The following is a 72089-nucleotide window of genomic DNA, read 5'->3' as shown; positions in this document are numbered from 1 at the left end:
ATAAAAATAAGAGAAAACTCATGTCTTATTTCTACTATTGAGCCTAAAATAGTAAGAGAGGCATTGAAGGATGATGATTGGATTAATGCTATGAATGAGGAATTAAACCAGATAGAGAAGAACAAGACATGGACACTTGTTCCTAGACCGAAAGACAAGAATGTGATTTGTAGTAAATGGGTCTTTAAAAATGAAGAAGGCAAGGTTGTGAGGAATAAAGAAAGGTTGGTATGCAAAGGCTATGCACAAGAAGAAGGAGAAGATCTTATGGAGAAATATTTGCACTAGTTCCAAGATTGGAAGGAGTAAGAATGTTACTTTCTTATGCTACATTTAAAGGATTTAAGGTATACCAAATGGATGTTAAATCTTCTTTTCTTAATGGCATTCTTGATGAAGAAGTGTTCATAGAAGAACCAGATAGATTTGCTTTGTCTAAGGATAAATATATGGTTTGCAAGTTATTTAAGGCACTATATGGATTGAAGCAGGGACCAAGAGCATGGTATGAAAGATTGCATGCACACCTGATCAAGATAGGATTCCAGTGTACCAGTGAAGACCGTAACATATATCTTAAGATAGATGGAGACAGAGTGTTGATAGTTGAAGCATTTGTAGATGATATAATTTTTGGAGGTGATGATGATTTATGTATGGCTTTTACTGAGGAGATGAAGAAAGAATTTGAGATGTCTCTTATTGATGAGATTAAGTTTTTCATTGGGTTGTAGGTCCAACAATTGGATGGTGGAATATTTATTTGTCAGAGTAAGTATGTAAAGGAAGTGTTGAAAACATTTGGCATGGAGGATTGTAAACCGATTGGTACTCCAATGCTGATAGGTTGTAAATTTTCTAAACATGATGATTCAACCTCTGTTGATGAGTAATAATATAAGTCAATGATTGGTAAGTTGAATTATGTTGTTCATAGTAGGCCTAAAATTGCACATGTTGTTGGTTTGGTTGCTAGATTTCAGAAGGATCCCAAGGAGACTCACTTGGTAGTGGTGAAAAGGATATTCAGATATCTGAAAGGCACAATGGATTATGGCTTATGGTGTCCTTATAAAAATTATTTTTCTTTGGAAGTGTTTACTGATGCAGATTGGGCAGGCAATTTTGATGACCGAAAAAGAACTACCAGTGGAGTTTTTCTTCTTGGAGGTAGATTGGTTTTGTGGACAAGTAAGAAGCAAACATGTGTATAAGAGTCAACAGCTGAAGCAGAATATGTTGCAGCATCTATGAATTGCACATAGGCAAGCTGGATGAGATATGTGTTGGAAGGTTTTAAGCAAGATATGCCTCAATCAGTGATTATTTATTATGACAATACAAGTGCAATTAATATCTCAAAATATCATGTATTACATGTAAGAAATAAACACAGAAAATTAAAATGTCACTTTATGAGGGAGAGAGTACAGGAAAAACAAGTTAGAATGGAGTATGTGACAAGCAAAGAGCGGCTAGCAGACATTTTCATAAAACCATTACCGAAGATTTCTTTTGAGTGCCTTAGAGGTAAATTAGGGGTTAGACCCCTACATAAAAAAAAATAGGATGCAGGAGATGCATCAATCGTGTATGCTTATTGAACACCTTTCACTATGGATTTATGAAATGATGGCTACTCCATAGGAGGAGCAACATAATGAGATTTGTAGAGATGTTGAAGATAGCACCAGCAAATATGATGACCAGTCATGCATATGTACCTTTGGCATTGTTCTCAAAGGAGGAGAGTAAGAAATATATTAGCCTAAGGAGGAGAAGATGTGTAATAGAAAGGGGGAGAAGAAATGAAGATTTAGTTCTAGCTTGAGAAGAGAAGAACCGATAGAAGAGTGAAGTATGGTAGAGAAGTTCCAGTACTGAGTAGCATGATTTTAATTGAATATGATGGTGTTTATATTGGTGTTGCCATCAATGCCAAAGGGGGAGAATGTTGGCATGATTGGCATAATTCATGCAGATGAAGAATGATGATTGCACCAATAAAGGATTGTTTGTGATGACATTGTGATGAAGAGACTGAGATTGCATGATTGGATGACTTTGATCAGTTACTTTTGTTTTCATTGATGGAAACCGATGTTAACTATGTTGTATTTTATCATCTTAGTCATTTTGGTCTACTGGAAATACCTAACCAGTAAAGAAAGAGGAAATTCAAAATTAGGACCATAACCGGTAAATGAGGAAATGTTTTGATTAGATCTGGTGACTAGTGATGATTGAAGTGTTGCGGTTTGGAATGTGAGTTTGTATCATTGTAATATGTATCTAACTAGAACCACATCATAGTTTGGTTATTGTAAGTCATGTTTATGATTTCTGTTGTATTTTTGTTAGGGTTTAAGAATGGTTTAAGAACCGGTAAAGAATTCTCTTAAGCGGTAATGATTTTTGGTTTGGCGGTGATCTACATCAAGTTCAAATGTTGGAAGTGACATGGCACAACCCACGTAGATGGATGAATTACTATTTTGGCATGTTTGAAGATGGAATTTCTTGGGAAATAGTGAAGTTCTTAAAAGAGTGTTTTAAAGGTTTGAATTTGCATGAGATCGAGTTACTGTGATGAGTTACGATCACTCAATGGTTGATATTTCCTTTTAAAATATTGTAATGATTTTTGTGATGATCTGATATGATCTAAGATGATATGTATTGTAAATTCTTTATGCATCCAAGGTTTAGTAACTGACCTAGTTGTAAAGGTTATTTATGTCAGTTTAGTTGATGTTTGTTGTGTCGGTGGTTTTTGAGAAGAGTGTGAGGTCGAACCAGAGTCTAAGAGATCTGCCAGAGTGTATCAGTTTTGGAGCATAATTGGATCTAATAAAGTAAACAGTTAAGTACTATACTTAGATCATTTAGTATTGTTCCCTAATAGTTGCAACAGTCAAAGTCCATTAACCAGGTAGGTCCTAACAGGCCTTACATTGTAAATCCCTTAACCGGGTAGCTTAACATCTGAGTGTTAAATCCTCTTGCAAGGTTGATCCTAATAGGTCAAAGCTCCTAACAGGACTCATCATCTAAATCCTCTGGTCAGGTGACTCCTAACAAGGTTTGCTCCTAATAGGGCATCTTTGTAAGCTCCTAACTGGGCTAGGCTCCTAACAAGGTGCATTCCAAAAGAGTGCACAATTTTTGTGGGTACCAATTCCCATCATGGTTTTTCCCTATTTGGGTTACCACGTAAAAATCATGGTGTTCATATGGTGAATGCTTTTACGTGTTGTTATGTTTAATTTTTAGTTAATGCATGGTTTATGAATACTTAATGTGCAGACTTGATAAATCAGATTAGCAGAAGATTATCTGCATATACCAGTACTGGTAAATGGTTTTGCTGTTAGATATTGTTTGATTTGGTGAAAGTTTTATAAGGTTGAGTTTCATATTTGAATTTGTTGTTAATACCGATTCACCCCCCACTCTCAGTATTAATTGGATCATCTAAGATTAACAATGGGTTCAGAAAGTGGAGTATGGATCGATTCCCTTTGCTTGCTTCCACTGTAAAAATTCAGTCATTGGGCAAGGGAATGTCCCTCTAATCTTAAGCCTAAGAGGACCTAGAAGAAGAAAGATGAGACAAAGGGGGTGGACGTGGTGGATTCCTTTCCCTTGGATCCCCCTCCATGTCTGGATGAAGTGCATAATGTCCCATGTCCTCAGGATGTTGTGCCAGATCCAAATATTTTAAACTTGGATCCATCAAATGAGGGGGCATGCAAGGGGAAATTTGAAGCTTGAGGAGATTTCTTGTGTGGATAAGTTTGTGATGCAGGTCCACGGGGACCTTGATCTCGCCATCCACCTTCTTGTTGAGGTCGGTAATTCATCAAAGTCAAGAATGTATGATGATGATACCCAGGATGATGTTAATCCAAATCCATTTATTGAGATTAGAGCTAAGCATAGAAAAAGGAACTCCCCAAATGGTCATAAGTCAACACTAGCTTCTAGTGGAGTTAAGACTAGAAACTGACAAAAGGCAGATTGTGGGTCTGATTTGAGAGTAGTAGGGAGGCCATCCAATGCAATTAGTAGAGACAAACATAGTTGGCCATCCATTGTTGATGGATTCCAGAGAACACTACAGGACATGGGAAGTGGTTCCCCCATATAGTCAAATGAAAGTCATCTCATGGAATAATAGGAGATTAAAGCATGCCCACAAGCATGATCTTTTATCCACCTTGGTTAGAGATCACAAGCCGGATATATGTCTTGTTCAATAAACCAAAATACTTGGTTATAGAGTGGAAAAGATCAAATTGGTTGTTTTCCGAGACTATGGAACTCATTGTGTTGATGTTGATGGGGCTTCTGGTGGTATTGCCACTTTGTGGAATCCTAGACAGTTTATGAGTAAGATTGACTTTACCTCTCCTAATCCAATTTCTACTAGATTTACTAGTCAAACTGATGGGTCATCTTGGATCATATTTAATATCTACGCTCCAAATGGGAAAAATGATAGAAAAATACTCTAGTCTTCTATCCTTAATGTTATAAAGTCCTTCCCTAATGAGAAATGGATTCCAATGGGGGATTTTAATTCCCCATTAACTAGTATGGAAAAGGATGGTGGGATGCCTATTTTAGATGAAAGTAGATAGGAATTGGCAGATATGATTAACTCTCTGGGCTTGTTAGACCTTGCTCTCCTTGGTGCTGAAATCACTTGGTCCAATATAAGAAGTAGGGGGGACATCATCCAATCAAACTAGATAGAGGTATTATCTCTCCTGAGTGGATTCACAATGCTTCTTGTAGATTAAATGCGTTAGCTAGAATTGGCTCTGATCATTTACCGATTAGTTTGAGTATTTCTTCTCTCACCGGGAGGAAAGCCTCCCCCTTCAAGTTTGAGAAGATGTGTCTTTTAGCTCCGAAAATACATAACAATATTTTTAAATGGTGGACTGTTAACATTTAGGGAACTACAATGTTTAGAGTGGCTAAGAAACTTGTCAATGTCAAGTCCAATATTCAACTCTGGACTAAATCCTCCTTTAACAATATTTTTCAGATAAAAGAGAAGCTCAAGAAAGATTTGGATGATGTCCAGAATCAGATTCAAGATATGGGGTATGATACTTTGATTATGTATAAAGAAGTTGAGTTACTTTCCAAAATTCATGATATCATTTCCAAGGAAGAGGAATTTTGGAAGCAGAGGTCCAGAGCTTTATGGCTCAAATCTGGGGATGGAAACATGAAGTTTTTTCATATGACAACTCTCAAACATAGGATGTTAAATAGAATCAATAAAATCTCAGTGGATTGTTGTTGGATTGATAAGGAGGAGGAGTTGAACTAAGAAGCCATTAGATATTTTTCTGCTCTTCTTTCGGATGATGGCCTTCTTTTTGTTAATGCTCAAGATGAGATCCTGTAGGATTTTTGCAATACTGTCTCCCAGGAAATGAATAAGGAGCTAACCAGAATTCCATCCCATGATGAGGTTAGAGTTGCGGTCTTTTCTTTTGAAGGTAATAAAGTTCCTAGCCCTGATGGTTTCCCTATGTACTTTTTTCAAACATTTTGGCAGATTATTAGCCTGGATGTTTTGAATGTTGCGAGAGAGTTCTTTGGCTCTAGAACACTTCTTAAGGAGTGAGAATGGCACCTTTTTTGTCTTGATCCCCAATAAACCTGATGCCAGTTCTTTTTTGGGACTTTAGACCCATTAGTTTATGTATCTCTATCTATAAAATCTTCACTAAGATCATTGTATTCAAGCTTAAAAGAAGTCTTCCCTCTTTAATTTCGAAGCATCAAAATGGATTTGTCCCTAGTAGACAGATTTTGGATTCTATTATTGTTGTTCACGAGAATATCCACTTTTTGTATATCAGTAATAAGTTGGGCTTCTTGATGAATTTGGATCTTCTCAAGGCCTATGATCAGGTCAATTGGAATTGTTTGTTTAAAGTGCTTCAATCTTTTGGTTTTGGTAGCTATTTCATCAAGCTTGTCAATCAGTTTGTTACCACTCCCAAATTCTCAATTTTTATCAATGGTTCAGCATCTGGTTTCTTCTTAGCATCGAGGGGTATTAGAAAGTGGTATCCTCTCTCCCCGTTTCTTTTTATTCTGATGAGTGAAGCTTCCAGTAAAATTATCCAAAGAGAAATTAGAAAGACCAACTTGATGGGTTTGCGGCCTTCATACCAAGATACTATTTGCTCACACCAACAATTTGTTGATGATACATTGTGGATGGGGGAAAGTTCAATTAACAAAGCAAAAAAGCTTAAAGTTATCCTGGATACGTATGAGAAAGGATCTAGGAAAAAGGTCAGTCTTTCTAAAAGCTCCATTTTAATCATGAATACTCCTGAGCATAGAAAAATGAATATTGGCAATATTTTGGGTTGTAATATGGGTTCTCTCCCATATTTATATTCCTTTTTGTCTAGTCTGATTGATAGATTCCAAAATAAGTTGGCTGGCTCAAAAGATTTGTGAAATCAAGCGGGTAGAATCCAGTTAATCAAGGCTTCTCTTCACAACCTTTCGTTCTATGCTATTTTAAAATACTAACCAAATTTGTTGATAGAATGGAAATAATACATAAGCACTTCCTTTGGTCGAGTACTAAATCCAAGAGTAGGCTTCATTTGGTCATCAGGGATCAGGTTTGTTTGCCCACGATTAGGGGACCTATCTGGATATTAAACATTTGAGAGACTTCAATAAAGATTTAATGGCTAAGCAACTTTGGAGATGTTTAAAGGAGAATAACGAATGGATTGACAATTTCAAGGACAAATACCAAATTCAAGGTTTCCAAAGAATGCTGGAAAATTATACCCTCCCAACTTCGGCCAGAATTTTTGGAGAAACTTCTTCAACTCCACCCCCATTATCTATCAAGGATGTCAATAGGTTCTTGAAAATGGAAGAAATTTATGGTTCTGGGATGATTGGTGGACAGGAGAGGGACCACTATCCGGTTCGATGTGGGCTTCCTAATTCAAAGAGAAATGCATTAATCTGATTGGAACTTGGGTCAAGGATTATATCAGTGATGGAAGTTGGGTGGACCTCAGAAGATTTGATGCTTCTCTATCTCCTCTGCATTCTTGGTTGAAACTGATCATCAGTCCATCCTCTCTAGTGGAAGACGTGGTCATATGGAATGGTTCTACCTCTGGGCAATTTTTGGTGGAAAAATCTTTCAGAATCATCACTAGGTCTTTTACCCCCCCCGCCTTTTGGGCTGGAGTTTGGAATAAACTCTTAATTCTTAAAATTACTATCTTCTTTTGGTTATTCATGCAAAACAAGATCTCTACCATTAATAATTTCTGTAAACGTGGGATCCCCATAACTAATAGATGTTTTTAATGTAAAGAAGAAGCTAAAAATGTTGATCATCTACTCTTACATCGTTCCTATGTCAGGGACATTTGGGCCTTCTTTCTCCACCTATGGAATATTAATTAGATCCCCCTTGATTCTATTCAAAACTTCTGGTTCCAATGGAAGTTCCCTTATGGAAACCATGCGATTGGTATTTTGTGGAGCTTATCCCTACCTCATATTGCTTGGGTTATTTGGAAGGGAATAAATAATAGGGTTTTCTGAGATATGGAGTCCAATGCTCTTGTTGTGGCTATCAAAATAAGGAATTTTATTAAGCAAAACTTTCTTAATTACTGTCCTGGTAGGAAAAATAATCCTCCATTTTAGTCTAACTAGGAGGAATGGGATACTTTCAATAGATGGCAGAAATGATAGAATATTTCTATCCACCTATAAAACTAAACATACCAAAGAGAATGTTTCTTGGCATCTAACCTCTCTGGGGTGGATCAAAATCAATATGGATGGGGTAGCCAGGGGAAATCCTAGGCTGACAGGCTATTAGGGAGTGGCAAGGAATCATTTGGGTTTGTTTGTCTCCATGGTGGCACTCTCTTTGGGCACCCAGACTAACCATTTTGCGGAGGCCAATGCTATCGACATAGGAGTACACATGGAAATCAAGGAAGGGTTTAGACGAGTCTGGTTGGAAAGTAACTCGCTTAACGTTGTGAAATGCATTAGGGGTAGTACAGAGCCTAGGTGGACTATTTCAAACTTTATCAAGGATTGCCTTGAAATGATTGTCAACCTAGAGGATTTCAAAATCTCGCACTTTTTCCAGGAAGGAAACAAATCGATGGATCATGTTTCCAACTTGGCTATTGATTACATGGTGGTTAAATGGTGGAGAGGAAGGGAAACTTACCTGAAAAATTTGTGCGGCCTAGAAAGAAATGATGTTGATATCTTTGGTTTTTCCAATGAATTTAATGATGAAAGATTATGATGGGATGGGAGTCATTGGGGTGGTATTTTGAATTATTACCACTTTGAGAAGCTCTAGAACTTTTATCCCGCCCTGTTTCTGGTTTTGTTTCCTCCTGGTTATTCTTCTGGAGTATTATTGTCTGAATTGTTTGAGCTACATAATTAGAGGTGAAAAGAATAGGTTTGAACCTCGACCTATGATAAGTGGTAGAAGATTAAGGAGGTTTGGGAGGAAATCACTCACGGTGGGATGGTGCCCTTTTTGGAGAGACTACATGGTTATTTTGCCCTGGTTACTGAAAGATTTGTCAAAGGATGGAATAAGGGTGTGTTGGTTGCTTATGGTGCGGAATTTCAAGTTAACGAAACCCTGGTTGCTATTGTTACTAGTCTGGATATGAAAGACAGGAAATTATATAGAGATAGGAAGTCGGGTGAGGAGGCCATTGCTGCTTTCTTTGATAAGGAAAAGGAATCACATAGGGTTTTGAAAATGGTAGATGATGGCTACATCAGGAAAGAGATGAATTCCCTCTAGGCTGATATGGTAGAATTCATCATGAGCTACATCACCCTTGATGGTAGATATGCTAGTATTTTCTCAGATCATTTTACTATCTTAAACAATTTTAGGCATGGTAGAACTATCTTCGTCCCCTTCTACTTGGTTTCATCCTTGGAGAATAATTTAGTCAAACATGTTGAAAACTAGGATAACAATGTGCTTCATGAAGGGATTATCATGTTAATCATGGAATATGCCAAAGCTCATGAAGTGAAACCCTCCCCGAAGGATAAAACCCACATTTCCTCATCTAACTGTGATGTATAGTTTGTTTCTTACACAAAGATAGATGAGGATGAAAGTGATACTGTCATGGATTGGTGTGACATCGAGGATTCTGAGGATCCTGCGTATAGACTGAATAATGAAGGGGAGCTTATGATGACCCTAGGAAGTAACAATAGAAGGAAAACCAATCCTCCAAGGTGGGTGGCAAGTAAGTTCAAATCTAGTAGCAGGGAAATGCAAGACTTGGAGGTCCCCACCAAAAAGAAAACAAAATTAACCAAATCAAGTGGGTCCAAAGACTTGGACCATGAGATTAGGTTGGACATCCCCATCAATATGGATAATGAGAAACAGGGGAATGTAAATAAGGATAATGAAGGCAAGAAAAAGGAGGAGAAGGTGCTGGAAAACTTGTTTTTGGAGGTCACTAGAAGTCAGGAAAATTGCTGGAAGTGGGTGGAAAAGGAAATTGGAGCCTTGAAAGATGGGATTAAGGGAATTATTGAAACATTCACGGATTCCCCTGGGCCTAGTAAAACTAAGAAGATCATGAGTATGATCCACAAGATATCTCAAGGTGTTGAAACTATGAAGATCTTTCACAAGCGCAAAATTGATAAGCTGGGAAAGTATGTGAATGATATCAAGGAAAGCCTGAATAATCTAGTGGAAATCGGTAAGGAGGTGATGAATAATAGTGGTGATGGTTTAGAGAAAATCAATTCCATGATGGCCGATTATAAAATCAAACCCATCGCCAGTGAGCCTCCCTTGGGGGAAAAATAGTAAAAGAATGCTTCAGAGGGTGGCCAGAGTGCTGCTGGAGGGAAGACTAGTTTGAGTCCCTACACTAGGACCAAGAGTCAGAGCCAGGACTAGGGAACCTTCAGATTCATCATGGAGGATTTGGAGAAAATCTACAAGAAGATTATTCAGAAGAATACTGAATTGGTGCACTCTCTCAGTTGAGTTCTTTGTCTTGTTCTCTTTTTGGCTCTGTTTGTTTTGTTTTTTGGCTTTCCGTCTGTGTGGGGTGTTTCCTCTATTTCACTTAGGTTTTATGTCTAGTTGGTTGTTGGCCTTGGTCTGTAAAAATATGGGTTTCAGGTCCCTATAAAAACTGTTTATCTTTATCAAAAACAAAAATCACCGTTCTCAAGTTCTACTTAGTTTTTTCTTCCATAATAGTAAAGTTCCAATGTTCTTTTATGTAAATTCCATATAACATAATGGCACGCATTAATCTTAGTTCACTTTCTTCTATTTATGCTTGTTATTTATTAAGTGGGGTAAGGAGAGAGAATAACATAAACTTAACATAATTGTGTAGGATCCACATTGATTTATCTCAATGGGTTTCTCTTTGCCTCCTTAGGTGGGTCAGTTTTCCTTTGTCTTGCTAGTGGTGTAGGTGGGGGTTGAATTTACTAGGCTAGATAAAAAATTCATTTCCTTACATTAACCATTTTGGTTCATCAAATTGATGCCAATTCTTAGAAATATAAAGATTAGTATCTTTCTACAATGATGCAACTAGCGGCTTTTACTCAAATTCAAATGACTACGACTTCTGAAGTGATGGTTTATAATTGAAACTCAAACATCATTTTGCTTCTACATTAGGTTTTCTTGATTTGACTATTTTGTTATTGTTTGGTATTATAATTGTGTTTGCATATATTTGCACTTACTTCTACTAATAGTTTTTCTTGTTGTTAGACATTATTTACAAGTGTTTAAAACCTTACTTGACTTTGGAGTGTGATTGTATGTCATCAACCTTTTTGTATATAGGTTGTAAATTATAATTAGCTTTAAATACAACCAATTTCATAGAAAACTTATAAATTCTTAAATCATTAATGAAAGATAGCATAAAAAATAAAAGATATAAGGAATACATTATGACACTCATGCACATTTATATATTATTAAAATAACTTGTATTACAAACTTCAAACACACTTCATTTGACTTTAATAATAATTATTTAATTTTTTAAACAATATTTTTAATTGTATTTCTTAGTGAAAGGTAGAATAGAAAACTAAAACATGAGAAGAATACATTCATACATATATATATTCATGGGATTCCTTGAAGTTCCTGGTGCAGATTAAAGAGTTGGATGCAATAATGGAAAGAGCCAAGGCTGAGGTACAGGGTGCGGGGAGGAGGGTTTTGGATCCAAGGAAGCCGAGAGCGTGTACTAGATCAGGTGGTGAAGCGAGTTCTTCAAAGACGTGTTAATGCCATCTGGATTTTGTCATTGTTTTGACGTCTAATGAGATTTATCGATGGTGTCTTTGTTTTTTTTTTAAGTAATTCTCTTATGGCCATTATACTATTTGGTCGGGGGGTAGATTTTGACATGAATTCTGTTAGTTTTTTATGTAGAACATGTCGTTTATGGGTTAGCTAGATTGGATGGGGATGTATGTCATAGATAGTCATGGTTGTTTTAGAAATATCAAATTTGCACTTTAGACTTTTGTATATTTTCTTAAATATTAATAAAAATAATTTTATTACCGAACAAAAAAAAAGTATTTATTAATCTTAAAATTCAATTTATAAATTACTACTTCTTAAATATACGGTATTCAAAATAAAAAATTTATAATGCTTGAGATATTTTAAATTATTTTTAAAACTTAAAAATAAATTAAATATTTTAACTATTTAATAATTGATTTATTAAAAGTTGTTATTAACCTTAAAATTTAATTAATGAATGTACAACTTTCAACATTAAAAATTTATAATATTAACGTAATCTCTATTAATTTATTTTTATAACTTAAAAAGAAATTTAAAACTATAACTACTTTTAATAACTGATTTATTAAAAATAGTTAATAACCTTAAAATTCAATTTATTTGTAATTATTTTTAAAATTTACAATTTTCAACATTAAAAATTTATAATACTGACTCAACTCTATTAATACATTGTAAACTTAAGAGATTTATTTATTTATTTATTTTTCTTTCCAAATAATAAGAATTTTACTTTATTATTCTTTTATTGAATAATGTATTAAAAAATAAATAGTGTTACAAAGATAAAGGGTAGCAAAAAGATTTGATCCAAAATTAGAACTTCAATACATCATAACCACATGGTTGAGAGTAGCAGTTGTAGATGAACTTAGCAACCTAAACTAAAAATTAGTTACATAACATCTTGTCAAAAAATTGAGACTATAACTTGATTGCATCATTACATAAAATCCTTTCAAACTAACAACATCATTTGTAGGAACTTGACCCATTGCATCTCTTATTTTATTATTCTATTTTTAAAAAAATTTAGTTTAATTAAAATAATGTAAGTAATAATTAAATATAATTAATTTAATTTTTAAGTAAGAAGTTGAGTAAGAAACTGATTAATTAAAATGTTAGTTTTAGAAATTAAGTGTAAAATATAAGTGTAATTTTAAAATTGATGAAGGAATATAGATGTTTAAGATGTGTAGAATTGATCAATGATGTCTACAAAATTATTATCTTAATGTGTCCTAAAAATTTATGTAAATCTAAAAATTTATGTAGGTGGATTCTAGGTGGCTCAAAGTTAATCACTAGTAGCATGGAATCGTTTAATGTCTAATATAATATATAGTAAATTTCCACAACCTAGTTATTTATAGTCTCTAAAGTCTAATGGCATGTCAATATTAAAAAATAACCTAGAAAATCTACAAAATTGCAAGTCTTGAGTTCTCCTCAATCAACCCCCATATTGAGTTGGCTTGGTGGCCTTGGACTAATGATAAAAAATAACAAACAAAAGCATGTAATGGCCTAAGTGTTAATTCTAAATACAAACAAGATTAATTATACTAAAATATAAATCTATACATGTATCATTTTATAAGTAATCAATGTTACATAAGAGTTCCTCTATATCTCTATATCTTTTTTGTAGCTCCTATTTTAAAATCTTGGCATTTGTATGTATTGTAACACAATGTTATCAATGTTTCATATGTTCCAAGAATTTAAGGTGCAGGGATTGAATCGAATGCTACAGATTCATAGAAGGAATTTGACTGCGTTTAAGGAATTGTAGAGAAAATGAAACAAAAGACATTTTAAATTGTACAGATTGAACTATTGTCGTGTAGAAAAACAATGGAATAAAAGAATTGGATTTAGGGAGTGGTAAAATGAATTGTAGATAGTAGAGAATGAGAACATTAGAAATAGATGTTTCATATGTTCAAGAATTTAAGGTGCAGGGATTGAATTGAAGAAATGTATTATGATTTTTTTTTAATAAATCTTTGAATCCTTCCAATTTTTAAGTAAATAACATGAAATAAATAACATGAAAATGATTATTTCTTTGAAAACATTTGATTTCTTCCAATCATCTAAATAAATAACAAAAAAAAAAAAAAATTCCACTAAAACATACAAACCTTAAAAAATTCCTGTAAAAGAAAACTTTAAATTTTTTAAAATGAGGGAAAATGTTTTGCAGACCTTTAAATGCTTTCCATCTTGACAGCTACCACGGTTTAGTAACTCGAATTGCAACTCGAAAGACTTCCTGTTATGTCAACATATAAAATTCCTGATAATAAAATTTTATTAACTTTACCAAAATATCTGATCAGACAACTTCTTCTCTTCCAATAAACTTTACCACAATATTTTTAGTCATGGTTCTGTAATTTCCTCTTTCAACATGTAAATTGCCGTATTTAACTTTGAAAAAAAAAACTGAATAATTTTTTTTTTCTTTTTTTTTGATAAAAGTGGATAAGACCACTTGAATTATATTAATAATTTTTTTTTTTTACATGTGTCTGGTTCAAACAGAACTGAAGGGAAAGAATGAAAAAGAAAACACTTTAGTATTGCTCAAGATAACATAAGCCTATCTACCCATTACAAAAAGCCCAAGGTCCCCAAAAAAACCTTCCCAATTACATAACCAGCCTCATTAGATATAAAGGAAGCAGCTAGAAGAGGTATACAGAAGAGAACTTGTGAGAATGAAACATCAATCACAAGTGCACCAATCCCAGAAGAATCAAAACTGGATCACTCCTATCTAAGAAGCACAAGTCTCCAACCCATTGATTAGAACCAACAACTAGAAGAGAACCTATGATATGTGAACCTGCCAAAACAAATATTGTGAGAAAACATAGAATAATCCAAATATGGAGAAGGGAAGGATGTTGAAGACCCCGAGGAACCAAAATAAGACCAAGCCACACAGTAGCCCACATTAGCAACCAAAAAAATAGTAGAAGGATGAGAGACCATCTCAAATACTAGTCCATCTGCATTTTCCAATTTCTCAAGGACAACCACCATCCACCAATCTTAACAAATCCTCTCCAAATAAAACAAAGCATATTTCCTAGTGAATAACAATACCAAAGAAGCAATGAATACAAGAATACCATCGGCCAACCATAGATATAAAAAAAACCAACCAGGCGATTAAAATGGAAACAACCAACCCCAATCCACAAAATCTCATCAAAAGAATGATAACCAACTCCATATCACAATAAGCAAGTAGCGTGCAAGAGGAGTAAGCAAACCATAATGACAAGAAGAAATCAAAAGGTAGAAGGAAGGCAATCAACCAATGATAAGGCAAAATAATTATTTAGAAACTCATCCACCACTCATTACCAAAGCACCAAATGAAGATACTTCCAACACATCAACACATAACGTGTAAATGACCAAAAATCTAAAAGCGAAGCTGAGCAATTATACTGAAACCATCCAACTCATAAACATGATTACCAGTCACACCACCAAACTGCAAAAAGAGTCATAATAACAATATGCTCCCAAACCACCCGCTAGCCTGTAATTATCTTAAATAATCATCTGAATAGAGAATAAGTTAATATTCCCAATCAAAGAATGGTTCAAGCCAATATTTTCATGCAACCGCCATAATCACATAAACACCCAAAACAGGGCCAAATTCATTCCAACTTATCAAATAATGATACACCAAGCACAAAGAAAATGCAAAATATGAAGGATACAGGTCAAACAAGAGTAGCCACCACATCCTCCATGCTCCATGAGGAGATACTTACTAAATATACCAGCAACAAAGATGTTGCCATAAGGCAAGACAACACACTCCCTACTAACATATGCGAAAGAAAAACCACACCCAACAAGGAGTATGAGGAAGGTTACAAAGAAAGACCCAGCCCTCTTTAAGAAAGAATACTAATGCAAGATGCTAGAATGTCCAAAGGAATAACCTCTAAGAACTCAACAGCCTCAGCAACAACCCTTTTGGCCAGAAAATCCGCATTAACATTAATCACCCTATAATAATGAGATATATTAAAGGTAGAAAAACACTTCAATTGCACAACAATACACTCTAACAAGTACTGTAGATGCCAAGAGATACATTTCTTAGCAGAGACCGCTTGATAAACCAACATTGAGCCCCCTTCAATAACAATGTCTTTAATGTCCAAAGAGATGGCAAGATCAAGACCAAAAGATAACGCCTAAAATTTTGCAACATTATTAGAGCCTACAACAATATATTTTCCCACAACTTTAATAATCTTTGAAGTATGATAAAAAATGACCACTCCAATTCCAGTTTTCCTTGGATTACCCTTAGAAGCCCCATCATAATTTAACTTGAAGGAGAATTGGGGGGGAGGCCTCCATTTGGTCATCTTACGTTTGACAAGAAAAGGTAATCCAACTATTAAAGCCCCATGAGAAGCCATAACACGAAGTGAGCACCACTTCTAGGTTACCCAATTATCCTAGTGAGAAAAATACCTTAGATGATCCAAATTTATATAGGTTTAAAAAAGAACCACCTCAAAAATGGAGGATAGGATCTTGTCAAGAACTTCTTCAAGTGAAGCTGATTTATGTTTAAAAATCCTAGAGTTCCTTTCTTGCCAGATGCTTCAAAGCACAATAGAAGGTGTCACTATCCAAAGAGATGAATAAAATGAGGATGGGTATAACAAGGTCCAAGCCATAAAATACGACAATAAATTAGGAATAATAGCAGAAGACTAGCCAAGCATTCTGAACAACCAATACCAACAATCCAGAGCAAAAGGACAAAGCAAAAAAATATGATTCATGGTTTCCATACAATATCCACAAAAAACACAAGGGGAAACCATAGTTATCCCAAGCCTATCCAATCTCATCCCAATGAGAACTCTATCCTGAACTGCCAACCAAGAAAAGGACCTGGCTTTAGGAAGGCAATCCAAGTGCCAAAAAATATTAGTAGGCCAAGTAGAGGAGGACAAGGAGGTCTGAGACAAAGATTTATACCCCTCCTTTAATGAATAAGAGCCTGAGGCACTCTTAGTCCAAACCAAACTATCCTCTTTATCTTGAAACACAAGCGATATTTTTTGGAGCTCTGCCTCAAAAGCAACTCTAATATCATTATCAATGGGCAGAGAAGGAATATCCTTCCATCTAGCTAGTAAATAAGTACTTGAAGAATCAATATCAACATAATCTGCAACAAAAACTCCCCAAAGATCTGAAAGGATATCAGACAAAGGAGACCAGTCCTGAATGGATGAAAATGTAGGATTCCCATTCCAAACTTCATCCTAAAACTAGGCCTTTTCCCCATTATGGACAACCCAATAAAGATGCGGTAAAATAATTGGTCTACAAGAAACTAAAAAGTTCCAAAATGTAGATCCCTTTGGAAGAGATGAGGCTGTGAAAATCCATTCTCTAGGGGCTCCCCCTAAGTACTTAGCAAGCATAATGGAAGCCCATTTACTCAAAGGGTCCGTGTATAGTTTCCACACTAGTTTAGCACCCAAGGCATTATTCTGAGATACTAAATCTTGGATACCCACTCCTCCCAGTTCTTTATGATGAAATTTTTTATCCCATGCTAGAAGAGGAAGCTTCTTCTTGCCCCCAACGTTATCATTCCAAAGAAAGGACCTTAAGGATACCTTAAGATCCTGGACAACTTTAGTAGGAGTCTTCAAAATAGACATCAAATATGTAGGGATGGCATTAATAACAAATTTAATTAAAATAATCTTACCAGCCAACGTGAACCATTTATGATTCTAGGAAGAAATTCTAGATGAAATCGCATGAACCACTTTATCCCAAAAGGATGCCTTGTCCGAGCCAACAAAAAAAGGAATGCCTAGATACTTGCAAGGAAAGGCCCCCACTTGGAAACCCCAAAAACTAAGTGAGTCTATTTATAACCAGGGGTGATACATTCAAAAAGAAAACCTTAGACTTCAACTCATTAACTTTCTGACCAGAAAAAGAAGAGTATTCAAAAATAATTTTCTTTATAATTCAAGCTTCTTTCAAGGAGGCAGAACCAAACAAAAGGGTATCATCCAAGAAAAGGCAGTGGGATTGTGAAGAAGGATACCCATCGATTTTGATGCCATACCATAGGTCAGATGTGGTAGCATAAAAAATGGCCCTACTTAAAGCCTCTGCCAAAAGTATAAACAAAAAAGGAGAGAGAGGATCTCCTTGCCTAACCCCCCGAGAGGAATTAAAAAACCTCGAAGGAGAGCCATTAATCAAGACTGAGAAACGAGCAGAAGATATGCAAGAGAACACCCATTTAACCCAACACTGCACAAACCAGAAGTGATTCAAGATAACAACAAGGGATTGCCAGTTAACATGATCATAAATTTTAAGCATGTATAGTTTAAGGATCATAGCCGGAGTCTTTTGATGTGAAATGGAGTGTAGAATCTCATGAGCTACAATCACACCTTTTGATGTTTACCTGCCAGGCACAAAGCCACCTTACTCTGTGGAAACTATCTTGGGAAGGAGCCTAGCCAACCTAACTGAAATTGCCTTGGTAAAAATCTTATATAAAGTAGTACAAAGGGCAATAGGGCAAAAATTAGAAAAGGAGCTAGGATTATCCACTTTCGGAATAATGGAAATAAGGGTAGTATTAAGTTCTTTAAAGATCGTTCTATTCCTCCTAGACTCTTCCAAGGCTAGAAGGACATCCTTCCACACAAAATCCAAACACTTTTGAAAGAATAAAGTCGTAAAACCATTCGGACCTGGAGCCTTTTCTGGGTGCATAGAAAAGACTACCCCTCTTAGCTCCTCCAAAGAGAAGGGAGACATAAGAATCTTATTATCTTCCTAACTCACTAGAGGGGGGACCAAATTAACAAAAACATTATCTAAGGACACAAGCTCAGACAAAAGAAGAGATTTAAAAAATCTAACAGCTCCAGAGGCAATATCATCCTCATCTAGCAAACTCTTCCCATTAGAATCAATAATACATGAAATTCTATTGCATTGCCTTCTAAGCTTAGTAGAAGAATGGAATAATTTGGTGTTTATATCACCCTCTGATAACCAAAGATCCCTAGATTCATTCCTCCAATAAGATTCTTCCCTTGCCAAGGCCTCTTCTAGTTGAGTGTTCAAAAATTTAAGCATATCAAAGGTCACAGAGGACAACCCGAACTGAGAATAATCTTATTAATCTGTTCTATTTCTTCCTGTATCCTAGCCTTTTCCCCAAAAATATTCTTGAAGTGTAAAGAATTCCAAATTCTAATCTTAGTTTTTAAATAAGACAATTTCTTAACAATCTGATACATCCTTGACACATAAATATGTCGAGCAGACATCCACCATTGTTTTAACAAAGGCAAAAAAGATTGATCCCTAAACCACATTGGTTCAAACTTGAAAGTAAGTTTCCTAGGAGTCCTATCCTCAAGTAGAGGAAACATTATAGGAAAATGATCCGACCCAGTGAAAGGGAGAAGTGAGAAAACGAAATCCTGACCAGAATTAAACCAATTTTCAGATACCAAAAACTGATCTAGTCTTTCAGCAATTTGACCAAAATTTCTTCGCATATTGGTCTATGTGAAAGGACCATTGAGAGGTTTGCAATCAACTAAGTTCAAGTTACTGATAAAGTGACAAAAATCTGAAATAATATGCTTATTAGGAATGATCCCCCAAGCCTTCTCATCTAGACAAGAAATAGAATTAAAATCACCCCCAAAAATCAAGAAGGCATCCAATAAAGGAGAAGCCACCAAGGCTAAGTTATCCTAGAGTTTTCTTTTTTTCGTCACTCCAATAGGACCATAGACATTAAAAAGCCAAAATTTAGTATTTGATAACCTACTCTTAAGAAGTCCAAGCATCCAATTAGATGAGGAGGCAACCAAAGAGAAATCCACACTAGAATCTTTCCAAAGGAAAGCAAGTCCACCTGAAACCCCTAATGAGGATGAAGCACAAAATTTCCAAGATTTCCAGGAGGAGAATAACAAATTTGGCGAGGATAAATTTAACTTAGTTTCTTGCACCATCACAATATCGCACTTCATTAAGTCTAATTGAGACTTAATCAAGTGTCTTTTATTAGGGGCATTTAAGCCCCTAACATTCCAAGATATAATATTCATTGGCCCAGAGGGGAGGCATCAACTCCCTTGTTTTCACAAAAAGAATTTTGAGAGACCTTTCCCTCAATAAACACCTTATGAAGACTTCTTTTAGAGGCCAACATTCTTGTAACCGACGGGCTAAAAGGCTTTTTTGACCGCTTCTTTTTGGAAGAATCCAAAGAAGAAAGAAGGGTTGATTGAATGCCATCATCAACTTCTAGCTGAGTCTTGACATGCTTAGGCTTTCGACCCCTCTTACTAGGAGTAGCAAAAGGAGAAGAAGAGCAGAGGGGGGACTGAATCAAGGGTAAACCATTGAACCCAAGAGGTGGAGTACCAATGGATGTCTTATCCTTGCCTTGATCCAAACTGCCAAGCTCAATGGAATCCAAAGGAACCCCAAGAACTGATGAAACCATTGCCCTCTCCGGATTAAGAAGTTCAAAATATTTATTTGTAGGGAAAGAAACTAAGTCATTATCCAATCTTCCTAAGTCAATTGAAATCGAAGTAATTACTCTATCAGCTAAAACAGAGTTTAGAGAAATACTATTGTTAACAATATTTTGCACCTGAGCAAAAGGGTGATCATCCGGAACAATAATAGAATTATCAACCTCCTAAGGGTGTTCACCAATCTTCTTAACAGACAAAGGATTACCCTTAGCAACCCTCTTATATTTCTCCAAACCCCCAGAATGCAAAGATAAATTACCAGCATTAGACAAGCAATTAACAGTATCCACATCCACACAAGAAACCTTATCAAAGCCCTCAACAAGAGAAGGAATAGAGCAATTAGGTAAATCTGAATTAAACCTAGTTGAAACATTTTTATCCAAAGGGAGAATAATAGAAGCAATATGTGACTCTTTAACACCTGCTTGTACCTTATTCCAAGAAAAAAAATCAATATTTTTGTCAATTGAGGAATCAAGGGTTCTTGAAGCAAGTTTAATCTTCTTCATATCAAAAACAAAGGTGAATCCATAATAACCAAAGTGCGACCAAACTCCACCAAATCCCTAACAAGGCCTTGGTGCCATATACCAGAGGAGGACCGGATATTACATGTTCTAGGATGAGAAACATTCACAGCAAGTAAGGCACAAATTTTGACCACAAAATAGCCATCCTCAAAAACAGAATGTGACAATAAAAATTTGCTAAAAGAGTCCCCAATCCTTTTTAAAATATTAGATTCAACAAATTCAGAAGGAAACATAGGGATTTTAATCCAGGAAGGAAATTGTTTAGAAGAAACCCCAGAGTGCTCAAAAAAAGGTTTCCAAGTTTCCACAAAAATCAACTTTTTTCCAAGCCAAAAAAATTGAACACTCAAAGCCTTATCCCTAGCTTCAGCAGAATCGAACACAATAATAAAAGAAATTGCAGATAAAACTTGAAAATACAGGGTACCATACCAGTGTGCATGAATCTTACACTGGTGCTTTGAAAGAGGAATGGAGTCATCCCAAACTTGAATAATAACTGCTAGAGCCTGAAGATCACGGGCCTTCTTTCTCATAACAATATCAGAGGCGTAAATGAAGGGAACCGGAAGCCAAACAAAGTGTGACTGTGACAACATTTCAGGGTTTGGCAGAGGGCGAACATCTTCCCCCAAAATTGCCTTTGTCGAAGGAACACCCGACTTTACCCTAGGCTCCTTATTCACCGTTTACTGTCGTGCCTTATTTTCCTGTCGTGCCTTGGTTCCCATTTGTTGTCCCCAATCCCCTACTGACGAAAAATCCTCCAAAAATAACTAGAGGAAGGGAAATCATGAAAATCTCGCCTGAAATGTTTACCCCAAGACAAACCCTCATTACCATCGTAAGCACCATAGCGAGGAAGACCAAAGGAAACCACAAAAGAAACCACTTGTTTGAGTAGAGGAAACCACAGAAGAAACCACTTGTCTGACTGCCAAATCCACCCATTTCCCATCTCGAAATATCCATTGAGGCACATGATCAGAATTACGGCCAAATGAATCCTTGGGGGAAGCGGGTCTATCATTGCTTCATCACCCCACAACACATTCTCCTACATTAAGCACTTCAAAAAAAACCCTAAAAAACAAAACTGAATACTTGCACATTCAAGCTAAATGCAGGAAATATCACAACAAAAACTCTTTATTCACATAAAATATCTCTCACCTTGACATTCACTAGATTAAGCAGATACAAGTACAACCATCTAGATGCATGTGCATAGTAGAGAAATGTTGTGATTGTTTTCACTAGAGAAAATATAGTTTTCAATAAATGCATTTGTTTCAAACAGATTTATGTGTCCGTGGAATGTGGAAATAACATCTAAACACGATGAGTCCTCACGGTTCTCTTTATTCTTTGGCATTAAATATATCGTGGAGTGGATACTCACAATGGTACTCGTTTTAACAAAATTTAGGCACTAACTAATGCTCCATTTTAGTGACAACTCATAATAATCGCATATTTGATTGGTAGAAGTAGAAGTTGTAGATAACTTCTTCTATTTTTCCTCCCTTTTCCTATTGAAATTGATGATATAAAATTATCTTAATAAAAGAGTATTTAAAACCAGATTCAGAATACTTAGCTTTTTCAGTTTAATAATAGTTGATATCTCTTCCAAATACTAAGCTTAGCAGTGACAAAATGAAAAAATTCAATACTATAACTGCATTTTAAAATAATAGTTGTGGTTTGTTTATGTTTTTGAATGTTAAATATTTTTAAATTTGGTTAAAAATATTTATAGGCATTCTCTATTTCAATGTTTTTCAGATATAATTATAAATAAAAAATAAATGTAGGATATGAAACTTTAAAGAATAATAAAAAAAAAAGAAAGCTTAGATAAGAAAGTAATTTTCAATCTTAATTTTCAATTTAGAAATCTGAAAAAAAAAAAAAAGAAAGATTAAAAAAAATTTACAAAGTAACTTTTCTATCTTAATACAATCTTAATTTTCAATTTAGAAAGATGGATTTTTTTTCTCTGTTTCTAAATAATAAACCTAAAAACACATATATGGTCCTATGAACTAAATAACTAGAAGCTCTATTGGAGAAAAAAATAAACTAAAATAATGCAAAAAAATGATGGAAATATCTTAGTGCATACTATCAACTATAGTACTCATAAATTAACCTCATTTCCATGTTATATGACTAAGTATGAACAAATGGAGTAAGCTCTTAAACAAGTAACACAAAGCTATAAAGAAGAAACATGTAAAAAAATACCCACATGGGATGAGGGAGAACAAACCTTTCAAAAATAATTTGTCGAAGTAAAATGAGAAAATATGTAGACATGAGAGCAATTATCAATATCTATAATAGAAATTATCTCCTAGGTCTAATATATATGGAACAAGTTATAACCCTAAGCCTAATACTAATCCAATGGTTGACAAATTAAAACCATAACCCTAGCACTAAAACAATTAAACATTAAACATAATATAACCATAACCCTAAACCTAATCGAACCATAACTCAAACTCCAAACTAAATTGAACCCTAACCCTAAACCAAATTGAACATTAAATTAAATTGAACTCTAACCCTAACACTAAACTAAATTAAATATTTACTATACACTCAAATGTGTCATAAACCAAATTGAATACAAATTATAAGCCAAACTAAATTTAAATCATAAACCAAATCAAACCCTTAGTATAGCACTAAATCGAATTGAACCCTATCCCTAAATGAAATTGAACCCTAATCCTAACCCTAAATTTTTTTTTACCCTAACACTAACACTAAACCAAATTAAACCCTAAAGATAAAAGTAATCAATATTAAACCAAATTGAACCCTAACTCTAGCCCTAACCCTAACCTTAAACCAAATTGAACCCTAACCCTAAACATGACACTAAACCAAATTGAATATTAACTCTAATCCTAACTCATATAAAATTAAATCCTAACATAGAACTAGTTTGAGCCGTAATCCTATACCAAATTCATCCCTAACCCTAATACTAGAAACACTAAACCTATACCAAATTGAACCCTAAATATAATAGTATTAAACCAAATTGAACTTTAATCCTAACCCTAACACTAACCCTAACTCAAGTCAATTTGAGCTCTAACACAAAACTAATTTGAACCTAAACCATATACCAAATTGATTCCTAACCCTATCACTAGGAACCTTAACCATTTAGAAAATTGAACATGCTAAACATACCACTAAACCAAATTAAACCTTAACCCTCACCCTAATCAGATTGAGCCCTAGCACAAAACCAATTTGAATCTTAACCCTATACCAAATTGATCCCTAATGCTAATACTAGAAACCAATTTGAATTTTAATACTAGATCAAATTGAGTCCCATAAATCAAATTGAACCCAAATATTGAACCACATTGAATAATATCTCTTACCTATTAAATTGTAACCCTAATAGTGAATCAAATTGTATCAAAATGCTAATTCTAATTTATTTGTATTTACTTAACCTTGAAAGAAATTGAACCCTAATCCTATACCAAATTGAGTTCCACCCCTAACACTAAAATAAAGTACATTGTAATCATAAGTCAAATTAAACACTAAACCTAAACTAAACTAAACCCAAATCATAAACTAAATTAAACCCATATCCTAAACCAAATCAAATTCTAACTTTAATAGTCAATCAAATCTAACCTTACCCCTAATTGTAATTATGCTTACCCTAACCCTAACTTTAGATATAAACCTTAAACATAGTTGGAACCTTGACAAATATTAATCCTTACCATAAACTTAACCCTAACACTAACACCTAACCCTAACAATAATCATTACTATTATCCTAACCATAATCCTAAACCTAAACCAAATCCTAACCTTTATCTTATAACCTAATTGTAACATTAACCTTGAATGAAATTGAACCACAACACTAACTATAACAAAATTGAACCCTAACCCTAACCCTATACCAAATCGAGCTCTACCCCTAACACTAAAATAAAATACATTGTAATCTTGAATCAAATTAAAAAACTAACCCAAATCATAAACTAAATTAAACTTAAATCCTAAACTAAATCAAACTCTTACTTTAATGTTATCCCAAACCCTAATTTTAACCTTAACCCTTACCCTAACAATGATGTAAACCTTAACCCTGACCCTAATGATAACGATAATAGAGAAATATTATCCTACAATACTAACCCTAATTTTAGCCTAACCTTAAAACCATAACCTAATGTTTATGAATATACAGTTTTGAGTAATCATATGAAAAAGTTTAATCAATGAGCATTACTATAATACATTATTGGTGTACCCTTCATAAGTTCAATTCTATTGTATGTGTGAGAAACTGAGCTCTCCATATGATAGGATTGTGTATGTTTATTATACACTCAATAATGTATTGCTAGTCAGTTACCGAACTGTTGTTTCTAAATCTCCATGTTGTGAGAATAGAAAATGAAAAAGAAGTGAAATAGAGATAAAATTTTGTATGTAATCTCAATCAAATCTATTGTAAATCTATTGTAAATATTTCTAAAGAAAGCGAGGCATTTCAAAAGACTATCAGTGAGATAGCATTGTCAGTGAGACACATAAACAACCAATAACGCATTGTGTAAAAGTTTTATTAATAAACCACTGAGGCATTTTTACAGTGGTTATATTCTCCAAGAGGGTTTCCCCTTAGGATAAATTCAGTGTTATTATTTTATCTATTTTATGTCTCTTCTGCAATACATTCTGAAGTACATTTCATTGCTATTAAAGTTCAGTCTTCAAAAGCAGTTAAAAATTGCTTACTTTGACCATAATTATTGATTCACTGCCCCGTCTTAGTGATTATACTCCAACAATTGGTATGAGAGTCAAACCCTTATCTTTCTTTGTTTTAAGGGGTTTCTTGGTAAGAGTACTACAATGTCAAATCAAGGACTATCTACTAAAGGGCACCTTTGTTTGATGGAACTAGCTATGCCTTTTGGAATTGAGGATGCAGAAGTATATAACCTCTCCTGGCTATGAGGTTTGGGTTGTAGTTGAAACTTCTTATACCTCTTCTAATCCTCCCTCAACTCCTAATGATAAAAAGTCTTATGAATGTGATGCAAAGGCATCTAATGCTATATGTTGTGGTCTATCAAATGATGTCTTGGTCAAGTTTACAAACTGTAATAATGCTAAAGCTATTTGGGATAAGCATTCTATTATTTATGAAGGTGATGATAAAGTTAAAGAAGCAAAGCTTTAGACCTTTAGGGATAGATTTGAAAGTATAGAAATGATTGAAGAAGAGAAAATAGCTTATTTTTTCTTGATAGTTTAAGAAGTTGTCAACTCAATACAAGGACTTGGTGAATCTCTTGAAGAAAAGGTTGTTGTGAAAAATAGTTTAAGGTCTTTAACACCAACGTATGATTCCAAAGTCTTAGCTATAGAAGAAATAGACTTAAACAAACTCACTATAGATGAAATGCATGGTATCTTAATTGCTTATGAAATGAGAATATGTGAAGATGTTCAACCTAATAAAGAAACTTCCTTTAAAACATAAAAAATAGATAATGGTTCAGAATCAGCTAAATCTAATAATGAAGAGATAGTCTTTGTTAGTAGACTTAAAAGAGGATCAAGTATATATAGAGGAAAATTGCCTTTTAAATGTTTTAACTGTGGCAAAATTGGTCACTATGTTGCTCAATGTCCAAGGAAAGAGGCAACAAGTGATGATGTGGACAACATATAGGTAAGGAAGAAAAAGGTTTTCCAAAACAAAAAAGAAAATCTTCTTTAAGAAAAAAAGTTTTTATGCTAATATCATAGATAGCCATTCTGGTGAATCACTTGAAGGAGATGAAACCTTTTTTATGGCCATTCGATCTCGAAATGTGACCCATGATGAAACTGACTGAGAACATTCTAAATCAGAAATTGATTTGGAAGGAGAGTTGAAATGTGCTCTCAAATAAATCAAAGACTTCGAAAAGAATTTGTAATTCTGAAGGAACAATGACAAATCTTTTGTCCTAGTGAACAATGCAAATGAATACAAGGGTAACGTCATACATAAAGATGCTAAAGGTGAATCCTGGGGTCATGTTACTTTTACCAAAATTTTATCACACTTAAAAATCTTGGTGACCTACAACAAGTCTTATGTATTACAAAGAAAAGGCACACAAAATTTTTCCAAGTTTACTATCTTTATTAAATAAACATGTATACCATAAAAGTATCCTATTTCCAATATGAAATGTTTGAATCAAGAAAGAAAAAATTTGCATGTAATACATCTTTATTTATAAAGAACAAACTATTCACAACATCCCACACAAGCTGTGGGAATAGCTCAGAAAATATCACATTGATCATAGAAGTGCAAGCACGAAAGGAGTAGAAGAATGTACAAAGAAGGGAAAGAAAGATCCCATCATTGCCTGAATAGGTTGATGAGTTCTGTAGAAGGATCTTTTAGTAAGCTTTGTAGATCCAAGCATCCCATTGTCTTCTCTATGAGATGACCTGAAATAGAGAGAACAATAATTTTGTTAGAGCTTCAGGTTATTCCTTTCACTCCTACATACATAAAGCTACTCCTACTGTGCATACACTGCTATATCAGATTCAAAATAGAGCAGATCAATGCAGAAAAGATGTCATGAGAACCATGTTCTTATCTAACTTGTTTGTTTCATGTGCAAATACAGGTTTTCATTTCATAAATATCATGTATGTGGGTTAAAATGGGCTCCCGAAGTAGTTGAGCTCAGCATAGAAGTCATCATTCACAAGTGGACACAATGCTGATAACAAAAAGCATAATACATAGTCTTCTAATAGTCTTTTAAGATAGTGCATATGGTTTGATTAAAAGAATTTTAAAGATCCAAGGAACAGTGCTAAGATAGTGCTTAGAATGCAACGAAGCGATGAGTAATCAACATTTTAAAATAACAGTGAATGTGATGTCCCAAAAATGCAGTCAATTATAGTCACAATAATTCTAGCATTTCTACAAAACCTAGATTCCTTTTTGGCTAATTTTTGTACTAAATTTAGGAAAAGAAAGTGCAAAGAAACCCATTAAATTTGGCCAAAACTCAGCTTGTAGTTTTGCCAAACTCTTCACCAGTCCGAAAGGGGGCAAATAAGGAGTATTTTCAGACAACCAACTTCATGAAGACAAGCCAATCTCTATTAAATATGCAGTGCATCTAAGTTGACTGTCAAGAACACCAAAATAGGGCAACATCAAACTAATAGTAGTCTTAGATTTCTAGTTTAGTAAGACATCAATAAGGAAGTAGTGTATAACTTTAAGCTTCGGGTGAATACACTGATGAGCATTGATAGTTTCAAAGGTAATATTTAGAGCCATAGTGCCAAACCATTTGAATTACAAAGAAAATGGTTATGATCAATGAGACAAAATAGTGATATATAATAAACTATCAGAAACCTATATCGGCAGTGAGCAACAAAAAGATCAATAGTCTGATAATGGCTTGTAGGCTTTGAGCAGCAAAGATTTAGACAAAATGCAGCAATAGAAAATGGAAGCATTAAAACTTCATAACAATAGTGATTTAAGACATCACGGAGTATGATATTACAACAGTTACCACTAGTTCAGAATGCAATCAAAAGATAGTAAATACAAACAATGGAATTTTTCCCAATCCTTACTTAGATGATATACATGCATAGAAGAAGATATGACTGCTATAAAAAATATTTAGCATAGACAAAGATATTTAAACTTCAAAAGGAAAATATATGTGCATACCATGTTGCTCGCATGCAGATAAGCCACTCAAACCCCCTCTTAAAGTCTAGTTAAAGTCCAAGTCGAAACCCCAGAAAGACATATTTTGAGCTCTCAGAATGTGCATGGCGACAGAAGATAGAAAAATGCAAAATAATAAAGCCTATCTTTTAGGGTTTGATATTTTGTTTTCAACATGCCCTAAATTGGGCCTTGTTTTAATTTATTTTTCATAAATAAATCATACATGGGTTAAAAGTCATGGTTAGTATTTTTAAAAGTCATTATCCCAAAGATATTTTGAAAACCCATGTATATAGGGCCAAAGAAACTTTTATTTCTTTAATAATTTAATATATAGTAATTAAAGTTCAAAATATAAAAGCTTTAGTAAATATATATTAAATTATAATAAGTACCTTATATCCTCTCCGAATTATAAATTGTAAATTTAATAATTAATATAAATTTATTAAAAGATTTATTTTATAAAATCTTAATAAATTTATATTTAAATATAAAATATTAATATTCATTCATGGATATATTTTAGCCACCAGTTTACCCTTGATTAGAGAAACATGCAGATCTTACAAGGGGAAGAGGCTCTTTCAAAAATCAGTTTTGGATTATCGCATGCAAAATTATAAGAGGGGTTTTCATTTTATTGGCTATTTTTGGCAGTTCTATATTCAACAGTGAGGGTTTCTTTTCATGCAGTTCAGTTGGGGTCCTATTTTGAGCACTGTTGGCAGAGTTTTGCATGAGCTTTTTAGGCTATTTTGGGCAAACTCACCCAAGGCTTTTTCTCATGCAGTTTTTATTTCTAAGGTTTTGGAGGAGATGTACATGATGTGTTCTATATATTTTCTCTCTCCTTTTTTCCCTCTCGTTCTTTCGTTTTTGCATACAAATTTTTGCAAAAAAGCATTGTATCTCAACACTTTAGTATTTTAGTTTTATAGCAGATTTCCTTTGATATTTTAGGGTTTCATATATTTGCCTTGGTAATTATACAAGTTCATTTGCAGATTTGATAGAACTTTACTATGTTTTAATTTAAAACCTTTGAATTTCAGTCTCTTTTATGTGCATGTATTTTCTCCTTTTCGTAGAATCACAAGTTTTAGGTTGTGTAACAGGGGTATTTTGTCAATTTTGTTGTGAAAACTAGTTTTTCCTTCCAAGTTTACATTCTCCTTGGGCTTCCTAGAAAATATTTATGTGGGTTGAAAGTAAAAATTACTTTGTGTGGGTGAAGTTTTGTCATATTTTTGTGAGTTTTAGGCTATTACCATTACAATTTTGGTCTATCACCTCCTAGTCTATTTGCAATTTTTCTGTATTTTCAGATTATTCTCTCACACTTTTCCACATCAGTTTTTAGTTTTAGGAGGGATTCAAGGGAAGCCGACCTATAAACCAGAGATTCACCTTCAACTTGAACAACCCACAGGCTCAAAGGTGTTTCCATGTTTCACAGGATTTCTTGGTTTCGCATTTAGCATCACAGATGTAATCCTCTGTGACAACAATTGTTGGCATGCCTGGTGGGATTCGTTTGAGTTGTTGCACCTCAAAGAAGCTCCATTTTTGCTGTTGTTTTGGTATTGACAGCAGTATTTCAGCCTATTGAGGTTAATTTTCTAAGTACTTGGCAACTCTATTTTCTAGTTCTATGTGTAGAACAGGTCTTAACAATATATGAAAAAGTATCAAACCAAATAGAGTGAGGATTTGGTTGAGAATATTGAGCTACCGCCATCACAAAGAAGGTCAAGGATAACGAAAAAGATAGAGAAAACAACAAATTAAGCACTTGAGTTTCCAGAAGGTTCACGAGTTGAAGTTTTTCTAGAAATTCCAAATTTTGATTTCCTATCTAATTCTTCTCATCTACCTAATTCTTAGCCTAATTTTGCTACCCGCATAAATCCTCTTTTTGCAACTACTCCAATTTAGCCATCTATTACCCAGAATCCACCAATAAATCCTCTAGTATTTCCAATGGCTATACTAAGAGCACATGCTTTTGTACCCTTTAATGGAGGCAACCCTTTGAATTTGACCCAGCATGATCCTTTACCAAGAGCAGCTCTGAAAAGTTTGCCTATTTTCACTGGTGAAGACCATGTTACACCCATTGAGCACATAAGGGATGTTACATCTCTGTTTGTCGTTCACCATATAACTCAAGGGAATATAGCACTCAGGTTACTTGTAGCATCATTGAAAGGCAAAGCACTTCAATGGTTTAGGGGTTTGCTAATTAATTTAGTTAATGATTGGGATGATTTGGATGATAAGCTTACAAAGCAGTTTGCAGATAAATCAGATAACCTATCATTGGTTGAGCAGATGACCACTATCAAGAGGGTACCACAAGAGCAAATGATTGATTTCAATTATGGTTTTGAGTGAACATGGAATAGAATTCCTACAATGGTAAAGCCCACTCCTGAACATGCATTTTTATATTATTTGAGAGTTTTAAATAGCATTATTGTTGTTATGATTCAATCTATGGGCGGGGTTACATTACCAGCAGCTTATGATATATCTATTATAATAGAAAATAGCCTTATACAAGTTGGTAAAATTGCCCCCAGACCTCCTATGCCTATTTTTCCTGATATCTAGCCATTGATGCCTTTACAAGAACCACTTATAGCTGCAATACCTATTGTTTCAGCACTAGGTTTTCAAAATTATGCTCAAAATAGTGTCGTAGTAGACCCATCAAAGCAATTACAAGAATTAAAAGAAATGTTTATAAAGAATGTTGAAGAAACTCACCAAATCCAGCAAACTATACAAAATGTTGACAATAAATTGGTGAGCCTCAAGAAAAATTAGAACCAAAATCAAAGGTATCTAGCCCCATATCAAGCTCCTTATCAGCCCAATAGGCCTAACTACCAAGTTGATGCTCAGAATCAAAGGAGGAACTACAACAATAGGAAAAACCAACAGTATAATCATGATACTACTAGCAATTCTAAAGAAATTGTTCTTTCTCAGAACAATATGTTACAAGAGTGGTGTTTTCTGTGTCAATAACCTCATAATCAAGCATCATGCCAAAATGCAATGAATGCTCAATCACAAGCTTTGATGGTTCAAAATAACATGTCTTATCAGGATGTAGGTATAAATGAGGAACCGGAAGGTCTTGAGGTGGCTATGATGAATTTGCAATGTGAGGAATTTTGTGGACTTAATCATCCACAAGCACAAAATAGACCCTTTTCACATGTTGGGGCTAATGCAACGTCAAAGAAACGGGCTATTGACATTGGACAACAAGCTATAAATAATGGACAAAAATAGAATAAATTTGGACATTAGCCAAATAAAAGAAAATAACAAGCTTCTACAAGTTAGCAAGCTATTAGGACACCTCCACCTATCCAGAATGTGCATATTTTACCAAGAGGACAACCTCCATCACCTAAAGAACAACCAAAAGTTCAATCTCAGTCAAAGTCAACTTAGCTAGAGCCCGTTGTTCAAAAAGTACAACAAAAGGTTAGTGGTGTTCCATTTAATATTGTTGAATCTATGACAAAAAGCACTGTTTCAATGACAATGATAGATGCATTGAAAATTCTTGGACAAAAGGAATTGCTGAGAGAAAAATTGGATTATCTTTCCTTTACTAAGGAGCCTCAGAAAGATCAACCCAGAGTTGCATTAGCTAATGATATCCCACTTAAGAATAATCAGTCAATCCAAACACCAAAGCCTCCTTTGTTTTTCGTAACATTGATAATTGGAAACCATCTAGTCCACAATTGCTTGACAGACTGAGGAGCTAGTAGTTCAATTATGTCCAAAGACCTTGCAGATAAACTTGGTCTAATTTATAAGCCTATTTCTAGAGGAGTTGTATAGTTAGATGGAACAACAGTTAAATCAGTTAGATTGGTCAAAGATCTTGGTTTGACCTTGCAAGCTTGTCCTAATTTTGTAATACCTTAGGACATGTACATAGTTGACTTACATCCACACTTTTTTATTTGCCTATCTAGAGATTTCATAGCAAAATTAGGAGGATATCTTTCTACTGATTGGTCACACTTGTTTTCAGAACTCAGTATCATACTAAGGTTACCATTAAGTCAGAATCCCAAGCCACTTGCCACTTAGAACCATATACCCCAAGTCCTATAAATGAAGATCTTACCATCAGAGACCATGAGGAGTTACCACATATCCAGGATCCAGATACACATGTTCAAGGCATACTTGATGTGAATTTGGATGAGTGGGCAGCCCAGAATACTCCAAAAGATCCTTTCATCAGCATGGATGAAATAGATCTTGGTGTTTATATGATTCATGAGGAGGATGTTGTTATTCCTAAGCTTGAAAAAGAGGATATTCCACTGGGCCAGCAGTTAGAACAACAGAAAAACCAGGTTTGGCAGCTCTATTTTGATGGTTCAAGAGGTAAAAATGGTTCTAAAGGTGGTGTTATGTTGGTTTCACCCAAGGGTATGAAATATTAAAATGCTTTCAGATTCTATTTTATCTATATAAACAATATAGCGGAGTATGAATCATTAGCACATGGCTTAGAATGGGTTAGGTAGAAAAAAGTAAATGTTTACAATTTTTTGGTGATAGTGAACTAGTTGTGAACCAAGTAAGGAATATCCATGTCACCAAAAATGATGTTTTGAAGATGTACAAGCATATAATTTGAGATTTAATTGAAAATTTTGATGCATTTAATCTGTTGTCCATACCTAGAATTCAAAATAAAGAAACAGATAGGCTTGTTGCCTTAGGAGCTTAGTTTGATATTCCAAAAGAGCTAGAAAATATTAATAGAAAACAGTATGTTAAAGTTGTCATAAGGCCCTCAGTTCTAGATAATAGTGTTAATTGGCAAGTTTTTGACTTAGATGAGCAGATTGCTAATTTCCTAATTGAGGAAGCTAAATTTTCTGCTGAAAATCAGCGTAAATTCAATGAGAAATATGAAAATCAGTTTCTCCAATTGAAAACTAACAAGTTGCTCAAGGGTTTGGTAACCCTTGAATCTATTTTTAATATAGATGATCAGGTTAGAAAGGATAAAGGCAACATGCTTGTGAAGCAAGAATATTATGAACCTATTGAAATATTCGAAGACAAGCTATTGAAAATTGGCAAGGTATGTACCCCTGAAGAAAAACATGCTTTCATAAAACTTTGTCAATAATTCAATGACATATTTGCATGGAAGTATGAAGATTTGAAAGGGTTTGATCCTCATTTAGTTCAGCATACCATAGAGCTGGTAGATAATGCAAAACTAGTGAGGGAGAAACAAAGGCCTCTTAATCCAAAATTAGAACATCTTATGAAGACCGAGTTAAATAAGTTGATTGAAGGAAATATCATATTTCCAATCAAGCACACATCTTGGGTGTCCAATCCAATTCATGTTAGGAAGAAGAATGGTAAACTCAGATAATGTGTTGATTTTAGAGACCTAAATAGAGCATCCCTAAAAGACCATTACCCGCTGCCCTTAATGGAAAAACTTTTGTAGGTTGTTTCAGGTTCAGAGAGATTCTCATTACTTGATGGTTATTCAGGATATAACCAAATTCTGGTCAAAGAAGAAGATTAGTACAAAATAGCATTTACCACCAAGTGGGGTTCAAAAGCTTATAATAAAATTCTATTTGGACTGACCAATGCAGGGGCAACATTTCAGCGTGCAATGGATATGGCATTTCAAGGCCTAATTAAAAAGTTTGTTTTGGTTTACCTAGATGATATAAAAATTATTTTTAGAAAGGCTAATGAACATCTTGACCATCTCAGATAGGTATTTGAGAGATGCAGGGAATATGGAGTTTCATTAAATCCCAAGATGAGCTTATTTATTGTTCATGAACGCAAGTTGCTGGGATATATTGTTTCAAAGAATGAGATTTCAATAGACCCTGAGAGGATCACACCCATACTTGCATTGCCATTACTAGCACATAAAAAGGGACTCCAGAGTTTCATAGGTAGGATTAACTTTATCAGACGGTTTATTCCTAATATTGTAGCATTGATGCAGCCACTTATAGTCATGCTTAAGAAAAATATTCCTTTTCAGTGGACTAAGTAAGGTAAAAACAATTTTGAAGAAATTAAAGAGGTAATTACAATAGCCCCTACTCTCATTAATCCTAATTTTCAGAAAAAATTTATTCTATATGCTTTTGAGAGTGAGGATACTATTTTTGCATATTGTGTCAACAAAATGATGAAGGCTTAGAACAACCAATTGCTTTCTTTAGTCAAATTTTACATGATTATGAGACTAGGTACTCATTTGTAGAAAAGCATGCATTAGCAGTAATAAGAAGCCTTAAGAAATTCAAGCACGTGCTCTCTAACAATAAAAGTCATCTTATGGTTGCTCATCCTACAGTGAAGGAGTTTTTTCTTAACAAAGACATAAATGACAAAAGGACAAGTTGGATTACTAGGGCAATGGAATATGACATCTTTATCAAGGTAACCAAGCTAGTTAGAGGAAAGGGTTTATGTGAACAGCTTGTTGGAAGTGTAGAAAATAGTAAAGAAGAGGAGCAACAAGTTGAAACAGTGCTTAATAATGAAGAACAACCTATTGTCCCAGCTATATCAGTCACTTGGAATCAACAAATTGTCCATTATTTACAAACTGGTGACTGTCTGGAAGACTTAGATAGGTTGAAACAAAGGTATTTCAAGCTACAAGCCATTTCTTATGCTTTAATAGATGGTATTTTGTTCAAAAATGATTATAATAATATTCTATTAAGATGCATTGAGCCAGATCAGATTGAAATAGTTCTGAAAGAATTTCATGAAGGACCTGCAAGAGGTCACTTTGCAGCAAGAACAACAGCTCTAAAAATTATGAGAGCTAGTTATTATTGGCCTGAATTGTTTAAGAATACTCACTCATGGGTGAGGAAATGAGAAAAATGTTCATTTTTTGCAGGCAAACATAGGCTTGCAACCTTGCCTTTGCAACCAATTGAAGTTGAACAACCCTTTGCAAAGTGGGGGTTTGATTTTATAGGACCTATTAATCCACCTTCTAGTGGAGGTCACAAATGGATTCTTACAACAACTGATTACTTCACAAAGTGGACAGAAGCAGTTCCATTGAAAGAAGCTAATGAAACTTTTGTCTTGAATTTCTATCCAGACTTAGTGTCCAGGTTTGATAGCCCAGAATCAATCATTTCTAATAATGCTTTAGCTTTGATTGGTCTTATAGTTTCAGATTGGTCAATTAAGCATAATATATATTTGAATACTTCATCCAATTATTACCCTCAGGGTAATGGACAAGTTGAATCAACTAAGAAAAACTTGATCAATATCATTAAGAAGACCATTGTTGAGAATCAAAGAACTTGGCATGAAAAACTCAAGTTAGCCCTTTGGCCTGATAGGATTACACCAAAAATATCAACAGGTAACTCTCCTTATGTTTTAACTTATGGCAAAGAATCCAAGTTACATATTTTAGTTGAATTGCCAACTTTAAATTATGTAAAAGAGCTTGAGCTACTTGAAGAACAACCAATGCAGATTAGGCTTGCTCAACTTATGGAGTTAGAAGAAACTCGCAAGGAAGCATACAGAAAATTAGAAATTCACCATGCTCAGATGAAGAAAACATTTGATAGAAAAGTTGTGCCACGCATATTTAATCAAGGTGATCTTGTTTTCAAGTGGGATGAGTTAAAAAATAGACCTGGTAGGAATACCAAGTTTGATGCCATGTGGGATGGCCCATATATTATCATAGAATGCAAAGAGAATAATGCATTCTAGCTTGCTAAGTTGGATGGAGCGGTGTTGCCAATCCCTGTCAATAGGATTCACCTCAAATTACGCTATTGAGTACTAATAGTTTGTATATGTAGATACTAGGGTAGTTCAATTTTATTTTCAGCAGTTTTCCAGGCCCAACTTTACGCTGAGCTGTAGTAGTTTGATTTAAAGAAGTGCGAATCAAAAAGGAGAGATTTTTTGGTCTTTAGCACAAGTAACTATCACAAAACAACAAAAGACACCAGTTTCATAAAGTGAAACACCAAGGAAAGTTATTTTTGAATTCAAATACTCAAGTTGTGATAGCCAATCATGTAAAAACCAAAAAGCCTCCACCTCTTTTGTTCGACATTCTGTAGTTTCAGTTTTCCAGTTTTGATTATTTATTTGTAGTTTTCAGCTTAATAAGTGCTTCCAGCACATTGTTGTTTTTAGTTTTTAGTTTCAGTTCAGTTTTGCTTCAGTTTTCCATAAGTTCAGGTTTGCATAGTGTACAGGCTCAGCTATATGCAGAATCTTTGTAGTTTCATTTTCAATTTTTGTTTAGAGTGTTGAGATGTAGTTTCAAATTTTGAAGAAGGCAGAATTGACTCAATGTCCAATGGATATGCTAGGCTACTAGATTCTACTATTTAGCAAGCAAACACCCCTAAGAGGTTGCCAAAAATGTTACCAAAATTTTATCACACTTAAAAATCTTGGTGACCTACAATAGGTCTTATGTATTGCAGAGGAAAGGTACACAATTTTTTTCCAAGTTTATTATCTGTATTAAATAAAAATGTATGCCATGCAAGTAGCTTATTTCCAATATGAAATGTCTGAATCAAGAAAGAAGACATCTACATGTAATACATCTTTATTTATAAAGAACAAAATATTCACAAGATCTCACAGAAGCCGTAGGAATAAATGAGAAAAGATCACATTAATCATAGAAGTGCAAGCACAAAAGGAGAATAAGAATATAGAAAGAAGGGAAAGAAATAACCCATCATTGCCTAAATAGGTTGATGAGTTCTGCAGAAGGATCTTTTAGTCAGCTTAGTAGACCCAAGCATCTCGTTGTCCACTCCATGAGATGACCTAAAACAAAGAGAAAAATAATTTGGTTAGAGCTCCGGGTTATTCCTTTCACTCCTACATACTTAAAGCTACTCCTACTGTGCATACACTGCTATATCAAATTTAGAATAGAGCATATCAATGTAGAAAAGATGTCATGAGATATCAGTGAGAACCATGTTCTTATCTAACTTGTTTGTTTCATCTGTAGATATAGGTTTTTATTTCATATATATCATGTATGTGGGTTAAAATGGGCTCCTGAAGCACTTGAGCTTAGCACACAAGTCACCATTCACAAGTTGACACAATGCTGATAACCAAAAGCATAATACATAGTCTTCTAACAGTCGTTTAAGATAGTGCATATGGTCTGATTAAATAAAGTTTAAAAATCTAAGAAATAGTGCTAAGACAGTACCTAGAATGCAGCCTAGAGATGAATAATCAACATTTCAAAATAACAGTGAATATGTTGTCCCAAAAATGCAATCAAATATAGTCATGCTGATTCTATCATTTCTACAAAACCCATATCCCTTTTTGGCTATTTTATTCAAAGAATTTAGGAAGAGAAAGCATAAAGAAACCCATTGAATTTGGTCAAAACCCAGTTTGTAGTTTTGCCAAAATCTTCACCAGTCCGAAAGGGGGTAAATAAGGAGTATTTTCAGACAACCAGCTTCATGAATACAAGTCAATTTCTATTAATATACAGTGCATCTAAGTTTACTGTGAAGAACACAAAAACATGGTAACATCAAACCAATAGTAGTCTCAGATTTATAGTTTAGTAAGACATTAATAAGGAAGTAGTGTATAACTTTAAGCTTCAGGTGAATACATTGATGAGCATTGACAATCTCAAAGGTAATATTCAGAGCCATAGTGCCAAACGATTTGAATTTCAAAGCAAATGGTTATGATCAATGAGCCAAAATAGTGATATATAATAAACTATAGAAACCCTATATCAGCGGTGAGAAATAGAAAGATCAATAGTCTGATATGGCTTGTAGGCTTTGAGCAACAAAGATTTAGATAAAATGTAGCTACAGAAAATGGAAGCATTAAAACTTCATAACAACAGTGATTTAAGACATCATGGAGTATGATACTACAATAGTTACCACTAGTTTAGAATGCAATCAAAAGATAGTAAATACAAACAATGGAAATTTTCCCAGTCCTTACTCAAATGATATACATGCACAAAAGAAGATATGTCTGCTATAAAAAATATTCAACATAGACAAGGATATTTCAACTTCAAAAGGAAAAGATATGTGCAAATTGTATTACTCGCATGCAGATAAGCCAATCAAAACCCCATGTCAAGTCTAGTTAAAGTCCAAGTCGAAACCCCAGAAAGACATATTTTGAGCTCTCAGAATGTGCATGGTGGCAGAAGACAAAAAAATGCAAAATAATGAGGCATCTCTTTTAGGGTTTTATATTTTGTTCTCGACATGCCCTAAATTGGTCCTTGTTTTAATTTATTTCTCATAAATAAATCATGCATGGGTTAAAAGTCATGGTTAGTATTTTTAAAAGTCATTATCCCAAAGATATTTTGAAAACCCATGTATATAGGGCCAAAAGAAACTTTGATTTCTTTTATAAGTTAATATATAGTAATTAAAGTTTAAAATATAAAAGCTTTAGTTAATATATATTAAATTATAATAAGTACCATATATCCTCTTTGAATTATAAATTCTAAATTTTATAATTAATGTAAATGTATTAAAAGATTTATTTTATAAAATATTAATAAGTTTATATTAAAATATAAAAATTAATATTCATTGATGGATATATTTTAGCCACCAGTTTACCATTGATTAGAGAAACATGCAGATCTTATAAGGGGAAGAGGTTCTTTTACAATCAGTTTTGGATCATGGCATGCAGGATTATAAGAGGGGTTTTCATTTTATTAGCTATTTTTGGCGATTCTATATTCATCAATGAGAGTTTCTTTTCATGCAGTATCAGTTGGGGTCCTATTTTGAGCACTGGAGACTATTGTTGGCACAGTTTCACATGAGTTTTTAAGGCTATCTTGGGCAAATTCGCCAAAGGCTTTTTCTCATGCAATTTTTATTTTTAGGGTTTTGGAGGAGATGTACATGATGGGTTCTATATATTCTCAATCTCCTTCTTTTTTCCCTTTGGTTCTTAATTTTTTGCATACACATTTTTGCAAAAAATCATTATATCTCAGCACTATAGTATTTTAGTTTTATAGCAGATTTCCTTTGATATTTCAGAGTTTCATATATTTAGCTTGGTAATTGTACAAGTTCATTTGCAAATTTGATAGAACTTTACTATGTTTTAATTTAAAAGCTTTAAATTTTAGTCTCTTTTATGTGCATGTATCTTCTGCTTTTCGTATAATCACAAGTTTTAGGTTGTGTAAAAGGGGTATTTTGTCAATTTTGTTGTGAAAACTAGTTTTTCCTTCCGAGTTTATATTCCCCTTGGCCTTCCTAGGAAATATTTATGTGGTTGGAGAGTAAAAATTACTTTGTGTGGGCAAATTTTTGTCATATTTTTGTGAGTTTTAGGCTATTACCATTACAATTTCGGTGTATCACCTCCTAGTTTATTTGCAGTTTTTCAGTATTTTCATATTATTCTCTCACTCTTTTCCACATCAATTTTTAGTTTAATGAGGAATTCAAGGGAATCTAGCCCATAAATTGGAGATTCACCTTCATCTTGAGCAACCCACAGACTCGAAGGTGTTTCCATGTTTCACGAGATTTATTGGTTTCACACTTAGCATCATGGGTGCAATCCTCCATGACAACAATTACTATCGACAAGAACACTAAAAGAATTAGTAAGTTTCCTAGACATGATTTTCATTATTTTGGATATTGTTTTAATTGTTAGCAATTTGGACATAAAGAAAATACATGTAGAGTTATGTCTATAAGAAGGCCTAATTTTGTAAATCAAAGTTTGTACAAATTCCTAAGTACTCTTAGATGTTATCAGTGTAAAAACTACCTTACATTCTGTCAAAAAGAATCTTCCGGTTGTGGATAGTGGTTGTTCACACCACATGACTGGAGATAAAATAAAGTTTGTTGTTTTTGAGAACTACTCTAGAGGGTCAGCTAGATTTGGAAATGATCATTGTAATCCACTTGTAGGTAAAGGTACTATTCTTTTGGATAATGACACTCCAGTGCAAGATATCTACTATCTAGAAGGTCCCACTCAGAAACTTCTTAGTGTGAGTCAAATGTCTGATAATGGATTTGATGTAACCATTAATGCTCTTGGCTGTGAAATAAAAAAAAAGTCAGGTAAGATTGTTGCAACAGGGTTTAGAACTAATAGAAATATATACAATCTTCATAAAATTTCCAATAGTAAGGAATCTATTGTATGTTTTATGAGTCAAATTTGTTGAATTCAAACTATGACATAGAAGATTAGGGCACATAAATAATGATAATTTGATCAAAATTAGTAAAAATCATAATGTCATAAATTTATCATATCTTTCAAAACTAGATAACATTGTTTGCAAATAATGTCAAGAAGGAAAACAAACAAGAGTCAACTAAAAATCTAAGGAATATTCATGTACCAAACCATTGCAGTGAATCCATACTAATTTTTGTGGTTCTACAAAGACAAAATCTTTAAAAAATAAAAAGTATTTCTTGTTGTTCATAGATGACTACAAAAGAATGACTTGGGTGACCTTTCTAAAACACAAAGCAAAACCTTTTAGTAGATTTAAAGTGTTTAAGAAAATGGTTGAAAATGAAACTGATTTAACTATCAAATGTCTAAGATCAGACAAAGGGGGAGAGTATACTTCACAAGAGTTTATTGATTACTGTGAAGAACATGGTATCAAGAGGCACTATTTATCCTCAAGAATACCACAACAAAATGGTGTTGTTGAAAGAAAAAACAAAATTGTAAAAGAGATGGCATGAACTATGTTACAAGATTCAAGTATCTCTAATACCTTCTGGAAAGAGATAGTCCACACAATAGTCTATATTTTGAACAGAGTTCAATTGAGAGTGAACACAAAATATACTCCCTATCAAATCATAATGGTAGGCCAACTAATTTTGGTTACTTCAAAATCTATGGTAGTAAATGTTATATTAAGAGAGATAGTGATAGTATGAGTAGTTTTGAATCAATGTGGGATGGGGGAATATTCTTAGGATATTCCACCCATAGCAAAGCCTACAAATGCTATAATAAAATATTATTAAGAGTCATTGAAAGTTCTAATGTGAAAGTGGATGAAACTTTTCATTATATTGATAAGAAATTTGATGATAATATTGTTGAAATTCCATCTAATTGTGAACAGAAAACTGAAAATGAACAACAACAAGAAAATGATATAAAAGTTGATGAGAATGGTGAACAAAATTAGTCAAATGACAATACTACAAATCTTCCTTTTACTCCAATCTGATTCACAAAATTTCTTTATAAAAACCAACCTCAAGAACATATAATTGCTGATACATCTTCTGGAATGGTAACTAGAAGAAAGGCTACAAATATTAATAATCAAGTTTACTTATGCTTGGTATCCCATCTTCAACCCAAAAACTATATAGAGGCTAGTAAAGATACTTTCTAGGTCAAAGCCATGAATGAGGAACTTAGCCAAATAGAAAAGAACAAGACTTCAAAACTTGTTCCTAGGCCTATAGGGAAAAATATAAGTGGAGCCAAGTGGGTCTTTATAAACAAACTAGATAAGAAAGGAAATATTGTCATAAATAAGGATAGGCTAGTATGCAAAGGGTACTCCCAAATTGAGGTAATTGATTATGATGAAACCTTTGCGTCAGTGGCAAGACTTGAAGCCATTAGAATAATTTTAGCCTTCTTTGTGTATAAAACCTTTAAAGGTTGTTTAGACGGATATAAAAATATCTTTATTAAATGGTGATCTTGAGGAAGAGGTTTACATGGAACACCTTGAAGGTTTCATATGTGCAATTAAATAAGATCATGTATGCCGACTGAGGAAAGTCTTAGATGGCTTAAAACAGGCTCCAAGAGCTTGGTATGCAAAATTAGATAAACATTTTCAAGAAGAGGGCTTCTTAAAAGTTGCTATAGACAACAACTTGTATTACAAAAGAAAATGTCATGATATTCTGATTGTTGTTGTCTTTGTTGATGATATCATATTTGGTAGTAATAATATTGATTTTTGCTCTGAATTTCCAAAAATAATAAAATCCAAATTTGAAATGTCTATGTTAGGAGAACTTTCATCCAGGTCAATCAGTTAGAAAAAAAAAATTCATATCTCAGACTAAATATGCCAAAGAAATGTTAGCAAAATTTCAAATGACTGAGTGTAAACCAGTGGGTACACCTATGGAAACCTGCTGCAAACTTCAACAATAAGTTAAACAGCCAAATGTGGATCACACAATTTATAGATCTATGATTGGTAGTCTCTTATATTTGACTGCTACAAGACTTGATATTATGCATTCTATTTGTTTAGTTTCAACATTTAAATCAACACCTAAAACATCCCATTTAAATTCTGTCAAAAGGATTATGAAATATATTTCTAGTACTCTTGAGTTTGGTTTGTGGTATCCAAGACACAATGATTTTACTTTGATAGCTTATACTGATGCTGACTAGCCACGTTGCATTGATGACATAAAAAGAGCCTTTAGTGGTGCATTCTTCCTTGGAGGAAGATTAGTTGCTTGGTACAACAAGAAGTAAAACTTTGTTTCCTTATCCACTGCTGAGGCATAGTACATTGCAGCAACAACTTTCTACACTCAAGTACTATGGATGATACAAATGTTAAAAGATGTATACATTGATGTTGCCAAACCAATATCCATTTTCTTTGATAATTTCAGTGTAATAGACATTTCCAAAAATCATGCTCAACATTCCAGGACTAAGCACATTGACATACAATATCATTTTCTTCATTAAAGAGTCTTGGCTAATGATGTGGTATTACATTATGTGTCCTTAAATAATTAGGTAGTTGACATATTTACTAAAGCTTTGCCAAAAGCTACTTTTGAATTTATAAGGGAGAAACTTGGTGTTTTCCCTTTCAGTTCCATTCAGTAATGCTTGTTTTTCTCCTTCATGGAGAAAAGGGGAACATTTCAAGCATATTTCTTTCCCTATGGAATTTTTGTGGCATTTCTGCTCAACTGGTAGCATTATGATCCTTGATTATACTTTTATATTCTTATGCACCATAAGGTTGTTCTTATTGTGGTTTCTGATTCTGTCCTTTGGCATTGTTGTCAAAAGGGGGAGATTTGAATAGATCAGTGACAATGATAGCTTATTTTGACTTATGTCTTGATTTGCAGCATATCAGTTCACATTATCAATGATAATGATTTATAGTGACGGCTTTGACCTTATGTATTATTAGTGATAGTGATTGATAGCTTCCTTCAGTGATAGTGATTGATTGATCTGTGATAGTTATTGCTAGTGTTTTTTTGTTGATAGTGGCAGCTTGCATACAGTTTTCATATTGCTATATAATATTGTGATAGTGATAGTGATTGATAGCTTCTTTCAGTGACAGTGATTGATTTATCCGTGATAGTTATTGCCAGTTTTTTTTGTTACTTGTTATAGTGGCAGATTGCATACAATTTGCATATTGCTATATAATATTGTGATAGTCACAATTTTAGTTTTAGCCCCTTTGAGCAGTTAGTATTGTAGCCATATCATGATCTCTTGGGTATTTTCTGACATCTTTCTTAATACATGACATCACAAATTGTACATGAGCATTACTCAGATTCAATGAGTGTTTCAATGCTCTTATGATTCAGTGAGTATTCTGTTACTTCCATTTCTGACATTTTGTTGAAGTGACAAGACAAGGTTTGTGCTCTATTTTGGGCATTTAGATACATCAGGTACATTTCGTCCGATTTGGATATCTTTGATTTGACACCAATGCCAAAGGGGGAGTTTGTTCATCCCAAAGGCGTTTTTGTTGGCATTAGTGTCAAATGTTTCCTTGTGTCTTGGTTGAATTCATTGATATTTTTATGAGGACACTTGCAAATAATAAGGTGATACTTAAAGTGTCTAAGTCACTAAGAAAGGAGTAAAATTTTTTTTTTAAAAAACACCTAAGTATCACTAAAGTCAATTCACTAGGTAACATGACTTAGTGTGACCCCATCGACAAGGCATTTATTTTTAACAAAAGAATCCCATCTTATTCAAATTCGATGGTCTTTGTGTTTTGATTAAAAGTTTTCAACCCTAGTTTATTTTTGTTCATTCTTGTCATTTGCTCAAGCTGAGCTCTCGAGCTAGGACAAGGAGTTTGTTATTCATGATGAAGTTTTCCAGCTTAAGCAGTGAGCTGAAGAAGGGAGTCGGGGTGGTTAGATGAGTCAATGGCAACATAACTGACAGGGAAGAAAACTCACGCTTTCCAGGAGTCTCGAATCCCTTCATTTTTTACCTTGGTCTTTTTTAGTTTTTCGCTTGTGTTTGTTAATGGCTGTAAACATAAAAATGCTTGCTATCCTAGCGTGTATTATTTTTCTATTTATTTTGAAAGGTTGAAGTCTTGGTTGTTTTGTAAATGTCGGTTTGTTCTCAAACCCTAGTGAGGGTAAATGTTTGGTTAAAGGAAGAATGTTATGTTACATACTAGGTCTTGATTAAAACCCCAGTTAAGTTTTTTTTAATTTTTTTTTTAATCTCTGTTTAGTTTCTGGTTTTGGTTCGAACCCTTGTCGAGGGTTTGTCTTTTGTTGATCTTGATTTGAGGTAATATGTGTGTAAGGTTGTTACGACGATGGTTTTGGGGTTTAATCTTTGTCTATCGAAGGTTATGTTGTTGTACAATGATAAATGTGTTTACTGTTTGCATCTCGACAGACCTTTATTTTCGTTACATGCTGGGTGTGGTTAATGATAGTTATGATTAAACAAAAAAAAAATTGTGTCTTCAAAAAGACTGTCCTATATAATGCAGAGATTTGAATTTTTGTATGTGCGAGGTTAAAAAGTGAAGGTATCCTTTGAGTGCCATCTGTTATTCTTAAAGGCACACCATATCTTTGTGAAATCTTGTTCAGCTACAAGACAGTTTATGAATATACCGTTTTGAGTAATCACATGAAAAAGTTTTATCAATGAGCATCACTGTAATGCATTATGGGTGTACGGTTCATATGCACAATTCTATTATATGTGTGAGCAAGTGAGCTCTCTTTATGACAAGACTGTGTATGTTTATTATGCACTCAATAATATATTGGTAGTGAGTTAGTGAACTGTTGTTTCTAAATCTCCATGTTGTGAGAATAGAAAATGAAAAAGAAGTGAAACAGAGATAAAAATCTATATGTAATCTCAGTCAAATCTATTGTAAAGCTTTGTAAAGCCAGTGAGGTATTGCTAAGTCAGTGAGGCATTTGAAAAGACTATCAGTGAGATAGCATTGTCAGTGAGACACATAAACAACCAGTAAGGCATTTGTAAAAGTTTTATTAATATGCCAATGAGGCATTGCTTTATTCCCTCAAGACAAATTTAGTTTTATTATTTTACATGTTTTATATCTCTTCTATAGTACATTTTGAAGTACATTTCATTACTGTTAAAGTTTAGTCTTCAAAAGCAGTTTAAAATTGTTTACTTTGATCATAATAATTGATTCACCCCCCCGCCCCCTCTCAATGATTATAGTACTCCAACATCTCTCACCTTGACATTCAATAGATTGAGCAGATACGAGTACAACCGTCCAGATGCATGTGCGCAGTAGAGAATTGTTGCGATTGATTTCACTATAGAAAATATAGTTTTCAATATATGCACTTATTTCAAACTGTTTTATGTGTCTGTGGAATATGGAAACAACATCTAAGCACGATGAGTCCTCGTGATTATCTTTATTCATTGGCATTAAATATATCATGGAGTGGATACTCACAGCTGTAGTCATTTTACCAAAATTTGGGTACTAAGAAAGCATGATTTATCAGTCGCACTAACTAATGCTCCATTTTAATGACAACTCATAATAATCGCATATTTGATGTGTTGAACCTGTTTTCAGGTGTGACACAAGTTTGTTGGGACGATGTGGACTAGCAAGTCCACTTAAAACAAAGCCTATCGGCTAATTACAAACATCTTGTAGACATAATTTGACTTCAAAAATGCTTTAAAAATACACAAGGTTTTTTTAATGAAATTTGTGACATGACCTCGCCTAATATGTGGAAGAGTGTCCCACATCAGATGATAGCGACAAATACCATCTCCATAATTTAACGTCATTCCACGCCATGTATGGATATATATAAGACCGTTTACTCTAATCTTTCATGCATATTTGTCACAATAATCCTCTCAAACAGCGCTTTCTTATTTCGCCTAATGCCGTGGCTGAATTCTTCAAGGTTTCTCTACTTGTTCTTGCGTTGCTCGTGCCTACTACAATAGGTAGGCATCTCATTATGTTATACTTCTATTGCAATAAAGGGAAGTAGGATATTGTTCTTCTCATTTGTATTATGTCCTCTCCATTGCTATATTCTTTTTTTCACAATTTAGAACTTGGTTAAATAATTGCCAGCCTTACTGTTGTTGATAAGTGATGCTGCTCTAGCATGCAGCTCCATGCAACTCCAGTTTAGACATGAAGCTATCCATTCATCACCATGCATAAGCTATTTTTAGTTAATAGTTTTTTTTTTGTTTATTCATGCAAATAAAGCATGTACTCCAGCATGCATGAATCCTTAGGACTATTTTTAGTTTTACTTTTTGCATGAGTTTGTTTTTAGTAAATAAAGCATGTTGTGCATGCACTTATTGTATTCTTAATTTAGGGAGTAGTTTGTTTTTTTTAGTTTGAGAGCCTTAGTAGCTTTCCATGCAAAGCTAGGAATATATTTAGAACTGTAGTTATTATTTATTCTTCTAGACTGCAAATTCTTTATATATACAGCCTCTATGTAGTTTTTTAATTAAGCTTCAATAAAAATATTGGTGTTTTTCTTATTTTTGTTGTTATTGTTTGCTAATCAGTTGGTTTAGAGAGGATAGGTCAGGTTTAAAATTCTACAAGTGGTATCAGAGCAGGTAAAATTGTTTTGGGTTAAAGTTTTATTGTTGGAATTTCGCCAAAATTAATCATGTCGAATTCTAACCATATGCCCGTTCTTTGATGGGAATGATTATGATTATTGGTGCATTAAGATGCTGACCTTTTTGATTGGAAAAGATTTGTGGGAGATTATTGAATCAGGTTATGAAGAGCCAACTGATTGGAATGCCCTTACAGCCAATGAAAGAATAGCAAGAAAGGAAGCAAGGAAAAAGAATGCTCAAGCTTTGTTTCACATTCAGATAGCTCTTGATAAGAGCTTATTTCCAAGAATACTAGGAGCAACAACTGCCAAAGATGCCTGGAAGACTCTACAAGAAGCTTACCAGGGTAGTGATCAAGTTAAAGTGGTCAAGCTTCAGACATTGAAGCGAGAGTTTGAGAATTTGAAGATGCAAGAAGCTGAAAGTATAAGTGATTATTGTGTTAGAGTCAAAGATGTAGTCAATAAAATGGCTACACTTGGAGAAATTGTAAGCAATGAAGTTTTGATTAAAAAGGTGTTGAGATCTTTGACACCTAGATGGAATCATGTAGCAATAATCATAGAAGAAAGCAAGGATTTGACAAAACTACAGTTTGATCAACTGGTTGGATCCCTGATGTCTCATGAAGAAAGATTGAAAGATTCTTTTGAAGGTGTAGACAAAGCATTTTCCTCTAAATTGCTAATCACAAAAAATGAAGATGCAAGCAGTAGTAGTGCCAAAATCAATCAAGGCCAAGGTAAAGGGCAAAGCCAAAATTCTTCAAGAGGTAGAGGAAGAGGTGGCTCAAGAGGAAGTGGTGGTTTCAGAGGAAGAGTTAGAGACAGATTTGATAAGAGAAATGTTCAATGTTACCATTGTAATAGGTATGGCCACTTTGAAAGAGAATGCAGATTGAAAGAAGGTAAAAGTGCTAACTATGCTCAAGAAAGTAGTGACAATCCTCCTGATCACTTATTTTTATCTTATGCCAAGGGTGAAAATACTAGTAAAGATGTTTGGTACCTAGATTCTGGATGCTCTAACCATATGACAAGGAATGAGAAGTTGTTCTCAACAAAGGATGGAAGTTTCAAATCTAAGATCCAGCTTGGTGATGATAAATCATTGGAGGTTGCTGCCAAAGGAGCTATGGAGGTCCAAACAAAAGAAGGTATAAAGAGTATTCATGATATTTATTATACTACACAATTGAAGCACAATTTGTTAAGTGTTGGGCAACTATGTGAGAAAAATTATAAAGTAGTCTTTGAGAATAAGACTTGTACTATCTATGATAAGAATAAGGATAATAGGGTGATCACTGTTGTTCCTATGACAAGAAATAGGATGTTCCCTTTGAGGTTTAGTGAACATAAGAACAGTTTGGCAAATATGGTTTATGAGGATTCAAGTTGGTTATGGCATCTCAAGTATGGGCATTTAAATTTTCATAGTTTGAAGTTCCTAACCTCACATGCATTAGTTTCTGGTTTGCCCAAGGTTGAGGAACACAAGGAGGTTTGTGAAGGTTGTGCTAAAGGAAAGCATGCAAGAGAAAAGTTTCCAAAGGGAAATGCATGGAGGGCTCATCACCCACTTCAGCTTGTTCATTTAGATATATGTGGTCCTATGCAGACTAAGAGTTTGGGATTTATTGATGATTACTCACAAAATTGTTGGGTATATTTTTTGAAGGCCAAAGATAAAGCCTTGGATACATTCAAAAAGTTTAAAGCCCTTGTAGAAAATGAGAAAGGGTGCAAGATCAAATGTTTAAGGACTGATCATGGAGGAGAGTTTTGCTCATAGGCTTTCCAAAGTTATTGTGATTTTAATGGCATCAAGAGGCAACTTACTACTACATACACACCTCAACAGAATGGAGTAGCTGAAAGGAAGAATTGTACTGTGGTTGAAATGGCAAGGTGCATGTTACAAACCAAGGGATTGAGCAATTCTTATTGGGGAGATGGAGTTGCTACAGTGGTGTACATCCTCAACCGTAGCCCCACCAGTACACTAAAAAAGATGACTCCTTATGAAGCTTGGTATGGTAAAAGGCCTAATGTTAATCATTTAAAAGTTTTTGATTGTTTGGCTTATGTGCATGTACCAGATCAGAATAGACAGAAGTTAGATGCAAAGAGTGAGTCATGTATTTTTATTGGGTATAGTGAGAAAAGCAAGGCTTATAGATTGTATAATCCCCTCACTAACAAGCTTATTGTCTCAAGAGATGTGATTTTTGATGAAGGGGGAGTTTATGGTCATAAAAAAGGCCATGTTGAGAAGCCAAAATCTATTTTGAATGATGATATAATTGCTGATATTGATCATGAGCAGCCATCTAATGTTTCTATATCCAGTGGTTTAACTCCACCAAGCAATCCTTCATCAAGTACTTTAGTACCAAGTTCAAGTCCAACTTCTTCTCCAAGTTCTACAAGGAAAGTAAGGAGATTGAGTGATATCTAACAAAAGAGTGGAAATCAAGTACATGAAGAAAACCCAATAGGTGAGACAGTGAATTTTGCTTTATTAGCCAAGGCTGATTTTGAACCATCATGTTTTGAAGATGCATGTACTAATGAAGTTTGGGTGAAAGCCATGGAAGAAGAGATGGATTCCATTCACGAGAATGACACTTGGGAGTTAACAGAACTTCCACATGACAAAAAAAGGATTGGCACCAAATGGGTCTACAAGACCAAATTTAACAGTGATGGGAGTGTTGAAAGACATAAGGCAAGATTAGTTGCTAAAGGCTTCACACAGAAATATGGAATTGACTATGAAGAGACATTTGCACCAGTAGCAAGACAATAGACTATACGAATGTTGATTTCATTAGCAGCTCAGAAGAAGTGGAGCATACATCATATGGACGTGAAAAGTGCCTTCTTGAATGGGTACTTAGAAGAGGAAGTATATGTGGAGCAGCCACAAGGTTTTGAAGTGGAAGGAAAAGATAATTATGTCTACAAGTTGAAGAAGGCTTTGTATGGCCTCAAGCAAGCACCAAGAGCATGGTATGCCAGGATTGATGGATACTTTCAGGAGAATGGCTTCCAGAGAAGTAAGAGTGATCCTACCCTATACTACAAACAAGAAGGTACTGATATTCTCATCATAAGTTTGTATGTTGATGATCTTTTGTATATGGGTAGTAGTTCTAAGATGAAAGATGAATTCAAAGCTGCTATGATGAAAGAATTTGAGATGAAAGATCTTGGTCTAATGAAATATTTTCTAGGAATGGAGGTTTATCAAAGTAAGGATGAGATTTTCATTTGTCAAACAAAGTATGCACAGGATATGCTGAAGAAATTTAATATGACTGATTGTAACCCTGCCTCCACTCCAAGTGCTCATGGAAATTTGTTATGTAGAGATGATGGTGCTGATTTAGTTGATGAGACAACTTACATAAGTATTGTGGGGAGCTTGATGTTTCTAACCCATATGAGGCCATATATTGCTTATTCAGTTTCACTTGTTTCAAGGTATATGACAAATCCATCTGAAATACATATGAAGGCAGCCAAGAGGATTTTGAGGTATGTGAAAGGGAATTCAATTTTTGGTATTCATTACTACTCTTCTGAAAAGTTCAATCTTGTAGGCTTTAGTGATTCAGATTGGGGAGGTAGTATGGATGACCGTAAATCTACATCTGGAAATTGTTTTTCTTTTGGTTCTAGTTTGATTACCTGGAGCTCGAAAAAACAAAGTATTGTTGCCCTCTCATCTACAGAAGCAGAGTATGTTGCAATTACCTCAACAGGTACACAAGCCCTTTGGCTCAAAAAAGTTTTGGAAGAAATTGGAGAAAAACAAATTCAGCCTACAGTAATTTATTGTGACAATGTGAGTGCCATCAAGTTAGCTAAGAATCCGGTTCATCAAAGCAGAACAAAGCATTTTGATTTGAAATATCACTTCATACGAGATTTGGTGCAAAAGAAGGATGTCGAATTGAAGCACATCAACACCCAGGATCAGCTAGCAGATATATTCACCAAAGCGGTTGCGAAAGCTCAGTTTATAGCAGTACGAGATAAGATTGTTAGCCCTCTCAGCATCAAGGGGAAGTATGTTGATAAGTGATGCTGCTCTAGCATGCAGCTCCATGCAACTCCAGTTTAGACATGAAGCTATCCATTCATCACCATGCATAAGCTATTTTTAGTTAATAGTTTTTTTTTTGTTTATTCATGCAAATAAAGCATGTACTCTAGCATGCATGAATCCTTAGGACTATTTTTAGTTTTGCTTTTTGCATGAGTTTGTTTTTAGTAAATAAAGCATGTTGTGCATACACTTATTGTATTCTTAATTTAGGGAGTAGTTTGCTTTTTTTAGTTTGAGAGCCTTAGTAGCTTTCCATGCAAAGCTAGGAATATATTTAGAACTGCAGTTATTATTTATTCTTCTAGACTGCAAATTCTTTATATATACAGCATCTATGTAATTTTTTAATTAAGCTTCAATAAAGATATTGGTGTTTTTCTTCTTTTGCTGTTATTGTTTGCTAATCAGTTGGTTCAGAGAGGATAGGTCAGGTTCAAAATTCTACAACTGTGCTACTAACGAGATTATATTTCAGGTGCAAACTCGAAACTTTTTAGAGAATACATTGGCGCCGAGTTCGATAATGTCAAATTTTCCGACTTACCAATTGATCCCGGCACGGAATTCCATTTCATTCTGGCCTTCGCTATCGACTACACCCCGTCGGGAAGCGCTCCTAGAAATGGAAAGTTCAACATTTTCTGGGATAGCGACAATCTGAGCCCGAGAGCCGTGCAGGCCATCAAAGCTCAACACGAGAACGTCAAAGTTGCTCTCAGCTTAGGCGGAGACAGCGTGAGCAGTGGCAACGTCCAGTTCAGACCATCTTCTGTGTCGTCGTGGGTGAGCAATGCAGTTTCTTCCCTTACTGACATAATTCAGCAATATCATCTCGACGGGATCGACATCGACTATGAACATTTCGATTATTCCGATCCCAACACATTTGCTGAGTGCATTGGGCAGCTGATCACACTATTAAAGCAGAACAATGTAATCTCCTTCGCCTCCATCGCTCCCTACGACGACGGCCCAATACAGTCCCATTACACTGCACTCTGGAAAAGCTATGGCGATTCAATTGACTATGTGAATTTCCAATTCTATGCCTACGACTCGAGCACCAGCGTCTCACAGTTCATGAACTATTTCAATGCTCAGGAGTCACGGTATAGCGGTGGTAAAGTGCTGGCTAGTTTCATGACGGAGGGAAGTGGGGGATTGTCACCTGCGAATGGCTTCTTTGACGCGTGTAGAAATCTTAGAGACTCCGGCAAACTCCACGGCATCTTTGTGTGGTGTGCAGACAGCTCGCAGTCCAATGACTTCCAATATGAAAAGCAATCCCAGTCTGTCCTCTTGGGCTCCTGATTAGTACCATAGTATTTGATGATAGTGGCTGGTGAATAATAATTACACTCTTTTCCTCTTATGTACTTGTGTTCATATTTGATAATATTATGGCCGATATTTCATAGGACGTAGCATTTAAGATTCTCTTGAAAATTAAGACCATAACTTACATCATTGCATTCCGCTCTTTCTTTATTCCTCCAGCAACATCATTTTTTAAAGCGTTGACGGTTTCGCGAGCGATGAAACTTTTACTGACTACTTAGTTGTAGAAATTTGAAGTAAAAGTACAGAGGATTTTTAATTTTTATTCCGTAGAAATTTCAATTGGGAATCATGTTGCGTATTAACGAATCGAGGTCATCATTATCATTAGATCGACATGTATCTTAGAAAAAGAAAAAATTATTTATTATGTATTTTGTAAATCTAGAACGTTCATCTTTGTTGAAATAGGAAGGCTTCGTACTCATATATATAACAACCATTAAACTAGAAATGACGAATCTAACAAACATAAATACATCAAGAAAATTAAAAAACTAAAGAATTAAGCAGAAAGATCAACGGAAAATATTAGAAAAACCAAAAAGATCAACTAGCCTCATTTTTGTAATCTTTAATTGCTTTGTTTAATATAAAAAAGAACAAAAAGGCTTGCCACTTTCGGTCGACAAAGGTAAACTCAGTCGAAACTCTATTAATAGACACCTCTTAGGTGGAAGTGATGTTGAACTAGGGATTTTGTTTACGCTAGGGATTGTATGTTTTTTAATATTTTTTTGATTGCTTTGGAGGTTACCAACCTTCTACTCTAGTTTCTTGTAGTGCTACACAAAAATAATAGCTTGTTTGATTTTGGAAGTGATGTTGAACTAGGGATTTTGTTTACGCTAGGGATTGTATGTTTTTTAATATTTTTTTTTGATTGTTTTGGAGGTTACCAACCTTCTACTCTAGTTTCTTGCAGTCCTACACAAAAATAATAGCTTGTTTGATTTCTTCCACCTATTTTTCCAACATAGCTCCTTGTTAAACTTATAGGAATCCCCTTCAAAACTTCCCAAATATCGACATCAACCATCTCATTAGGCTAATCTAAAGTCATAGTCAGGGTGTTTTTCTTGGTCATGTGTAGCCTAAAACATTTCCACTTTACGATATCATTTTGGAGATTGTAAGTTGTGCATGACTTATTCACCTTAGCACCATAGGATTTGATGATAATTGTTAGTAAAAAACTAAATATAGTGTTTTCCTCTTATGTACTTCAATTTTATAATTATTTCCCATATTTTAGAGGATTTAACATTAAAGATTTCATTAAAAATTAAGACCAAAATTTTGAGAGCCATGTCTTACATCATTGTCTTACTCTTGTTATTTATTACTTTTCATTAAACCCTTTAGCAACATCATGTCTTAAAACATTGATGGTTACAATGTCAAAGAAACTTTTAGGGATTACTTAGTTGTAGACATTTAGAGTAAAAGTTCTTTTCATAGTAAAGTTGTTTCAAAAATAATCTCAAATGTGAATTCAATTTACTTATTAAGAAAGCATGTTCATTGTCATTGTCATTGTCCAACATCTAATTTTGAAGAAAATATTTATTTATTATACAAACTAGAAATCTGTAACTTTCACCATCATTAGGAATTTCAAAGAAAGTTTAAATTGCTAGTTTTGATAAGCAAACTTTCAGTCAAATTCTAAAGTAAATTTAAAGTTCTACTTATAATTACAATTTAATGCATCATAAGTTGTCATAATTGTAAGTTTAGATTAAATATTTTGAAAATAATTATTTAATTTGATGTCAGAACTCTTTATAGTTGGTATAATCTACCATCACATTTAAATATATGTTCTTGTCTACCTTTGTGTTATGATTGCTTATTACTAGGTACACTCAACTTATAAACCAAGATTTTTTGTATATTGGTAGCTATCATAAAGGAGTGTGTTATTGTTAAAATGACAACAAAATTTAATTTTAGATCTATTATGAAGACCCTTGGTTTAAGAACATATGATATTGACATTGAAAATTTGTTATAAAAACTAATTTGTGTATACTAAACCATAGGTGGAACCTTGAAAAGAAACAAGGTATATTGAAACCAAAGATCACAATAATAACTTGTCCTACATTTAGAAGAATTGGTATCAATATTTCGACTCTTTTGATGTATTTTATTTAATATAAATTTTTAAGGAATTTAAGTAATTCTTATGGTAACTTTTGCATATCAAATCCAAACCTTTGCAAAATACGCATGACAAAATAATCTTCAAAAGGACATAGAGAAGACTTGAAATTGTATCTATCAAAATGGGGAGTTCACCACTACATTGATTTCAACAATATTTTGGGTAGATCAAGTCAATCGAATTTCACATGCAATTTGAAATCCCAATCTTGAAGTTGTACATTTACACAAATATGACATAGTAACAAATACCATCCAAAAGATTACTCTCTTTCATCTTTTATTATATTTTCAAATCTTTATTGCGTACATTTAGCTAAAAAGCTTTTATAGTCATAATGATCATTCACATTAATGCTTTACATAATAGATGTTAATACTAGTGAACCTTTTGATATATCCGATTGCAAATCATTGTATGTAGCTTAACACATGCATTACTGGGTATCTTGAAAATAGTGGACAAATGATTGCATATGTAGGGCTCAATTTCCTTGTCTAGGATTCATTCTAAATTCATCCATTATTCCTCATCCCTATAATTTGAAGGCCAATAAAGAAGAATGGAGTAAGACATATGAAAAAAAAAAAGAGATGAATATAGAAATTGACATAAGTGTTTCAATAGGGACCAATCAAGTAAGTCTTATATAGATTGTTAATATTGGGCCATATAATGACATGGAGAGCTAGAAAATATCAATACAAGATTCATGATCAATAATTATATAGAGATTAATCACTACTTCAAAATGACCACCATCAACATAAAAGGTCATTTGACATTGATAGTTTTTTATTAGGATAAAATAGGTTTTGAAGGAGCCCCAAAACCCTTACAATAATAAAAATGCCATCATAAAATGAACAAAATTTCCTAGAAGCAAACCATAGGTTTTAGAAAGCACTTGAAACCTTCTGGACTCACTTGCATCTAGAACCTAGAACCCATAGGTTGAAAAAACATAAGTAGTCAAAGAGAGCAGACACAACAAACCAACCACAGGTCGAGTATAAAACATAAAATATTACAAAATAGGCTGGCCCAAGATGAACTAAGTCAACAAACTATAGACCTAAAAAGACAAAGATCAATGGTTTTTCAGAAACCCTTAGCCAACATGAAGGGTTTTCCTAGGCTCCCATATCCTAAACCAACATCTCCTAGCTACAAAGAACCACCATCCCCAAATCTAACCAAAAACACACACTGGCCAAACTAGGCCCTTGGAAACTACTAGCATCCAACAGGCCCCTGAAAGAAACAAAAACCTTGGGATTTTTCCAAGCTCCCTCAACCTTGAGAGTGGTTTTTAGAAGGTTCCCACAACCTACCATGGCCCAGATAGTAGGAACTCTACCTGAAAACATAGTCTGGGAAATAGGGTTTGTAAAAGGCTTTTGAAACCTTCTACAAATTAAAAAAAGGGGGATTTTATAGGCTCCCTCAACCATCAAAATGAGGTGGGAAACAAAGATTTAGCATGGCACCCAGAACCTCCAGGGAAGAATACCATGGGGGTTTTTATAGGCTCCCTCAATCAATAAGACAAACCTCAGTAGCCAAAATTCTCCCTCAACCCTACTCTCCACTTCAATAGGAGAAAGGGTCACCTCAATAGGACAATAGGAAGAGAAAATCATTACCTAGACCATCCAAACTCAACCACAAATAAAAATAGAAGAAATGCTCCTTCACACCTACTCTCCACCTCAGTATGTGAAAAGGCCACCTCAATCAGACAGGAAGGAGAGATAACCATTAGCCCAAAAATCCATCTCTCAACCTGAAACTTAAGCAGCCACTCCACCTCCATAGGAGAAAAAAATTCCTCAAACAGATATTCATGAGAACAAGGGGAAGAGGAAAAGAAACCCTTGATAAGGAAAAGACAAGAAAATAATGGAGGGACATCATACACCTCGAATCGTGCCCATCCGCCAACACAAAAACAAACTCCCAAGACCAAACAAGGCCCTACTCGTAGCACCCAAGAGAGATTAACACCACCAAATGCTAGCCAAGGACAAGAAGGGAGGATTGGAAGGATGTAACAGATAGGAAAAATCCCCCAATGACATGCACAACACTGATCACCTCTCAAGCAATAGACTCAAAAATACCTCCCTTGCCATCATGACCAACCCTAGCACCACCACAAACAAACTCAGACTCGAACAAATAGTAGCAAAAGGAAAGAACAAATCTCTTAAGAGAGAACCGAGCACAAATAAAACCCCAAAACAAGGAAAAGAAACAATCATGAACCTCTCCCACACCATCTGCATAGCCATGCTCCTCCCCTTTTCTTGAATCTTGACCCCTTGAAACCCTTCTGCGTCCATTCTCATTTTCTATGCAGATCCTGCTCATTTCTTATCAATTTACAATTAAAGAGATCCCATTTGACATTGATAGTTATAATTCAAAGCTATAATCAATAACTATAGTATCTTAATTCGCCTATATAAATATACTATTTTTGTGTGAAAAAGAATATAAATTCAAATTACACATGGCCCTTAAACCTTCTCTCTGTATATAACCTAATTTTTAAAAATAAATATATTACTAAATTTATATGTTAATCTACCACTTAATAGAAAACCCAAAGTAAAAGTCACCATGAAAAAAAAAATTATGTTCTCTATTTTAAGTGTTCTCTTTCATGTAATGTTTCTTTTTACTCCAAAGACATTCCTTTATTTGAGATGTACAACCTGATAGTGGAAATCAATGGTACACCTTTGCCAATAAACATGAAAGGCATTTGAAATGTTTATATCAATCATATACATTTTACCAATATTTTTGTTTAAACTATTATTTTATTCCTTACAATTAGAACCCACTTTACACAAATTTTGGATTATGCCAGTGCTTGGATTCAATTACCATTTAATGTTAATAATGCTAAAACTATTTTTATTTCTTACAACCTATTGTTGCTGGTACATCAATGCTTTCTTTATTATTTCTTTGTCTTATAATATTTACCTCATCAAAATTTCCTAATTGCATTGGTCAAAAGGCCTTACTTGCATAGACTAACAATTATTAGTTGGCAAAAAGCATTATAATTTCTTAATAGTCTAGTTATTAAATAGATTATGTGCAACATGTTGAACAGGTACTGCACAACTCAAATCTACATAAAATAAATTCAATGACTAAAATATGTAATTAAGTGCCCCTCATGGTTCTTACCTCTATTTTTATTTATCTATATATTTGTTGATTAAATTAATTCATATTTAATATTCTCCTATAATTATTTTTTTTAATATTATATATTATAAATTATTAAATATAATTTGGAAATTATTTAAATTCTTTAGTTCATATAAAAATTAATATTATAATTACAATTATGTTATACTATATATGTATGTATGTATGTATGCATATTCATATACATATATATGTTTATACATGTATATACACATATACATACATACATAAATACACACACACACATATGTATGTATGTGTGTGTGTGTGTGTGTATATATATATATATATATATATATATATATATATATATATATATATCTTTGTGTGTGTGTGTTAAGGTTAAAGTTGGAGTCCAAAGAAATGTCCTAAAACTTGTTAGTCCAATCATAAAATATAAAAAGGAAAGCTACAAGAAACTTAACTTTAACCAATGAAGTAACATGACGTAAATTAAATAAATAAGATTATGTCTTTCATGATTTACACCTCATTGTGTCCTAACTCCACTATTCTTGGTTGCAAATTATTTTCTCTCAGTGCTTTAGCTTCCAAGACGGTATATGAAGAATGGACTGATAGTTAACTGGTACTATGATATGCATACGGAAATGATTCAAGCTAACATGATATTAAGCTATGATAAGAATTCTAAAATTTCTAATTGCTTCAAACTCAAAGTCACAAATGCAAGATTATAAACTCCTAGAATGACTATATGATTAGCAATTAGTTTTAAAATGGCTTAGGAGATCTCTTTTTATAGATTTTTAAGTGCAAGTTTTTAGGTGGCAGAGATCGATGATCATGATTGAATCTTGCAAACTGGATGGCTATGAGAAAGGGGGAAGAAGAAGACAAGTCTCACTCATCTCACTTTGACTGAGTTGAAGACTTGAGGGGATATAGGATAGTTGCTGAAGATGTATGAATGAGAGGACAAGCGGACTCAAGTCCTCCTAAGATATAGGGATGTTGGAGAGAATATAGAAGAAAGTTAGGAAATATGTGTACGTACACAATAAATCATTTATTTTGGAAGTTGGAGATAAGTGGCTAATAAATTATTTTATTTTATTTTATTTTGTTAAATTAATTTAGCCACATGATGGATGAGTTGGCAAAGAAGAAGTGATGTAGATAATGAAAGGTGAGTTCGAAAATGGATTGAATTATTAAGAAATTATTTAATTAATGAGACTATAGGATAGTAGATAGAGGTATAATTAAATATTAGATATTTAATTAATTGATTAAAAGAAGAGGATATAATGAATTAATTAATAAAATATTTCAATTACATTAATTAATAGAAGGATGTGAAATGAATTAAATAAATTAATCTTTTTAATTAATTATTTAATAGAAGAATAATTATTAAATAAATATTAAATATTTATTTAATTGCTAATAGCCAATTTTATGTGTATACATTTTGCGCCTCTTTGAAATGATGTTGAGACAATATTGTTTTAAAGATTAAATCAAGTCTCAATAATGCACTTGATGGAGATAAAAATCCTGATTGTGTGCCCCCTCGGGAGATTGATCTTGAAATTATTTAAAAATTTTGATTGAGAAATTAATCTTATGATAATTGATTTAAATTTCTACAACTTTGGTTGATGAAAATGTCTTCTCATTGATTACTTTGATATTTTGCTTGATTTGATGATTGATAGAGTTTGATTGACTTCATGATTGATGAACGTCAATGATATAAACTCAAAGATTTGATGATCTGATATGATAGAGTTTGATTTAATTCATGATTGATTACCATCAAGGATGTAAACTCTATAAGTTAGTTGAAATAACTAGAAGACAATTGAGAGGGAGGGGGGGTGAATCAGTTGTCTTAGATTACTGGAACATTAACCAATTAAACTTTAATAATGAAACACAAAACATTAATACAAGAATGCTTAAACCAAATACCAAAATAGAAGTTAAACCAACTAAGCATAAACAATAATGAGAGAATAAATACTATCCACATGACACCAAGATTTATATCTAGAAAACCTAGTAAAGGGAAAAACCAAGGTGAGAAGCCTACCCACAGTCAGATAATACTTCTCTAGTAAGTATATCAATTATAATTGAGGTGCCTGTACTTGTAGGAAGGCCATTAGCCTAGAGCACACTACTAATCACAAAAGGAGTCTCACTAGCTACATAGAAATCTAGACTACAATCTAGAAGAATGAATGAATTGCGAAGATAACATCTCATATGCCTGAATACAGTTTTGGTTGAGCTCAATACTGGAGGACTATAACCTTATTCATAAGCACAACTCAATCTCCAATGATCACCCAAATTCTCTGCCTAAATGATATTACATTACTCACTCCTTACATATCCATATCCCATGCCATGATGATTTATGATGAGATCTAACATCATATATATACAAACCCTCAACCATAAACAATTAGATTGGCCACCAGTCAATAAAAAAATTACATAATTACAAAAAATGTTGACCTTAGGCCAAACAAATAATATCCAACCCATAAGACATCCCAAAAACACATCGAGAGGTGGAATCCACACATTACATTAAGTTGGTCCATAACCTAGATACACAGTCACTCAATATAGGTCCACACACGCTAAAGAAATGATACCAATCACCTAAGTGTCAAACATGATCACCAAAAGCCTCACCAACACCACTTATGCATATCATCAAAGATCTTCATCAAAGCTCTGCTGGTGAAACTCTCCCTGGAAGCACAAACCAAGCTTTCTAGCAAATAGGATAGCATCCGATCACCAGAACAAAACCAACTAACTGAACATGAATTAGAGTAGCATGAATAAGCCAATTCTATAAACCAAACATACCAAAGCATACTAGATCCAATCCAACCAGAAACCAAATAACCTACCAGGACTAGAAAGGTGTCAGTAAAGCATCCAAAATAGCTAGTGTTGACATCAATGACAAAACATCAATGCAACACATAATCAATTCCTCCAAATAGCCAATAAACTCAATATTGAATAGACTATATGCATAACCTCATGATGAATGAGCGTCACTAATATGTGGTCAAAAATATTGATAGAAATCACGAGTGAATAGGATAGTTGATTGATTGATCAAAGCGATTGATTGGATCAAGAGCTAATATTTTGTTGATATCATGTTGCAAGGGGATCTATATGTATTGATTCATCTAGGGGGAGCACAAGGATCTTCGAGATCTACAACATCTGAAAAGAGTGGTGCTCTTTGTCCTAGTTGACATATTGATATGAGACATTGATTTGTATCATGTGGCATTGGATTTTATTGATTATTTCTCTGATATCAGTGTCTACCTGGACTATTTATTATTTTATGATGATATGCAGACATGGACACTATATGATGCTAATAATTCATGATTTTTTATGCATGTTACTCTATATGATGATTATCTATATGCATTGATTACATAGAATATATATGTAGTGATGGATGATGTTATGCTGATCTTTTCTTTCCTTTATTTTGATGATGATGATGTTCTATATGATGCAGTGATAATGAAATGATTTTTTTGATTTTACTAATCATGGATGCAAATGAAATTAATTCTACTTAAATGATGCAAATGCAATGATCTATATGAGAATGCTTCTAATGATTACGCATGTAAATCAATGGTGTTTTTTTAATTTTTAATGTGTATGCATATAATGATTTGAAATGCAAATAATCTATATGAAATGTATTTTATTTCAAGTTTGATGTTTTTAAATATAAATGATGATTATGATTGCTATGCTTGATCAAACTTATGTGATGGATTCTTATATGTAATGCTGATAATGATAAATGAACCTAAGTGTAAAGATGGAACTAAATGACCTTCATGGATAAAAAGAACTACAATGATAATGATCCTAATGCAAATAATAATGATGATATACTACATGATTAATGAAATGCAAACTAATGTAATACAAATGATTATGATCAAAATGAAAACCTAATGAAATGAATTAACCTAAATGCAAATTGTTTTAGTTTATCCAAGTATACTCAATCTTTATTTAAAACCGTTGATCTCTAAATGGAATAAAATGCTTATAATGCAACTGACAATGAATGCTTATAATGTAGATGAATAATGAGCTAATCTAAAATGATCTAACTAAAATGATACTTCCATTCTTCATAGGTTGTCTTATAATAGTGGTTAATTTCATCATTGATCTTTTAAAATGTTGTAAGAAAATACAAGCTTCTTGACATATAATGATTCAAGTTGACCTGAGTATTTCCTACATGGATTTTGATATAGCAAGTTTATACAAGAAACTTAATATGATGACTCAAGCTAACTTGAGTATTTCTTGCAGAACATATAAGGATTATCCCCTTTCATGCAACACTCGAAATGCCCTCCTTGATCTTTTGACGATGATATCATTAGAAAAGTACATAGGTTAATAAGAGATAAGCCACAGACAACAAACAAAGAAAATAATCATGCCCCATCATATCTTCTCTAGTCATGGACATCCTTAAGTTGCATAGAGTACATGATTAGCAATAAATCAAGATATAAAAATTGAATCTTGTATGTCATACACATGTTCTCATGGTCATTAACTGATATAATCATCTTGATCAATAATCAGTGATAATCCTTTACTACTTGCTAATTGAATCTTTGTTTTTTGAGTTTCACAATTCAGTTGTTACAAAATGCCTTGATCTTTGTTGCTTTGTTGCTCGTTATCTGTTTCCAAACCCTAGGTGATTTGTTTTTCTAAGTTTTCTGAATGTTTTGGATTTTCAAAGATTTAAGATATCACCTTAGCAAAATGAATTAGGATTTTGCCTCGAGCGGAAACAAAATTTATTACGGATGTACGAAATATGATCAAAATCCAAACCATGGTGGGATATAATGCAAATTTGATTTATAAAATCCAAGATAGTGCCTACACTAAGTAAGTAAAAGATTGATATTATTGATAAGCTGCATATTTCTTGCTAAATGGTCCAGAGAAATGAATGCGAAAGATGAAATGGAAAGGCTAGGATATATGGAAGCAATAGATGCAATAGGATGGATAGATGCGATATGATGGATAAATACATAAAGCGATGTCATACATGAAATAACCTACTTTTAGATAGCGCTTGTTTACTAGGTTTTCACTACTTGTTTTTATTGAACATTTTGATTTTTTTTTTTGTCTTTCCTCATTTTTGAGAGATGAAATATGTCCTTCCATCAATTGATAAATATAAGACTACCTAGAACAAAATCCATTAGTCATACTGATCTATGTCATTATTTTGATTTATTTGATGATTGATAAGAATTTCTGGTTTCAAAGAGTGAGTAACCCGTATAAGACCGATTTGCCTAGTTTTGAACATACCTTTCCTTGTATAACACACACTAATGTTGATAGTTGGATTGATTAAATAGACATGTGATTAGTTTGATTGTAGACTTTGAGAATTTTCCTATTGTTTATCTGATTTGATGGATGGTCTTCCATGTTGTCATGCTCTGATTTTTTCGTTTTTTGTTTATTTTGTCAATTTTTTTAATTTTTAGTTTTAGGACATTTTGTGAATTTTTTTATTTTATTTTTTTGAATTAGAAGCAAGATGTATTTGATGTCCCCAATGTATACAAAGAGAAGGAATGGATGAATTTTTGAGTTGAAGATGAATGGGTGAAATATAGATGTATCTTATTATTGAACATGAAGAGACGTGTCAAGAGCTTTTTAAAATCATATTTTTGTCCTTAGTTTTGATCAAGATCAAGGATAGAAAATGGGATATGGAAAGGAGAAACAAGATCATACATAGTGATAGATGATGGAATAAATAAATAGTTAGGATAGATGGTATAAATTAGCATGAACCAAGATCATACATAGTACTAGATGAATTTAATAGGGTAATGGATACTGGAGGAAGGGTAATGGGAGATGTGGTATGAAGAATAGAGTGTATGAAACTTTGACCCTAGGTATAGAGTTCTCCATTTTTAAAGAGGTGATATGTAAGATTATGACAATATTTAGCACCACCTGAATAAGAGTTCCTAAAATTTTCAAAGATAGAGACCCAACCCACACTAAGAATCTCCAAAAAATTCAACCAAACATATCTAGCAACTAGGAAATAGACTCAAAGGGGAAGAAGAATCCCAAACTGTATCATGGTACTTAGTCTTTGATTGCCCATGTGTGTGAAAGTGAGTTCATTCTGGCTCATATGATCATTGTAATCTTTAAAATCCAACGTGGCTAGCTACATGAGTTACCCTAACTTCAAAAGCATCCTAGATAGACCCTTGCTCCCAGCAAGTGTCCATATCTCTAACGAGGTTATCACTGTAATATCACAAATATTGCTCCATTGTCAGCCATGCAGCCATAGTCCTGATGGAGTTACTCTCATATTCCCATAGTTAAGCTTTTGATATTTCATTTTTTTTTCTTTTCTGCATATTTCTTTTCCTAATCATGCTTTAGATCTTTTGATATTGTATTTTATTTTCTTATTTTGGTTGCATTGGCTTGTAAGTAATGAAACTTACATGGGTCTGATAATTAGAATGGTGCTGAAGCAAGATTTTAGATTTTTCACTAGCCATGTCTTCGACTAAGAGATCACAATGATTTAGAGAAATTGATTAAGTGTATGAGATATAGTAATCAAAAGATGTCTGTACCAAGATACAATAAGTGGTTCTTTTTTTATTGAGTGTGTATTGCAACAAAAAGATAATGTTAAAGAGGAACAACCTCGAGTTCTAAAGTGTATCATGAATATATATCTAGAAAATAGACTGAACATGAGATTCGAGCATGGGAAAGCATGTGACAAAATGACACAAATGCCTATTTCACAGATGATGAATTTATGCAAAGAATTGAATGAAAGAGATGGAAGGATATAAAAGAGGTGTTGGATAATAGATAGAATGTTTAAATATTTGTGCGAGGATAGATGGAAATGTATTCAAGATGAGTGTTGGTACAGAACTCAAGAAGTGATGAAGAGATGGAGGAAAATTGAATTTTGGGACATAAGAACCCAAAATAGATAAAGGAAATGATGAAAGAATAGTTTTGAAAAGATGTTTAGATAGATGTTTGAAACAAGTTCAAATATGTGTGCTTTGTTGATTTTTCTTATGGATCATTTGAGGCAATGGAATGGTGGATGGAGGGAATTAATGACCCAAGATGGGTGGAAGGAATGGAGAGTTTGACTTTGGAATGATTGACAACAAAAATGGATTTGGAGGATGAAGAGTTTGTCTTTGGAACGAAAGGACCTAAAATGGATTTGGAGGATGAAGAGTTTGACTATGGAATGAAAGGACCTAAAATAGATTTGAAGGATGAAGAGTTTGGCTTAGGAACAAAAGGACCTAAAATGGATTTGGAGGATGAAAGGATTCCTTTATCTTGATCTTGACTTGGAGTAGGATCATTTGAGTTTGTTCTTTTCTCTTGATTTTGAATTAGATTAGTGAAGGAGTGGAAGGGATATCATTCTCTTTCTTAGGAGGTTGATGTTGAATAGGACTCTAATCTTGAGATAAAATGGGATCATTGTGGATGGAATGCCAAAATCTTAGGGGTTCATCATAAGATTCTTTATAGGTAGGATCTTGATAAAAAAAGGGATTAGATTCGAGAGACATGATATATTGATCTTGATTTAGGCTAGGATTCATTTCCTTTTAATAAGCTTATTCTTTTTCAAGTGACAAGGGATGATCACATGAGTGATTAAAGTTTCAGTTTGGATAGGTTGATGTTGTTGACTTGATGGATACTTTGTTTTGTATACCCAAGCTCACTAAGTCAAATAGAGGGTTTGTTTAATAAGCCCCTAAGACAAAGTATGTCAAATGCTATGGATAAAGTATCTCGATATGGAAACTTGAATACCTAGCTAGGTATTATTGTCATTGAGATAATTGGATGATAAACTCTTCATCACTTTATTTGATACTCCTGTTATGATTTCTCCCTATTTGAACTAATTTTTTTTTTAATTTGTTGATTCATACTTTGCAATATCTTTGATCATTTGTGACAAGAATACATAGCACACATGGAGGCAATGCTTGTCCTAATGCTAAACATTTAGTGTATGTTGTTTTGAGGATGTGTTCAAATCCCTAATAATTTCACTATTTTAGATACAAATAAGACACACCAAGTAGACTCTTTATTCAAGGGTCATTAACAATATCATATCCCACTAGTCTCGATACTCCGTTAGCTCAAACAACCTTGTCACCCCTAGAGGGCATCTATTTTTTTGCATTTTTTGAGAAATTAACCCAAAGAGAATTGCTCCTCAATTGAGTAGTTATCTTGGGAGATATATGGTGATTAATATTGGGGGTGGATTCTTCCCCACCCTTGGACTATAATATTCCCAATGTATGGCAACTAACTCAGCTCAAAGCTTCTACTTCTATGGTTTGTAATAAAGATTTCATTCGGCGCGACAAATGATAAACTTAATTAAGAGGCTTCCCAACCTTAGAAGAAAGGATTTTAACATCACAAAGATACTAGGGGAAGGCTATAAAATACACACTTCCATTGGAGGGGATTTTCATCAGCCTCCACATTTGATTATAGTGGGTTGGTAAACTTGGCGATAAAGTCATTGCCCACTTGGGTCATCCCATCTCACTAGCCCCCTCAAGGAATTCGGAAGACATGCCCTGTAAAGGTTTTAATTTCTTGAAAGTAAAGAAATAATAAAAGAGTGGGTTTGAATTTTTTGTCACCCAATTAAGGGGAGAGCATATGCCTAACACTTTCAAGACACAGAGTATAATTGTTCTTTTTAACCTTCCATAGAAATGTGATCTATCCTCTATTTGGAGATGTTTTTTATTAAGGGTAAAAAAGTTCTGAGGGGACTAGAAACCCCATACAATAGGTTTTGAGGGGAACCCAAACCCTAGAGGTTTTGAAGGGACTCGAAACCCTTAGATTTTACCAAGATCTAGAACCCACATTGCAACACTGCTAAAAGAAAAGAACATCAACATACCAACAGCCAAGCCACAAACTAGACATAAATCATCCCTAACACATAAACACGGGTTTTACAAGCCTTCCTTAACTTAAAGATGTTTCCATGGGTGAATCCTGACACCCATCACCTTCAACAACACCATATTACAATAGATCAACATATACTCACAATCTGGCCTAATGGGGTTTTGAAAGGCTCGCCTAACCTTCTTAAGGATTGTAAACTAGCTCCCAAAAAAAAAAAACAATGGTTTTCCAAATCTCCCTTAACCTATAAAAAATTCATCAAATTTCCAACAACACAACTAACCCTTAACCAAAAACTATCACTGGCTAGACTAGGCCCTTTAAAATTACTAGTCTCTAGCTTGCCTGTGGAGCAAACAAGTCTCCCACAAACAACACACATAAAAAAGATAAGAACTTGAAAGCACACATGGCGGTTTTGAAAGGCTCTAGTAACCTTCATGGCATACAAAAGGAGGGGTTTGGAAGGCTCCCTCAAACCCCAAAACATTCTAGACAAGAGGGATAAAAAAACCCAGACTTGACCATGAAGATCTTCAAGAAAGTAATGGCAGGTGGCCTCAACCAACAACTCGAGAAACAACCTCACCAAAAATATCTTCTCACAACAGCTCCCCACCTCAATAGGGAAGAAGTCCACCTTAATAGTACTAGAAAAAGGTGGTTCATCAGCCTTGAAAACTCTCTCGTAGCAAGAAAAAACTCGACCACTCCCAACCACCGTTGAATCTTTGCCTCAATAGGAGAAATGGCCACCTCAAACAGGATGAGAAAAGAGCAACCCAAAATCCCAAACATTATAGTCAAGGACTAACAAATAAAAAGATCCTCCACATCTGAAGGAGGACTTCCCATAACAGAGAAAAAGCTGATCAACCATGTCTCTAACTCAACAAAAATAGGTCCACCCCCAAAGGACAAAAAGGATAGCCAATAGAGAGCTTGAATAATCCTTTCTCATTAAAAAAAACCCTCCAATAGTACAATAGACCAATCTATGACTAGGAAGGAGCCAGGAGATTAGGGGAAGTGAGAACAAGAAACCCAAGCCAAAGATGAAATAGAAGAAGAAGAGAGGGTCTATTCATCCCATAGACAACGAATCCCCTCCAAAAAAACCACACTTTGTCATGGCCAAACAAATCCCTTCTTTGTGAAACCCGACAAAGTAGAGAATAACATGAGATCCCCCCACATGGTAAATAAAAGGAAAAGGCAGTGTTGGACAACTTGCAACCCACCATAGAACTCGAAGGAAAAACCTGCACCACTGAGAGAGAGGGACCAAACAGAGAGGGACGACAACAAGACACCATCCACCCCTAAGAAGACCCCAAAAATAGGCTAGACACGGATCTCCAAACCCCAGATACCACCGAATAAAAACTGGGAGACCAAACAATCAATAACACCACCCTCTATTTGGATATTTTTCTCCAACAAGCATGGTATTTATTTTAGCCCCACATAGCAAATGATTTTCTAGGCAAGGAATTGAAAATCTTGGTCAACAAAATGAAAATCGTTGAAAAAGTAACTTTCCTTGTAAGAATGGACAAGTTGTTTTTCTTTTTAGCTTGCAAAAAATAAGATTGATTGTGCTTTTAACCTTTACAAGGAAATGACAAATTGTTGTTCTTTTTAGAACCCAAAATTTGAGGTGTGAATCCCAACTTTGAAAGGAAGTAAATGCTCAATTTTTTGTTCCTTTTACATTGCAAATGTGATTATTTTTAGATTCCAAAAACAAGTGAGGTAATTTTTTGAACACCAAATTAAAAATAAAGTTATTTTTACCCAAAAGGAAATATGAGTTATTTTTAACCAACTTTGAAAAAGATAAAAAAGAAATCACTAAATGCTAACTTAACTCCTCCAAATCTGCAAGAAATTGTTAGAAACTTGCAAAAGAAAAATAAGATAGTGAAAATATAGAACCTTAGGTGGGCTTCCACAAGCCTATTTTCAAATATTGGTTACAATATTTTCACTCCTGATCCTAAAATGTTATGAAATTTGACTGTCTAAAATTTGGAGAATCTTCTAAAACTAGATTTTTTATTATAACTCCTAGAGGTCTGAAACCCCTCTCAAACATCCTAACAATATATATGGAATAAAACTTAAAGTATAGGAAAGAGAAAAGAGAAGAGGAAATGTCACTTATACTTAAATGTTATATTTCATATATATTGTCCTTCCACAAGCCTAAATTAAAGATTTGATTAGAAATTTTGCATTTTGTTTCAAATGTGCTAGAATAGAGAACATATGCGCTAAAACAATTGTCAATGTGCTAAACTATCTGTCAAATATGCTAAAAGATTAGTAAAATGTGCTAAAATATATCTCAAATGTGCTAAAATATCTATCAAATGCGCTAAAAAATCTTTCAAATGTGCTAACCTCTTAGATGAATGCACTGCCAAATTTCACACAGGCATGAAACTGGATTATAAATGCATTAAATTTATTTTTACGAGAATTAGACAAGATATTAGAAGGATATGTGCAAGGCCTGAGCCCCACGGTAGGCACCAAAAATGTTGAGGTTAAAGTTGGACTCTAAAGAAATATCTTGAAACTTCTTAGTCCAATCATAAAATATAAAAAATAAAGCTACAAGAAACTTAACTTCAACCAATGAAGTAACATGAAGTAAATAAAATAAACAAGATTATACCTTTCATGATTTACACCTCATTGTGTCCTAACTCCGTTGTTCCTGGTTGTAGATGATTTTCTTTGAAACAAGCATTGGTAGCCTCCAAGATGGCATATGAAGAATGGACTGATAGTTAACTGATACTATGATATGCGTATGCAAATGATTTAAGCTAACATGATATTAAGCCATGATAAGAATTCTAAAATTTCTAATTGGTTGAAACTCAAACTCACGGATGCAAGAATAAAAACTTCTAGAATGACTATATGATTAGCTATTAGTCTTAAAATGGCTTAGGATACCTATTTTTATAAATTTTTGAGTGCATGAGCTTAGGTGGAAGAGATCAACGGTCATGATCGAATCTTGGAAATTGGATGGGTATGAGAAAGAAGTTGAAGGGTTTAGAGAAAGGGGGAAGGAGAAGACAAGTTGCACTCATCTCACCTTGACTGAGTTTAAGACCTGAGATAATATAGGATAGTTGGTGAAGATGTAGAAAGTAGAGGACAAGTGGACTCAAGTCCTCCTAAGATATAGGGATCCTGGAGAGAATATAGAAGAAAGTTAGGAAATATGTGTACGTACACAATATTTCATTTATTTTGGAAGTTGGAGATATGTGGCTAATAAGTTATTTTATTTTATTTTATTTTGTTGAATTAATTTAGCCACATGATGGATGAGTTGGCAAAGAAGAAGTGATGTGGAGAATGAAATGTGAGTTCGAAAAGGGATTAAATAATTAAGAAATTATTTAATTAATGAGACTACAAGATAGTAGATAGAGGAATAATTAAACATTGTATATTTAATTAATTGATTAAAAAAAAGGATATAATGAATTAATAAATTAAATGTTTGAATTAAATTAATTAATAGAAAGATATGAAATAAATTAAATAAATATAAAATATTTATTTAATTGCTCATAGCCAATATTATGTGTATACAATATGTATATATATATACATAAATATATACATATGTAAATAAATTATATACATATATATTTTGATGTATATATGTATCTACATACATACATACATATATATGCATGTATACATATATGTATGTATGTGTGTATATATATATATATGTATATGTATGTATGTAATATATGTATATGTATATGTATATATATGTATATATATATATGTATACACACATACATATAGATATATGTATGTATGTATGTATGTATGTATGTATGTGTGTATGTATGTATGTATATCTCTATCTCTATCTATACATATATATGTATATGTGTATGTGTATTTTAATGTGTTTGTGTGTGTGTGTAGTGTAGGAATCCAGTATAGCACCCCCTGTAAACTGCAGTTCATCGGGTAAACTTTTTAATTAAAGCTATGAGATTTCCACAATCCATCTTATATTCTTGAATTTTTTTTGGATTCGATTGTGTGTATTTTTTTCCCATCAATGTTTTGAATCACACTCTGTGATTCATCATCAGGATGAAAAGAATTCCAAAGACATGAAATATGTTGAGTTGCAGATTTGAGACAAAATATAAAGAGATGAGGGGTATGGGATGGCACGAGGATCGAGGAAAAAAGAAAAAGAAAAAAGACCATCTAAAGTTTGGAAGACAAAAAACCCTAGGAATAACCACCCAAAGAAAAAAAGGAAAGCCTAGAAACACAAACACACCTATTAAAAACAAGAAACAATAAAAGAAATAAGAACAATATATAAATAAATACACACACACACACACACACACATATATATATATATGTGTGTAAAAATACATAAAAATAATACAAAAATGCAAATAAACCAAAAGAGGAAGCGAGAGATGCGCAAAGGAAAGAGATAAAAGAAAGAGGGAGAAGTCATGGCGTGTGGCAGGGATGATACTGGAGGACAGAAGGCAATGGGTGCCACAAGATGTTGAGACGATACATATTCTAGTACCACGAGACTACAAGGGGACTAGACATCATGCTTTACAACTAGAAGCTCTCGATAATCAAGCTAGGCCCCTAGCCATGTACATATTATTCTATATTTATAATATGTTTAGTATTTATATTTGTAGTAATAAATATAATTATTATATAGATTTTATGTTAATTAAATATACAGTTTTAATTGGTCTTCTTTGTTTGGCAT

General features: G+C 33.8%; 1 protein-coding gene across 1 annotated transcript; it reads left to right on the top strand.

Annotated features, from left to right (window-relative positions):
• The first annotated feature begins 30321 nt into the window (after window positions 1–30321).
• On the top strand, window positions 30322–52779 carry LOC131034146 (chitinase 1-like). The gene is made up of 6 exons (XM_057965539.2): window positions 30322–30690; window positions 32535–32766; window positions 40371–40526; window positions 43578–43632; window positions 43855–43931; window positions 51944–52779. Exons 1-6 carry the CDS (start codon window positions 30322–30324, stop codon window positions 52777–52779), a joined length of 1725 nt encoding a protein of 574 aa, XP_057821522.2.
• The last annotated feature ends 19310 nt before the right edge of the window (window positions 52780–72089 follow it).

Source organism: Cryptomeria japonica, chromosome 1 (genome assembly GCF_030272615.1).
Source record: "Cryptomeria japonica chromosome 1, Sugi_1.0, whole genome shotgun sequence".
NCBI lineage: Eukaryota > Viridiplantae > Streptophyta > Pinopsida > Cupressales > Cupressaceae > Cryptomeria > Cryptomeria japonica.
The sequence above is the reverse complement of the archived record's forward strand: the minus strand, read 5'-3'. Positions and strand labels throughout refer to the sequence as shown.

What these genes read in the sequence shown, in the direction of transcription:
- LOC131034146 (XM_057965539.2), top strand. Translation starts at nt 30,322, where the DNA reads ATGGCTATACTAAGAGCACATGCTTTTGTACCCTTTAATGGAGGCAAC. An exon ending in AGATGACCACTATCAAGAGG is followed by an intron (nt 30,691 to 32,534) that starts GTACCACAAGAG and finishes CCACATATCCAG; the next exon opens with GATCCAGATACACATGTTCA. An exon ending in AGTGACGGCTTTGACCTTAT is followed by an intron (nt 43,633 to 43,854) that starts GTATTATTAGTG and finishes TACTTGTTATAG; the next exon opens with TGGCAGATTGCATACAATTT.